General features: G+C 41.4%; 1 protein-coding gene across 1 annotated transcript; it reads left to right on the forward strand.

Moving 5' to 3' along the window:
• The first annotated feature begins 526 nt into the window (after nucleotides 1-526).
• On the forward strand, nucleotides 527-38409 carry KCNK5 (potassium two pore domain channel subfamily K member 5). The gene is made up of 5 exons (XM_063444118.1): nucleotides 527-1009; nucleotides 32615-32726; nucleotides 33968-34134; nucleotides 35573-35741; nucleotides 36980-38409. Exons 1-5 carry the CDS (start codon nucleotides 824-826, stop codon nucleotides 37786-37788), a joined length of 1443 nt encoding a protein of 480 aa, XP_063300188.1. The 5' UTR covers nucleotides 527-823; the 3' UTR covers nucleotides 37789-38409.
• Nucleotides 38410-72089: the final 33680 nt, after the last annotated feature.

Below are 72089 nucleotides of genomic sequence, written 5' to 3' on the forward strand. Positions count from 1 at the left end.
ACATGCCTAATGGGAGTTGCAGTCTGCAGGTTGGGTGACAAACGTTATCCCTATCAGCAGCTGCTTGTGATGTGGTGTAAGGCTGCCTGACCATGATGGGAGTGATGGATCCCAAGTAGTTAGGGCTCATGAACCTTGTTACAGCTGAGTGGCTGTGCATACTAGGAGTTCTGCAGCACAGTAGAAGATCAGAACTTCTCTCCATAGCCAACACATAATACTATATCCAAGAGGCGCCTAGAGCAGCTGGATCGGGCTGGCTCCTCCTAATGGGAGTTGCTTGCTAAGATATTGCCTAAGATAATACCTGACTACTTTCTGAGGTCCTTACAAAGTGCTAAGTGCCTGCTCCCATTGCCCCATGCCAGGCAGCCAAGCCCATGCAGTCTGTACTTGGCAAGATTTTAATGTGATCCTGTCTCCCTTCCCTGGGGCGGATCCTCACCCTATCTCCTCCTTGCTCACTCAGCTTTAACACTTCCCCCTTTTACTACAAATATGAAGTGAGTGAGACTCCAGCATTGAGTCAGTAACATCCTCAGTCTCCCTCCCAGCTAGGAGCAGACACCCAAACAGTGCTCCCACAACCACCAGCCAGCCTGCCCCCCCATGGCCCCCCTGACAGGGACCTGCTGCCCTCCTCCAGGCAGAGCCCCAGAGCTCTGAGCTCCCTGTCCCATGGGCAGCTGTCACAGAGGGTCTCTCAGCCAGCACACAGGGGGCTTTTTGTTCTGAGCTCCCCCCTCCCCTCCCCCCATGTAACTCTCTCCCCAGCTCCTGGGACTCCGGCTGCAGCTGCTGCAGAGAGGGTAGTGCTGCTACCATGGTAGACAGGGGTCCTCTGCTGGCCTCTGCTATCATCTTCTACCTGTCCATAGGGGCCGCTATCTTCCAGGTACTGGAGGAGCCCAACTGGAAAAAAGCCACCAAAGACTATGACAACTACAAAATCCAGATACTCAGCAAACACAAGTGTCTCAGCAAGCAGGACCTGGATGACATCCTGGAGGTAAGTGGCTGCTGATTGACTGCTGGGCTGGGAGGGTTATTATGTTAATACCCCACTGCCTTGTGAATTGTAGGGTGAAGGGGTCTCTGCAGTGTATAGGGGGGGGGGGTTGTGCAGGGTCAGGGGGTGTCTGTGCATGGGGGGGGTGCAGGTTCAGGGGGTGTCTGTGCATGGTGGTGGTGGTGGGGGGTGTGTGCAGGGTCAGGGGGTGTCTGTGCATGGTGGTGGGGGGTGTGTGCAGGGTCAGGGGGTGTCTGTGCATGGTGGTGGGGGGGGTGCAGGGTCAGGGGGTGTCTGTGCATGGTGGGGGGGGTCAGGGGGTGTCTGTGCATGGTGGTGGGGGGGGTGCAGGGTCAGGGGGTGTCTGTGCATGGTGGGGGGGGGTCAGGGGGTGTCTGTGCATGGTGGGGGGGTGTGCAGGGTCAGGGGGTGTCTGGGGGGGTCAAGGGGTGTCTGTGCAGAGAGAGGGGGGTGTTGTGCAGGGTCAGGGGGTGTCTGGTGGGGGGGTGGTCAAGGGGTGTCTGTGCAGGGTGAGGGGGGTGTTTCGCATGGTGGGGGGGGGGTGCAGGGTCAGGGGGGGTGTCTGTGCATTTTAGGGGTGGGTGTGCAGGGTCACGGGGTGTCTGTGCATGGTGGGGGGGTTGTGCAGGGTCACGGGGTATCTATGCATGGAGAGGGGGGTTGTGCAGGGTCACGGGGTATCTATGCATGGAGAGGGGGGTTGTGCAGGGTCACGGGGTATCTATGCATGGAGAGGGGGGTTGTGCAGGGTCAGGGGTTGTCTGTGCAGGGTCAGAGAGGGGGTCTGTGCATGGTGAGGGGAGAGGGGGTCTGTGCATGGTGAGGGGGGGGGGTTGTGCAGGGTCAGGGGGTGTCTGTGCAGGGTCAGAGAGGGGGTCTGTGCAGGGTCAGAGAGGGGGTCTGTGCATGGTGAGGGGGGGGGGTTGTGCAGGGTCAGGGGGTGTCTGTGCAGGGTCAGAGAGGGGGTCTGTGCATGGTGAGGGGGGGGGGGTTGTGCAGGGTCAGGGGATATCTATGCATGGAGAGGGGGGGAGTCTGATGCAATATCCTGGAGGATGTGAAGTTTAGCATAAAATTGTTGTTATTGCAGAAAGAATAGTCCCTTTCTCTGTTTTCAATACATTATAATATTTATATAACTAAAACTAGTAGGATTTAGCATTGGATCCTGGCACTGTGAGGGTTAAATGAGAATGTATAGAGTGGGCTAGCTCCCTATACAGCACCATTAACCTGCCCCTCTGTCCATCTGCTGTGCCCTAGCCTGGGGCAGGATGGCTTCCTTTATCATGGTAATTCGTTTCCCTGTGATCCCATTCTCCAGAGACCTGGCCACAGGAATGCTATTAATGAATAAGGTGATCACATTAACCCTTTCAGTGCCTGAGAGAAGGCTGGGCTTCTGACCTCACTGGCAGTCAGTTACAATGTATCTCGTGTTGTCCTTGGAGAAATTGGAGTTAAACCCCTGGCTTTCTCAAGTAAAAATACTTGTTGAGTAAAAGGAGAGGATTCCAAACAGTATAAAGGGGACAATCATATGGCTGTGATATTATCACTCTGCATATAACACCCACTGTGTATAGTGACTGGGGTCTAATTCTAACACTGTGTATAGTGACTGGGGTCTGATTCTAACACTGTGTGCAGTGACTGGGGTCTGGACATAACACTGTGTATAGTGACTGGGGTCTGATTCTAACACTGTGTATAGTGACTGGGGTCTGAACATAACACTGTGTGCAGTGACTGGGGTCTGGGCATAACACTGTGTGCAGTGACTGGGGTCTGGGCATAACACTGTGTGCAGTGACTGGGGTCTGAACATAACACTGTGTGCAGTGACTGGGGTCTGGGCATAACACTGTGTGCAGTGACTGGGGTCTGAACATAACACTGTGTGCAGTGACTGGGGTCTGGGCATAACACTGTGTGCAGTGACTGGGGTCTGAACATAACACTGTGTGCAGTGACTGGGGTCTGGGCATAACACTGTGTACAGTGACTGGGGTCTGGACATAACACTGTGTACAGTGACTGGGGTCTGGACATAACACTGTGTACAGTGACTGGGGTCTGGACATAACACTGTGTACAGTGACTGGGGTCTGGACATAACACTGTGTACAGTGACTGGGGTCTGGACATAACACTGTGTACAGTGACTGGGGTCTGGACATAACACTGTGTGCAGTGACTGGGGTCTGGACATAACACTGTGTGCAGTGACTGGGGTCTGGACATAACACTGTGTGCAGTGACTGGGGTCTGGACATAACACTGTGTGCAGTGACTGGGGTCTGGACATAACACTGTGTGCAGTGACTGGGGTCTGGACATAACACTGTGTGCAGTGACTGGGGTCTGGACATAACACTGTGTGCAGTGACTGGGGTCTGGACATAACACTGTGTGCAGTGACTGGGGTCTGGACATAACACTGTGTGCAGTGACTGGGGTCTGGACATAACACTGTGTGCAGTGACTGGGGTCTGGACATAACACTGTGTGCAGTGACTGGGGTCTGATATTATTTTATTATTTATATAGCGCCATCAGATTCCATAGCGCTGTACAATTACTGGTACTCTGCGTATAGCGCACTGTGTATAGGGACCGGGTCTAATATTACAGGCTCACTATCTCTACTGAGACAACATAACATTTGTGAAGCCTAATGGGTTCCACTTAATTTAAAGTTCAGTAAAAGTACTGTAGATTGTCAGCCCTGTGGCTCAGTGATGTCATTCTTTCAGTGAAGGCATGCAGCGTCTCCCTGTTATCTAATCGTGTGTCAGCATTTTCGGTCATCATGTGTGAATCACCAACTTCTCACTGCGATCAGTCCAACCTGGTGAGATAAATGCCTTTTTCTGAGAGGATCCGGGATCAAAGTCTTGCTTGGCTGTGTGAGCGGCTGGGAGCAAGGCATGATGCTGTGTGTTCTCGTTTAAAATGCTCTCTAACTGGAATTTAACGAATATCACACTCCTGTGTTCCCTTTTTACTCCAACTGACCTCCAAACAGCTTTCCACTCCAACTCCTATCATCCTCCAGCAGCCAGGTGCTGGTCTAGCTCAGCCCGTACAGCTGGCCAATGAACTCTCTGCCATTTTGCCCGCGTATTTTTTTTCTTCATATAAAGTTTTTGAAATTAAATTGAAAGTAGCCGGTGCTGCAGGTGGATATTAACCCTTAGTGCAATGTTTATCACACATATTATACTACCACCATCTGGTTATTTGTACTGAGTGTTAAGGGTTAATTTTATGGCTGATTTAATATAGAATATATATATATCATTTCCTATCATGCTGAGTCTGTGTGAATGGGATATATCTGTGTTAGCCGCGGATTGCGGACGCTGGCGTTGGGGTATTAGGGTATTGTTATCCTCTGTTTGCGAGTTCTCGCAGGTTCCCGCTAGCTGATTTATCAGGGTTTTTTGTTGTTTCTTTTCTTGCTGTAAGGCGGATCGCGACTCTGTAACTTCTGGTTTCTCTGTGGGTGGGAATCTGCCCCATTGAACGACGAACACCCCAATGTACAATAAATGCATCGTCACACACTCCGCGAGTCACTGCGGTCAATGTCAATCCACTTCCATGTGCGCTGATACAAAACACAGGCTCAGTTTGTGCTCCGGTAAATGGTGTTAGGAGAAAATTCCCTTCTGCAGAAAACATTTTTCCTTTCATGTGGATTGTCAAAAAACTATTTTATTTTTTATTCACTTGGGATTTCTGTAGGAGAGGTCAAAAAGGGAGCCTATCTCTAAAGTTGTAAAAGCAAGCCTGGTGTGATAATCCAGAAATATACCTTGCGTTATCACACCAACTCAGACTGGAAGGACCATAGCCACCCCGTAAAGCCATCTGTTTGGCAGCCTACTGCAGACATCTGGCACCATAACCACTCTGTGCTTGTTGCTCTCGGTCATACAGTTTTGTAAAATCTGCTGATCCCAGAAAAGTAGTGCTACTTGCAAAGAATGGCACTGGATTTGAATCTTGGGCAAACAAGTGCTGTTTATCTGCTAGTTAAATGTCCTCACACTTGGCACCGATATGTGCCATACTTTATGATGACTCCATTTCATTCTAATTTAATGCCATTATTTTTTACTAACTAGATCATCCTATTAGTGCATGATAGGGGGTATGCAAACAGCCCCCCTCCTCTGCATAGTGCGAGGAGGTGCAGCTGGCAGCCTGCAAACTGTGAGTGACTGAACAGAACTTAGTAGCTGATTATACTCAACTAGTATCATAGATTTTAATTATTTGAATGTATTAGCATGATCAATGCCCAGCAATTTAATATATGATTTCTGTATTATTCAATGGGTTTATAGGCAGAACTCATATATCACCTGTATATCAGTTTTTGACAAATGCTGGGAGCCGGAGGGGCTCCTTATAATTCCAAGTCTAATTTGGAGTGTTTTTACGTAAAAATGTATGGATGGTTTTACTTGCCCCCGCGTGTCAGGTTTGCTCTAAAGATACCGTAATGTTTATCAGCCTCTGCGATATCTTGGTTTGTCCTGGCAATGAAGTAACCCTTCTCCAGTTAGCTATATGGGAAACCAATCTTTTTCGAGGTGTTGTGCCCTATTTTAGGGGTGCCCCCTTTGTCATGCCACTAATACAACAGTCCTCACGATTCACAGTCCATTGTCATGCTGTGTTTGAACTCCATAACCCACATGCTTCTTCTTTCCTAATTCTCATACGTTCAGCAAACCACAGGCAAACTCCTATACCTTTTTATGATAAACCATAAGAGCTTACAGTTACTCTGGTGTTTTCACACTGCAAATACCTGTAGCCATTCACTCTATAAAACTGAAAGCAGCGGTTCAGAAATTCGGAACTTCTAACCGTTCCTCATTTCGTGTCTATGGGAACTTCCTCTTTCAATCCAAAATTTAAACAGTATCCAAATAAACATATTTTGTAGAAACCTCAGAGTTGCAAAGACTGCAAGATAAAGGCAGAAGATCTATGGAAGGTCGTCCGATATCACCGACTCTCTTACCACATCAGCAAACAGATCTATCCAAAGAATGCCGGGGTGTCTATCTGGAAATCCTTATGTCTCCAGTAAATGATGAGCTGTATCTCCAACAAGAATAGTCTCCACCAGACCAGTAACTCTGAATATAGGTATTGAGAAAGGACCTGCAGAACGTTATGAAGGCCTTCTGCATGAGATAAGATTGCTGGTCCCCTAGACATTGGCGATAAGGTGGCTCATATCTGAAGATTTAAAGGAACGTACCTGTATTCCAAACGCGTTAATGTCCGTATTCCTAGTAATATAGGTCCAAACCCCATGTGTGATTAAATAAAGGGTTTTATTAAACCTTTTCCAGCGCTGAGGCTCCCTCTGCATTGCTTACCTTTCCTCCTCTTACCACGTTATGGAGGAGGTATTGTTTCCTCCATCGTTGGTCCAAAACAATGACCCTCATAGGGCAGCATTGAGAACTTGATGTGTGCACAGAGCTTTCCCATATGAAAACATTAAATGCATTCATTCATTCTTTCCAAAGTTTACCTTGGTCCATGCTGTAGAAGCAGCTCTAGTTGCTGTCACGAAGGCAGCCTCTAGAGGCGGATTTAACCCTGCAACGTAACTATTGCAAAAAAACTAAATGCAGGGCTAAGAGGACAGAGCCTTTGAACTCAGACCATTGACTCAGGGCCATTAGACCCAGACTTGATTGAGATGAAATGGCCTGGGTAACTTTAGTGGTCCATTTAAGGAGAACCTTAGAAAATCAAATAAGTCGACACTGTATGAGGAGCACACACATGCTAACTTGCAGGTCTGATAACACAGTCCACTCGTAGATATTTGATATTTGATTTGTTGAATTGAAAGATGATATAAATATGGGCGCTGGGAGTCCTGTCTTGTGTTGACGTCCTTGAATATTTTACATATAATGGACTGGTGACGCACAAGACTCCTTGCACCATAGCCACTTAAGTAAGCATGGATGGTTTTGGTGGTTAAAGTGCCCTTTTTAATATTTTATAACAGTTGAAGGACGGAGTAGCCTCACAGCAGACATGGCCGATATCAAGTGGAAGTGTTCGGCAAGCCTTGGGATAGTCCATAAAGCCTTTGCTTTCCCTCCTGTGACCTTTTACAAAAAGCTGAATTGTGCCATGAGGACATTCTCGATTTTTATTTTTATTTTTTTGTCGTTATTGTTTTTATGCGCGTTGGGAACTAGTTGTATATAGCTCTTCTAATACCGTATTACTGTTTGCTTTGCATATTTGGGCTGTGATCACAATGGAACAATGCCTATTATTTGCTCTGTGACAATGGCGTCTGTCCTGTTCAACTCGTGATGTCACTTCAGTCTTATTCCAACAGTCTGTACTCGCCTCGTTTCTAGTTTGTTCCGTATGTACTTACACAATCACTTAGACTTCAGTTGATCTTATTCTTTTCCTTCTTCCAATATTCTTTGTATCTGTGGAACTAATCACATTTTGATTAAAATGAATAACTTTGATTTAAAATAAGCTTGACATTCACACGATCAATCTGATTTATTTTTTATTTTTTTTAATAACATTTTTGTGTGTGTTTGTGTCAGCTAATAGAGTTTGTCTTCTCCACTGATGAAGTGTGTGACACTGAATTTGGGGCCAGCCTTTGGGAGGGACACCCTACTTGCCCTGTGACCCTCTCTTCGACTCCTTAACACCCCCAACAAACAATATACCCTCTATTGGATATATGTGCCACAAATGTGTGATTCTAGATCACTGCTGGTAAACTCCCGCACGCTGAGCAATGTCACAATCCAACTACCAGGACTCTCAGCCAAGCTTTCTAAGCGCACTGAATTTTAATACGCAGAGACGCTTCATGCAGCTCCGTTATAAACATCTGCCCTCGTCCGCCATATCTATCTCACAATCACGTTAGTGTCTCGTTAGCAGTTTAACATTATTGTTTTGAGCAAACGTTGTGAGGCAGGCTGTGGGAATACATTGATTTTGTTTTTTATTTTTGTAAATATTGTGCTCTTTTACTTTACCAATTGGAGGACGATGGTAAAGCACACCATAATGCTTGGATTTAATATATTATTTTAGATTTTTCACTATTTTCACCGGGGTAAGCAATGTACATTCCTCAAACATCCCAGGAGCTCTCTCCCCTTCTTTTAGTTGCAGATTTCTGCAAAAACTAATTTACCAAAGGCCTTGTCTCATTCTGGAGACATTTTCTATTGTACAAAAATGAATATCTGTCACCTTGTAGGAATCGATGGTCATGTGAACTAAAGAATGCAGCGGGTCAATTAAACAAGCAACACCTGCCAGTGATGTCAGAGTTCCAATTGAAAAACAAACAGATAATAAGCACTGGAAGACTTGTACTAAAAGGCGTAATGTGTGCACGAAATTCGATGGCTTGAATTTCTTTACATAATAAAAACAACAACCTGAAAATGCAGCTTTAAATGTCTAGAATTCCGATCCCAAACACCCGTGAGTGTTACAAAGATCTAGAACATTTTATTTAAGAAAAGTGGTCATATCCAGATGAGGCGCAGAAAGAGGGTTGTGTTTTTTTTTTTTTGCGTCTCTCAAATTTGTTTGTAAAACTTTCTTTGCTAATACATTTAGTTATTGCTAAAATAATATTTAAATCGAATAGTGGATTTATTTAAAACATATTTAAAGGTTTCAGCAGTACGTAATGATAAGCTACCGCTGGGTTTGGAATTATTTGCCTCCTGTCCCGCGCTCCTTTTCATTATGAAATCTAAATTCTCAGGAAATATCCTGTTCTGGTCACACTCGGGCATTCGGCATGAGGGGTACTTTTGTGAGCTAGCGATGTGTGGACCCCTTGTGGCAGTATCTATCACCAAGCCCCTAAATCACATTTTTACTACAAAAATGTTGTTGTTGTTCGTTTTTATTTATTTATTTATTTTCTCTTGAATCTCTGCATATCTCAGGTTGTGAACAGTGCACTTTGTGTATCCTTCTCCTGTACAAAGCCAAGCTATATTTTCCTGGAATTGTTTGTCTTGGCTCGGATTCCGAGGCTGTGTACTCCGCACCTCCCAGGGCTGCTTGCTGTCTGTCACTTTGCTTCACAAAGTTTGAGGGAAAGTGCCAGGCCCCGTTTCTGTATTGGTATAAGCTGTAATGTAACCTACCTTTAATACGGCGTGTGCCTCCATGCCCAACTAAATGCAATATATATTTATATATTATTATTTTCATTTATTTTTTGGCCCAGATAAGCGCAATAAACTGTAAGGTAATACAGAGATTATGAGTGCTTAGCACGAACGGTTTTCTTCACCTGAAAAGAAACGAGGTATTGTGACCCATAAAGTGAGCCGAGCAAGGGGTCCAGTAATTCCCTCCAACCACACGTGGTTATGAGTTTGTGCTCTCCTAGAGGAGGGGTAGGCAACTTCGGCACTCCAGATGTTGTGGACTGCATCTCCCATGATGCATTGGCTGCATGATGGCTGTAAGGGCATTGTGGGAGATGAAGTGCTGGAAATTGGCTTCTCCTGTCCTACGAGAACGCATGAGGTGGCAGAACACACGTGGGCAGATGCTCAGCTAAGGAACAATTTTGGGTCAAACAATGATTTGATTGGTTTGAAAAGAAGGCAGTTGCCCCAAAATATAAGCAGATCTCTACCTTACACGGTTCTTTTCTCCACTGTTTTGGTGAATTAGTGACTGTAAGACGTGCACACAGTGAGCATAGCTTTGCAATAATCACTATTGTCCTGGCTGTTTAAAGTGTGCTTGTAATGACTTCAGGAGTATGTTGGCACTCGATCTAATCTTCTACCTCTAATTGGATGGCTGCCAGTGATGGGATTTGTAGTGAAACGGCTGACAGAACAACCAGTAAGAGGTGATACCCAGTGTTATAAGAGACCAACGCCTGCAGTCCTGTCTGTATGACATCAGCCTTGGAAAAACGCTATCCCGGCTAAATTGCTGAGTTCCTAATCACTATATTTTCTTTTTTTTTTTGTTTCCCTTCTTTAAATGAGATTGCACCTGTTGAGTAAAAAGGAAGTGAGAGTAACTTGATGTTTCCTGTGTTAAAATTCTGATGAACGCAGCAGATTAGAATTTGTGGCTGGCAGAGGTCAAACTCTGCACAAGCGCGCCATTATCACGCGATATGTGCACCCACCCCTGACCACTATCGGTCTGAGCAAGTAGTAGGTGTGTCCCTCAATTTCAACTGCTTCAGTGTTGGTAGAGGTGTCAGAGACTTCACATTTCTGTCTCTGGTCCGTAATCTGCTTATAAATGCCAGGGTTCTTACCAAAGTGAGAATTTAAAGGGACACTATTCATCACCAGGCCCCTTCATCAAAATAAAACATTGCTGTTTTACGGAACGGCAATGGACAAGGCTGCGAGAAAGGTAAGGTAAGTAAAGTTAAACGCCCACCAGGGAACTAAAGCGTTACAAATACACTATTGTATTACAAACACTTAGTGTTCCGTTTAAGGCAAGAAAAAAATGTTACCAAACTTAAAAAAATTCAGCAATGCTTTCAATGTGGCTGCCCTGGTCTTAAAGGAACACGGCAGTGTTAGAAATGCAAACCTGTATTCCTAACGTTATAGTGCTCTCATCCCTGCTGTATACAGACCACTGACCTTTTTCAAATAAAATTAAGAAAATAAAGGATTTACTCCCCTTTTTTCCAGTGTCGAGACTACTCTGCACTGCTCACATCGCCGCCTTCTGCAACGTCATCAAGGAGTTTTGACCTCCGGCAATGGTCCAATCCAAGGCTATTCACAAAGTGCAAAGATCTAGAGAATGGCAATGTTTTTTTTTTACTTTGAAGGGCTGAACTTACTGGACCACTGCACCCGGACCACTTCATTGAGATGAAGTGTCTGGGTGACTAGAGTGTCCCTTTTAAATTTGAGATTCACTTTAGTTTGTGTGTGTGTGTGTGTGTGTGTTCGTTCGTTCGTTCGTTCGTTCTTGTGAGTTTTTTTTTTTTCCCCGTACTTACTAAGTAATAACAAACTGAAGATGTGATAGAGTTTGGGAAATGAAACATGTCTCAAACAAGAAAATATATTGGGGGATTGCCGGTGTTTTTGGTGCTGTACTGGCTAATCTTCCATCTATGTGATACCTTTATTGCGGAGTATTATGGGATGGGTGGCTCAAACAAACCCCATAGTCTAATAGGCGCCGTTACTTTCCCAGTTCATTGCTCTGTTTGTGGATATACGTCCAAATCGTTGCCAGAAGCTGTGTAACGCATCCCAAAGTTGTTACAGACAGGGTGAAATTAATCTTGATTTGGCTTTTGGCTACCGCTATCTTTATACGAGCCTCTCTTCGATCCGGTGATGTTTGGACAATATACCGTTACTATGTTGCTAGTCTGTTATTGCATATTGCATGGTATATTGCATGGTGACTTTTCATTCATCATGGTTGCTCAAATCTTTGGGTCTCCGCCGATGGGTGTAGTTAGTTACCCTATTTTTTATCTTATTTTTCCAGAATCTCCTGCCACTGGGCCTTTGCACCTCTGATTCTCTTTATGGTTTATAATAGCAAGTGTTTTGTGGTTGTTTTAAGAAGCCAAGAATCTCTGTGTTTGTGGGTTCGTAGCTATAGCCACTCGAGACTTGCGTGCTGTAGTTCGTGTATGGTCATCTCTTTGCCATTGGCGTGAATTGCGCCTGAGGATGACATCATTTCCGAGTGGCTGAATCTGTTTAAATGCTGTCTCCATAACAAAATGTATCTTTAATACATATAGCGGTGCACAGTGACTGCGCTCTGCAAGTCGCCTCGGATGGAAATGGAAAATGTGACATAATCTTCCGGTATTTGGTGTCCTAAAATCTACATCAAAATGTATCATCCACATGTGCAGAGCAGCATTCTGTATTCTTGGTAACTTTTCTTGTTTGCTAATCTGTCTGCGTAAGACATGTGGCGAACAATGCTGGGTTTTATTTGGGAGTTTATCAGGGGCACAAAGTCCAGTGAAAGGAAGAAGGGTACGCCACATGAAGCGGGTATTAGGAGCCGCCATCTTGGGCCCCATCTGATGATGCTGTGTGTTTTGTGGGTGAAGTCCAATGCTTATAATATAAACAGCTGTGTTTCTTTTTAAAACAAAGAACACTACAAACTGCTAACATTTCATTCTTAGAATTTACCTTACCAGCTATGTTTTTATTCCACATTAATTAAGTTGACATGGGATATTTTAATATTTGTTTAAAAGAACTCTCCAGGAACCAAACTACAAGAATATACAGAGATAAATTGCATATCATTCGTAAAATCTATTAGGAATTTCTGCACTTTGTAATCATTTATTTTTATTACAAAAACAAACAAACCCTAAAAGTAAGCTGGCAACAGAGAACTTACTGCACCATAGCAACTTCAGTCTCTGAAGGTCACTTGAACAATAATGCGTCAGAGCCGCCACAGATGCAGTTCACTTGCGTAGTGTGACTATTTTATTTCCTTTTAGTGAATGAGAAGCTGTGAGTGGCATATAGTAAGCATTTCTCTCTCACGTGTTTGAAAGCGCTGCAGAATAATTATCGGCGCTATTTAAATGACCAGAATAATAGTAATGCAAGTAAGAACAGACTGCAGTCATTTTCTTTCCAACTTTATGAAAAGACCAGTCCTGACATCAGATCTTATTTATCATTATTTTGCCATTGTCCACATGATAGTGCGATGTTTATCTGATCAATAAGCCGATTTTCCCCTGCTCCTGCAGGTTGGTTTTAGGGAACATGTTAAGCTATCAGTTGGCTAACTCAGATGCATATAAACATATACTGCGTATTGACACTCCTCTGAATGGTACGCAGGGATTAGATCGAAGATCTGCTCGTTACACCCTGTCTGAGAGAGGTCTCGGTGACACGGCTTTGAGAAACCAGGAAGACGTCTGCATCAATCCATCTCAACTTAGAGGACCAATATTTATTTATTTATAAAATATTTTACCAGGAAGGATACATTGAGATTTCCCTCGTTTTCAAGTATGTCCTGTGTTCACAAAACATTGCATTGATACATTAGGGTACAATAAAATACAAAAACAATAATATATACAAAATATTTCATATGCATTCAAAATAAAATAAAGAAACCAATGGTAACTGCCCTAAAATGTGCAGGAAATCGCAAATTTGGATTTAAAATCGCTGAATTGGGATCAATTCTCTAGTTCAGCTGGCTATTTTAACCTAAACCAGTGATTTCCTTGTGAGTTGCTGCTTGATTGACTTCATTATCAGTCAAACGAATTTCCTCAGGCAGACAATCCTCACTTCTGTAATTTCAGATCCATTGTAAGCCGACAATATTGGTCTTTGTCAATCTGTGAAAATATTTGTGATCTTAGTAAAATGTTTGATGCTTTCCTCTTAATGCTGGAAGTGTAAACGCCGAGCGGCCAGATCTGTATTAATACAAAGGCATATTCACCCAATGTATGTCCTTAATGTATTTAGTGAACAGCGCTTGGGCCCAGCCTCGTCATGTCTTTCTTGGTGGGACGAGAGGGCTGCACAGCTAAAAAGGACCCTTTGTTAAACGGCTGACACAACCAATGGTCTCCGTTAGGGGGTTGGCAGGGGAAATTTACCATGGGGGATGGTCTGATCCCTCTATTAGCTGGGATTTTATCCACCTTGCTCAGATTCACGCAGACCCCGTTTATTATGCATTTGCTGATTTATCTGTTCTGTATGTCGACTTTCACCAATTATGTGGTCTGGGAAGATCTCCCCACATTAGATGCAGAAGTCGTCTTTCTTTTCTTTTTTTTCTTTTTAAGTTTTTGATCCTTGTTCTATAAATTCTGATCTGTAGTGTTTTATACCGTGGCTCTTCTCCTCTATAACGATTTCATAATGGCGGGTCTCGTATCCCTGCGCATTTCATGTGGTTTATGCGGAACGTTCATTAACGTGGTTTTCAAACGTCAGGCCAAGACGGGCACATTATATCTAATTTGCAGCTGGTTTTGTTTACAGTTTGATTATATTAGCCCCGAGTTTTACTTTGATTTACTTTCAATTCCTGACATTTCACACATTTGCAGTTCTGTATTTTTAACACACGTTCTTTCTTCACGCGATGTGATCGATAACTTGTCACCAGAATGACATACCTTTTTATTTTCTTTTGTGTTTGCTCTTTGCATACAGGTCCCCAGCTTCACATGTGCATCGCCTGCAGTTTTGATCTGTTTTTACAGTTTAGGCTAAAGTCAACACTAGGTGTTTGGCTAAAGCCCGTGTGGATTTGTAGTGAGAGTTCTATAGAAATCCAAACACGTTTTTCAGAGCCCCTCTGTCATCAGCTGGCTCGGCCACTGGGAAGAGGAAGCCTTTAATTTGTGTTGGATCAGAGGCAGGCCATGAATCAGCACCTGGCAAGGCTGGGACGTGACTCCCCAGAGACCGGTTCAGTGAACACTCTATGCAGAGTCTGCACTGGATCTCACCTCTTACCTGAACACCGACACATTACATTTCTTTGTTCATTAATTGGAGCCTTTGTAGGGCTAAATAAAGCCTCTCTGTTCTGGAGCTATCCAGAAACGGCTAACAGGGATGATCTAGGACGTATTGCTGAATTGTGCTAGTGACTCATCACTAAACAGCTGGCTAGCTGCCTGCTATTTGTTTGCCATTTTTAAGAAATAATATGCACCTTAAATCAACCCTCCTCTAAGTCTCTCTCTAGCTTGCTAAGACTATGCAGCAGCCATACATCAGACTGTGAGTATGTTCATTCATGAAATTAATGAATGAAGCTACTTATCCAAAGTGGGCTGACTGAGCATGGTAAGAAATGTCATTCAGAAACATCTGCAGTGTCTGGGTGAGATATCACTGCTGTATGAAAATCCGAAAAGCACATTAAGGAATATGCCTTCTTAAAGGGGACATTGGCTACAGAACTATATGAGCTGGCCATAGGTGTAAACATTAACTATATGATGTACTATTTTTATGGTGTTCAGAAAAGGATTGTGGGATTTGTCGTAGGTGAGGGATATTCTCTTTGGTAACAGGGATGGGCCATACACCTTATTACCTGGGGGTAGATCTCTCCCAACTCTGATCAACTACTGTGCATTCACCGTGAGACCTTGCTCTGTGCCAGGATGCTAATTACATCACGTTTTTTTAACATTCACCCACCCAACCTAGGCGATGTTGTTGAACCAGATTCCCGTATGATAACACATACTGTCTTCATGTTTAAAGGTGTACAGACATACTGTGACTAAGCCAAAAATGACGCAAGAGACCTTTCTGTTTGACGTAGTTGTCCGTATCGCCCGTTCCTACTCCTCTAAAAATAGATCATAGATCACAGCTGTTACAGGGAACTCCATAGCTTATATCTACTCAAATGCCACCTAGACCCCCTCTGAACAAGATATACGGCAGCCCCAGGCCATTGTCTCCCCTTCCCGCCCCCCCTCCCCCCCCAACCTTTGTTGGTGAAGTACAGTGATACCCCTCTACACAGTGATGGGGTAATTAACGGGAGGAAGTTTTTTATTAGTGTATTAGACATTTATGGGAAACATTTGTACTACATCTTTAATTATTAAAAACTGAGAAGATGCCCACATATAGATTGTGTTAGAATCCTGAATATTTAGGAATAGGCAAATAAGCCCAAATAAAGTAGGGGTGTGGCCATGCGCAGAGCCATTCTGAGAAATTTTAGGTGACTTACTAATATCAATTTATATAAATAAAATGTAATTTATATCAAGAACAATCTATTTTACACAGACTGATTTCTAAACACATTTATTGTAGATTTAAAGACCCATTACCGGGAGTATTATGGCTGTGGGGCTCTGTTATACACTCAGACACATTACTGGGAGTATTATTGCTGTGGAGCTCTGTTATACACTCACACACATTACTGGGAGTATTATTGCTGTGGGGCTCTGTTATACACTCAGACACATTACTGGGAGTATTATTGCTGTGGAGCTCTGTTATACACTCACACACATTACTGGGAGTATTATTGCTGTGGAGCTCTGTTATACACTCAGACACATTACTGGGAGTATTATTGCTGTGGGGCTCTGTTATACACTCAGACACATTACTGGGAGTATTATTGCTGTGGAGCTCTGTTATACACTCACACACATTACTGGGAGTATTATTGCTGTGGAGCTCTGTTATACACTCAGACACATTACTGGGAGTATTATTGCTGTGGGGCTCTGTTATACACTCAGACACATTACTGGGAGTATTATTGTGGTGGAGCTCTGTTATACACCCAGACACATTACTGGGAGTATTATTGCTGTGGAGCTCTGTTATACACTCAGGCACACCAACAATATGGAGCTCCTAGAAAAGAGGGACATTAGGATAGAAAAACAGGAATTATCTCTCTTACACAAGGACACATGGGAGGTATGGACAGTTTTAGGTGTTCTTGGCTTTATCTGGGCTTTCTTTTCTGTTTAACATATCGGCTAAGAAGGTTTAAGATCTTTGTAACTGGGCGATAAACTTTGCATCTGGTGCACTTCGGTCAGCCTTAGATCTGATCATTTGCTTTGGATATGCCTGGTATTGGAGAAGCTGCCCTGATACTGTACCCGGTATATTCCATGTAATAAGATTGGTCTTTACAATTAGTCTCCTATATTGTTCTACAAATGTGATGATTTGATCTACAACAAAACTTTTAGAATTTATTGTTCACAATATCTGCATCTCAGTAGATTTTTTTTGCCATTTGTGACAATCGTAACCGGATTTAAAAACCATGTGCAAGCTGTTTTTGTCCTATAAAATGTGTATTTAAAGGACCACTATAGGCACCCAGACCACTTCAGCTTAATGAAGCGGTCTGGGTGCCAGGTCCAGCTAGGTTTAACCCTTTTTTCTATAAACATAGCAGTTTCAGAGAAAATCACAGTGAGGAGACGCGAGCGTCCATAGGAAAGCATTGAGAATGCTTTCCTATGGACTGGCTGAATTTGCGCACGGCTCGTGCCGCGCATGCGCATTCAGCCGAGGAAGAGCGTTCCCCACCCGGCGCTGGAGAAAGAGGTAAATTTAACCCCTTCCACCCCTAGAGCCCGGCGGGAGGGGGCCCTGAGGTTGGGGACACCCTCAGGGCACTATAGTGCCAGGAAAATGAGTGTTTTCCTGGCACTATAGTGGTCCTTTTAAAGTACAATCCACCTGACTTTGGAGCGTTCCTGTGTTAAAATTATTGCTTACAGAGCCTGTGATCTACGTTTTTCTTACTGCGAGCCTATTAGAGTGGGTGGAATTCCAATCCACTGTGAATTAAAGGGATCCTATAGTGACTGGGAAAATAAACCCGTTTTCCTGGCATTATAGGCTCTTGGAGTGCCTGCCTCCCTCGGCGCCCTTCAGCCACTTACCTTAATCCAGCGCCGGGCTCCCTCGGTGCTGGTGACCTCTCCTCCACTGCCGACGTCTGTTCCCGAGTGGAACAGACGCACGCGCTTTCAAACCCACCCATAGGAAAGCATTACTCAATTTTTTAACGCTGGAGGTCCGTGAGGTGCGATTTACTCAGCGTTAATCTCGGAAGGGGCCTCTAGTGGCTGTCATGGAGACACGAGAGGCTGCATTAACCCTGCAGTGTAAACAGTGTAGCAGTTTCTCGGCTGCTGGGTTAAAACTAGGGGGACCTGGCACCCAGACCACTTCATTGAGCTGAAGTGGTCTGGATGCCTATAGTGGTCCTTTAAGGGAACCGATTACATCTAAATCATAACGTTTTAATGTCACACAAGAGAAAAGGCTCCCTCTGTGTTCGCAGCCATTTCCCAGGATTATTATTACTATTTTTATTATTATTTCCAAACCAGCTGGTATGCTGAGGGCTGCGAGTTCAATGGACAAGAAGAATGAATTGGAACAAAGATTGTCCCAAATCTGATTTTATTACTTCTCTTAAGTGTCAGCCTTGAATGCTCTCCTCTATGGGACATTAATGTCTGCGTGCTGTAATATTTCCATATCTCTCCATCCATAGATTGCTTTGCATTGAATTGTAACCTGGCTCTGTTGTGGACTGCCTAGTGTGAATTCTGTTCAAAACGTGTCATCCACTTCTCCCCTACTAGATTGCGCCTGCGTGGAGAAGCCTTGTAGCTACAGTATTGTTGTCCTCCCAGCCTCGCTACATGCTCTTTCAGCTGTCCTTATTTTTTTGTCTCTCTGGTCTCTTGTCCATAAATATTCGCCTTCGCCTGCCCTCCATCACTCATAGCCCTCCCACCTGCCTGCACGATCTTTATCAATTCTCCCCCCCCCCCCCCCCCACGGCTGTGATGGTCAATGAGGAGTCCCTAACACTAGGGTTGATCTCTGAGACAATGCTTTCAACAGAACCCAAGATATCATCGCAAACGGTGGGAATGCATAATTGACTCCATTATGCCAGCATTGAAGAAACGCATGATCTAATGCTTCTGGGTCTGGACGCCAGCAAAAAAATTTTTCTAACTGACGATTGAGACGTGATGCAAAAAGGTCGTATTGCAATGGTCCCCATAGGGAACAAAGGCGCTGAAAAATGCTGGGATCCAGCATCCAGTTGCTGTAATCTACTAGGAAATGGGAATTCCAATCTGCTATCGTATTGGACAGGCCAGGAAGATATTCTGCTCGCAAAACTATGTTACGATCAAGGCAAAAATGCCATAAGTCTTTGGCAATGTATGCTAGGTGTTTGGATTTTGTGCCTCCTAGTTTTTAGATTCACGCATTGAACCGCTGAAATATCCATCTTGAGAAGGACGCAACAATTGGATTTTTCTTTCGCAAAACTGCTTAAGGTGAAGAATCCTGCCATGAGCTCCAGGCAATTTATATGTAAGCGTGCCTCTGTAAGAGACCATTTTTGCCTTTTAATTGGGAAAGGTACTTGTCTTTGAATGGGATTTGATAGGAAATCTATTTTGTATCACAGAACTGTATTTAAGATTCAGGCATCGTTTGTAATCTGACTCCAGACATGGAAATAGTGAGAAAGTCTGCCTCCCAATTTTTCTGGACAAGAAAGGGGAATTGTCGTACTCACAGACGATGATCAGCAGCAAGACATTCCTCGATGACCTCTGGATCTCCATGTTCTGCCACGAAGTGGGGAAAGATGGAGATGTCTGCTGTGTGTTAAATGAGGATCTGTTTGCTTGGAATGAGCTTCTTGTCTGTTTTGAGAGAAGCGGCTGGAAGAGCGGTTCTGTCCTCTTCCAGCCCTTCCAAAAACCTTAGGGATTAAAACTCTTTATCAATAAATGAGTCTCCAAACAAGAGTCCTTCTGCCACTAGTCCTGGTTCTGTAAGGCTAAGTTAGCTAATTGTGGGTCAATCTTTGAGTATTGACCTTCGTCTTTCTGTGGTTAGAGCTGTATTAGCGTTTCCTAGAAAACATACAATTCGTTGAGTCCATCCTCTAAGGATGTCAATACTGGGGGAACTCCCTGAAGCAGAAACTTGTTCTAGGACTTCAAATATTTTTGCCACAGGACCATAAATATCCATTAGCTTGTCCTGACAAGATTTTAGTGACCGGCCGGGTCCTTTGTTGGGATTCTTCCCTGATTTTGTTAGAAATTGTATTAAAGTAGGATCTAAGTCAGGGGTCTGTGCAACTTTTTGAGCTAAAGGCAGTCTAGGGCATTCAGCCCTCAGCTTATTCCTGGCTGCCTGGTCAAGGGGTTTCCTTAGCCAATATTGAAGGTATTTGGCTACATGAGCCATCGGAACACATTCAGCTGGACGGGGATGTTTTTTATATTATCTGGATTAAGTAAAGGTTTTCCTGCAGTATCCGTGATAACGTTTTCACCATCAGATTTTGGTACTTTTTCAGGCACCTCAGAGTATGCAGAATAATCAGAATCCACATCAGATTATTCATCTTCAAAAGATGAGGATGAATTATCAGAAGAGGTTTTATAAGAGTCAGATTTGCTCCTGGGAATGGCCTTCCGAGCTTGTTTGTCTTCCTCAAATGCAGAGGGTCTTTTGAGTAAGTTACTCTCAACAAATTTGCGTTTCATTATTGGCCCTTCCTTTTTTTTTTTTCTATTCGATGCTTTTGAGCAAGAAGGGGAATCATAAGGACAGTCAAAACAATGCTTACGCTTCGGGGTGGCCTTCCCAGACCTCCTGAAACCTTGCGTCAAATTCCTTTCAGACTCCACAGATGACCAAAATTGGTCAGAGGGAGTATTAATTACCTTAGTATGTTGCGCAGGTTTGGTAGATTGGCTGATAGCATGAGCCACAGGTTTTGCATTTCACATTCCACATTAGTACCAGTAATTAGTGACTGTGGAAAAGTTTTCTTAGACTCTTTAGAATTCATAATAATAATCAAATTCGAGTAGTCTGCAGTAAAGTAAGATATTACTTGATATGTTGCAATATAATTACAAAAGTATTATTTGGTAAAATAACCTGAACTGGATACAAATTGTGTCAAAGTAATCTTTCTCAGAGAAGAAACCATGTCAGCTGAAGGAATCTTCTGAGGTCAAGTAGGCGGTAATGGGCAGGAAAGAGCTACCTCAATGACTGAACTGTTCGCAAACGAAAATTATAAGAGTATAATTGTGATATTGTTCGAGTTTTGCTGCGAACGGCCTCGCGAATTAACTTCGGCAAGTAGCAATAACTTCAAGTTGTTTTACTTTTGCTTTTTGGACTCTGCCTCGTAGAAGAGAGAGCATGTAAAGCATTGAGGTGTGGTCAGGAAGGAGCACAGTGAAGGTAACATTCAGCCTGTGCGCGTAGAGTTGGTCACTTTTTGTGTCCGTTGAATGGGTGTCAATGTTTCAACTCTGGTCCTTGCGAAGTCATGATGCTTGGGCGGTCACCTAAACTTGATATCCTCTCTTTGATACATTGCGTAGATTCACTGTTTATCAGTAAAAGCCTTGTCATCAGGTTTAATCAATGTATTTTATTACCACCACTTCATCTGCTCCCAGTCGCGTGCCAAGTCCATTCTGTTCTGCTTCAATTTTTGAGTGGAAGCGAAGTGATTTAAAGACCTTCTCTGGAATTTCCCACCTAACTGATATAAAACTGTTTACGTGTTCTTAGCACAGAGCTCTGAGTTCTTCCTAAATATCTTATCCCAGACATTCTTATTGATCTGTTTTGCAGCAGTAGATCTAATCTTATTAGACTGATGGACTCTCCTGTACACGTCACCAATAAACCCAAGTCTAGGTTGTGATTATTTGACAAGTTATATCATGTTCTCAGCTCCTTGCATCTGTGCCAGGTTACCTGCTTCGTTAAACTAACATAAAAGGGGACATTCTGTTTCCCTCATGGGTTTTAAATCAAACCCTTTATTAAACCAGACCAACACCTCCCCACCCCAGCAAAGAGATTACCTCTTCATGTTCAATTAAAGGTGTGATGCTGGGATACTGGAGGATCCGTTTATGTTAAAAGAATTCACTCCAAGAAATCAATGATACCGAACGTCTGTATTGATGTTTATTCTCGCTGCTTTGACAACCAACCCTAAAGTGTTTGCTTTTGTGACTTGGCTCTTTTGATAACCCTTATTAATTGAAGAGTTCATCTTACAGCTGGTATTTCCTTGTAGCAAAAATAGAATAGCTAAGCTTGTTACGGTTACAATTCTACGCTTGCCCAACACCACGTATAAGGAATGCAGGTACAGGAAACTGACCGCCGGGTAAACAAAGTAACTGAAAACATTCAGCATCCATTTTTTTGTTTTTTAAATCATTGGCAACTTTACTGATTTGTTACTCAGCCATTCAGCTGCCATCTCTCCAGTTATCCTTGAAGCAGACGTAGCCAATCGATAGCTCCCCACTCCCAGCTGTTATTGGACTACAATCCGTAAAGCTGACCGGCCGCATGGTGGGAGTTGCAGTTGTTTAGCAGTTTGAGATCCAATCTTTGCCTGTATGTTTTTCAGAGATTTCTGTAACTTGCTGGCAAACAGACACTTCTATAACTTTATTATCACCTTACGGGGGCAGATTATGGGAACGACTGAAATATTAACACCTGTACATATTAAAAAATGTTCTCTGTAGATCCCACAGGCGTCTCCTTCTAAACGTCACGCGTGAATTAGTTTATGTAAGTGCAGGTGGATAATGACCCCATCCCCCACACACTGCCAGGTTTTATCCCTAAATCACACATGGTTAACCGGGCGGAGAAAATCTGCCTCCGTCTCCAAAACGAAACACAAAAACATTAATTAGCTTGTTTACCTGCGCAGTGTGTGAATTGGTGTAATTTAATTAGTGTTTTCTGTTTGGTGGGAAGCCAGTTATTGCAGGGGGGTTAGTTATGGTTTGGTTACAGTTATAACATTATTTTCTCTGTATGATACAAATAAAAATAAATAAAAACTTTCTCCTTTTGTGTGCCTAATGCTTTAATGCAGAGGTTTTAAAACAACAGCTTTCTGAAGACATGCAAAGCCTCATGGGAGTTGTAGTTCTACGAGATCTGGGGATCTACTTATGTTGCACCCCTGCTATGTGTATTATTTAAATTATTGCACCCCCCTAAATTTAATTTAAAAAAATAAATAAATTATATTAACTTGCTTTATTTGCAGTGTTGAGACTCACTCTTTGCAGCCACCCAATACCTTTCCTCCATCGCTTCTCATCGAGAAACAAAATTGCAATGTTTTACATGTTTTTAAACCACCTGGAACACGGCACCCAGGACACTTCATGTGAGGAAGTGGTCGGAGTGGCTTTTGTGGTTCTTTAATTGCGAACCTTGTAAGTGGATTCTGTAAGCACCGTTACTTTAAATTCTGATTGTACAGATGAATGTTGTGGTTATGGTGCGAGGAGACTCCACAGCCTGTGGTTACTATTCAGATCTGGACATGAAGTGACACTTCTCTATCTGTGTTTGTCAATATGCCCCATTGTTTGTATGTAATCTCTACCAATGCAGAAATTGTAGTTAGAATTCAAACTGACAATAAAGACAAATACTCTGCATACAGCGTGTGTAACAATTTCGGGATATTAAAGTTCTTTAACGATTTCACAAGTTTAGAACAGGCTGTCCTCCCTTACGGACTGTGTTCCGTTCCTACGACTTGGTCGTAAAAAGAATTGGTCGCTAAGTGAAGATGCGCTCACCAGCATGTGCAAGAGAGCAGGTCTACATTCGGAGGAATTCCTCCGCACATAGACCAGCTCACTAACGTGGGGAATCTCCATGCTAGAGAGCTAGCCGTTAAGTGAGGACTACCTGTAATGTGCTGCTTTATTCGTTTCCCGGCAGAGTTGGGTTTGGCAAGCTCACTTTAGTGATTGTGACACCAAGAGTGGCCTGGTACCCTCCCCGTGTAATTTGTCAAACTTTTTTCAGACTGTTTGGCAACTTGCCTGGGTGCCCACGCCGCATACCCTAGCTCAGAGATTCGCCTGTAGTAGAAAGCAAAGTCTGGGATGGCACCAGGGCACTCCAGCATCATAATTACTACAGCAGCCTGTAGTTGTTATGGTGGTTCCAGTGTTCCTCCGCTTAGCACAGAAGCAGATTCGTACAGGCCCTGCTGCCTTCAGATAGTCTTGCGATCTATGGCAGCCTAGCCAAAGAATCACATGCAGGAAGCTGGGAGAATAAATTATGTATGTTTGGCTTGTGGTGAAGGAACATCTGCAGATAAGGCTTGCCTGGCGTAGCGAGCAGGCAGATCGACTTGGACAACAGCATTTATCTTCGTCCTTCCTCTGAAAGTATGCGTACAAATAAATAATACTTTGGGGATTTTTACTCCTTATACAATCTCCACGCTGTCGTCACGCTACACGTTTACAGTCTGTAAAAGAGGGATTTTTAATTCCGGTCTTATAGTGATTATTGAATAGAATGAAGAAAGTGGAGTCCTGATGCTGTCTGAATCCGCACATTTTTCTCTCTTTTTATAATTGTTTTTTTTTTATTATTAAATTTTTTTTTTAGAAGAATTTTCTAAGTATCTTATGCTCAACCCTGATAGAAATGTGCTTTTAAATCGTGCTATCCCTTTATTGTAGGAGCATGTTCTCTAATCCGTCCATGCCTGTTTGTTTAAATTACAGTGAAATCGTGTTTAAACTCTGAGTAAAGTTAATCATAATAAACCGATTCATGTTGCTGCCCCTGTTAGGCTCCATTCTGCACAGTTATCACTATCACTGATATGACTCTGTGCCTGCAGAGCTTGCAATCTAGGTATTGATCCTGTAAGAAACAAACAGCCCAAGCTGTATTGGGCATTTTCCAGTTTACAATTTAACAAACACTTTTTTTTATTTATTTGGTTTTGGAAATATTTAATCTGTTCCTTTTTATCAGAGCAGGTGATGAAATTCAAGGCTGAATCGTTTATTCATTAACTGCGTTTGTATGGCGTTTTATTCAGAGCGCGCGCTATCACCAGAGTGTGAAAAGCTTTATGTTCTGTTCAGATTCCGGCTCTGATACTGTAGATGCTCTATCAATACAGACTTACAGTGCTAGCTATTATAGTTCTATGTTTTGTAAATGTTTACTTTTAACATTGCCCGTTAACCCTTTCAGAAATGAAAAATAGTAAAAAAAAAAGTCTGTCCTTGTTCTGATGGGGTTAAATAGCAAGTCCTGCTCTCAAGAGTAAATGTCAGTAGCTCGTGTCTATAAGGTTCTCGATTGCATCGGAGTCCACAAATTCGCCTTGGTTTGGTAAAAAGCCAGATTTACTCAATACTAAGCCTTTTCAGACATTGCTGCAGTTAACCTGTTAAGGTATTGTTTGTCTGTAAAGAAAAAGTCCAGGCCAAACCTTTCTGCCATTTGATTTTATGTCCGATCATTTATTTCAGGGGGTGGCTTTACGTCCTTTTTAAACCGTTTCTATCCATCTGTTAACTTTGAATTGTGCACGTCGTTCTGATTTAGGCCATATGGAAATGAATGTAATATTTCTTGACGTGACCCTTATCATTGAATAATTTTGATTTCTTGTGCACCTCGGCATTCCACGTCCCTCGTGGCTCTCTGCATTTTGGTCTCGGTAGTTTTGAGCCTCCTCATTGATCTAAGTTCTTTTTTGATGTTCTTCAGACAGTGGAGTCTTTGCTGGGAGACTTTGGCAATGAACTTGTGTGTCCCAATCGCAAAGACATCTGTTACTTAATCATTACCCCGACCATCGCGTCTCGTGTCTTTAGCCGTACGTGAACGGCGTATACACAGTTTTTCGTCTGATCTCTTTGACCTTGTTGGTGTGGCTGCTTTCTGAAGAATTCCTACTATCGCTGGTACAAAGTCCAATCGCTGCTTGTATTTTGCACTTTCTCCCGAAACAAAGGCTTTTATCTGGAATTAATGGTATCTGCTGGCATGCGACGAAAACAGGTTTACTTTTACCTTTCTAGTTTAAATCCTGTTACACTGAGTCAGTCAGTGTAAGAGGCATAGCAAGACGACCAATGGGAGCTCAGAAAGGCAACGCGTGTACTCTTGTTTATATCCATTGCGTGCTATTTGTGTGTGTGTAAATCATTAACCCCTTCATGACCATGGTGTGAGGAAAAACCTTATATACCGTATTTATCGGCGTATAACACGCCCCGGCGTATAACACGCACCTCATTTCCAGAAGGAAATTCCAGGAAATTTCCACCCCTCCCATAGTATTCCCCCCCCTCATCCCATAGTGTCCCCCCCCCTTTCCATAGTAATCCCCCCCCCCTCCCATAGTATTCTCTCCCCCCATAGTATTCTCCACCCCCTCCCATAGTGTCCCCCCCCCTTTCCATAGTATTCTTCCCCCCCTCCCATACTATTCTCCACCCCCCATAGTGTGTCCCCCCCCCCCTCCCATAGTGTCCCCTAGTGCACTTTCCCTCTGTCCCATATTTACTTACCTGTCTTGAAGCGTGGGCCGGCTTCACAGCGCGCACCGCGGAACTGGAACTTAAATTTCAGGTTCCGGTTTCCGGCGGGACTGAAAGGAAGTGTGCACACAATAGTGTGCACACTTCCTTTCAGTCCCGCCGGAAACCGGAACCTGAAATTTAAGTTCCAGTTCCGCGGTGCGCTCTGTGAAGCCGGCCCACGCTTCAAGACAGGTAAGTAAATGTGGGATATCGGCGTATAACACGCACCCATGATTTTCTCCCTATTTTCAGGGAGAAAAAGTGCGTGTTATACGCCGATAAATACGGTAATTACAACAGGTTTTCATTGGGTGTGGAACTTGGACACGTCCTGCTGCTTAACCTGTATTGTCCCAGTGAGTGTAAAGGAGAAATCGATGCTACTTTCATTTTTTTTTTTTTTAATCCCCTCCCCTTTCCCCCATGATTCACATAATTTCCAGTTTTATGTGGATTACAACCCCCGATGTTCACGCACCTGATTAATGGAGGTTTTTCAGGTACTCACATTACAGATCTCCTCTGCCTTAGCCGTATCCATGTAAATGGGTTTCTTTGTATTACCTGTTCTAGTCTAACCTCTATAACTACTACACCATAACTTGTTTTTTTTACACTGCAGCCCATTTAGTGACTATGGTCCCAGGAGTCCCCTTGTGCCATTCCACGCTAAGTATTCAAACCATTTTGGTCCCCCAGGCTCCTACTGTACTGCTTCTCTTAACAGATCTTTCTGAAGTGTTTATGGTGCTTAGAGGACCCCTTTAACCCCTTAAGGACCAAACTTCTGGAATAAAAGGGAATCATGACGTGTCACACACGTCATGTGTCCTTAAGGGGTTAATGGTTCCCACATAATGTAAGGAGCAGAGCTGGATCTTGCCCCTTTAATATCCATACATGCAAATGTTAGAGGAACGAGTCTCTCTTGGCACATTTAGCTGAAGCAGCTGGCTGATTGTCATAGAGTTGTAGTTTGGGAAGAGTTGATCTGCCGGCTGCCTATCCCCATATCATTGTATTTGACCACAACTCCTTTCATCCTGTGCAAAGTTATGGGCGTTAAACAGTTGGCCAGCCAATCATAGGTTTCTTGCCCAGGAGTGGAATGTAATGTAGCCGAGACTGGCCGGACATCTCATTCTGGCAGAGTTAAGGTATTAGTCTGTATATAATCTATTAATTGTCACATAACAGCCCCCATGGATTGCTTCGGGCTGACCACGCTGTCTCTATCTCAGAGCTAACTTGAGCCTCTTTTTGAAATATTTTTTTTGGCCCAAAGGCGTTTCTTACAAGAGGAATTTGTCCGATTACATAACTATGAGCCTCAAGACAGACAGCCGGCCAGCTGCTGCGCGCTTTAAATATCAGCTATGGCCCTGAAATATATTCTGGGCGGACTGCGGAGCTTGGTTGGTATCTGCAGGACAGATGGATGTCACAAGCAAGAATCTGTTAGGAAATGTTCCCTTTGGAAAATGCTATTAATCCCTTAACTCCTGAGTCGCCTGCTTACATTTTTAAACGGGCGTTTGTAGGTGTACTTTATAACACTGTAGCATATTATATACATTTATCTATTTACGGTTTTATTCCCCGGGCTGTTGAAAACATGTGGCGTTGGTTACGAAAGGTAGAATTTAAACTGAATTTGAAATTTAAAGACAAAGCACAAATTGAAAGCATAGTTGGCTTGGAGAATTTATTTTCAGTTTGCTATTTTGACCTTTAGTTCCATATTCACTTTGGATTACGCCCTATGCTGTTGCTACATTGAGCATTTGAGATAATTGACCGTGGGACTGCACATTTTTTCAATTCAGGTTTATCCTTAAATTTGCAACTCTGTAAATTTGTCAAATTCCACACGATGTCCAGTTTAGTGAAAAAACGTCTAAATTCTGCTAGGAGAACAGGTTCCGTCAGCTGAATCATGGGGTTGCCTACCTGGGTGTAGACATCGTGCTTGAGAGTTGAAATATGGACTTTATTTATGGCGCTCAGCCTAATCCAGTCTCCCAAGTTGAACATGTGGCCCGGTGTACACCGCATTCCTTTAGAGCGTGTTAAACTTTCTTTTCATGTTACGGCAGTGTACCTGGACACCTCGAAGGCAACTATTACTTATGGCCTCTATGACAGGAATTCCAGTAATCTCCAGAAGGCTCAATCTGGTATATTGAATGGTTTTTAAAGGGACACTATAGTCACCAGAACTACTACAGCTTATTGAATTTGTTCTGGTGAGTAGAATCATTACCTTCAGGCTTTTTGCTGTAAACACTGTCTTTTCAGAGAAAATGCAGTGTTTACATTACAGCCTAGTAATAACTTCACTGGCCACTCCTTAGATGGCTGTTGGAGATCCTTCCTGGGTCATGGCTGCCTAAAATGCATCCAAACATTCAGTATCTTCTCCCTCTGCATGCAGACACTGAACTTTCCTCATAGAGATTCATTGATTCAATTCATCTCTATGAGGAGATGCTGATTAGCCAGGGCTGTGTTTGAATCATGCTGTCTCCGCCCTTAATCTGCCTCCCTGTCAGTCTCAGCCAATCCTATGGAGAAGCACTGTGATTGAATCAGGCTACCACTTCTGATGATGTCAGCAGGCAGTGGGCAGGTCTAAAGGAAACGGGGACAAGTAAGCAGCTGCAGACTTGAATACAAGTAAGATTTTACTTTCTTTTTAAAGGGGGACCAGGGTGGCTAGATGGTGGTTTTAATCCTATAGGGTCAGGAATACATGTTTGTGTTCCTGACCCTATAGTGCTCCTTTGATGTTTGAAAGAAAACTGTTACATTCTTTATTTTGTTTTATTTTATTAATAGATGAATATTATATTAATCACTGGCCCTCCTTTATAAAAAAGACTACTGATGGCCTAGCAGTAAATCCCTAGCTTTTGTAAGACCAAAACATCCATGATACTTAGCAAGCCATGAACCCATCCTTGGGACAGTAAAATTATTTTTCTTCGTCTGTAACTGGAACAACAGAGACCACTGCAGAAGTGGTCAATCTCCTCCTATGGGATTGTTTGCTTCCAATATGATATTATTCAGCCTCTCATCATACTTTGACAAAACCTACTGAATCGTCTGTGTTTCTCTTTCCAAATACTCTTAGAACTAAGTGGCCACTAATCATTATTTGATACATACAGTAGACTAAAGGAATCCTTGAGACCCATCTGTTTCACAGACTTTTAAAGGAGAAAACAGAAAATGACATTTAATTCTCAATCCATTTTTTTCCCTTCCTTGAATCTATATTACAGCAGTTTAATAGAAACCAGAGTATTCCCCACACCCAAAGCCTGGCTCCTCCGTTTGGGATGAGATAATACGATGATATCATATTTGTATAGGTTAGCAGTGAGATGACAAAGGCTTCCTAGTGAAACCTTCTTCTAATTATCGCATCCCGGGACAGAACGGACATTGAATTCCGGAAAATCCTCCTTTTATATCAAAGTGGACTGACTGCACCCATGGCCTCTGAAAACCATAATCAATACAACAAGTTGTACAATTAACTCTAGAGGATTGGGTAAAAAATGTAACTTGTCCAGTTACGGCCTCCATCTGCACGGAATTCATCACAGCTCTGTTAGCTAGGGGACTAGTGGTATAAAATGATTAACAAGGCTTTTTCAGGGTTTCATTTCTAGGTTATTTCTAGAATTCTTCTATGCATCTGTCAACTGCTTGAGGTTGCCTTGAGAAACCTTTCCATTTGGCCACGCGTGATGACTTTGGTCTTCTGCCAGGACAGTCTGACATCGGACTAGTAAAAGCTACTGGCAGAAGGTTGCGATGCAATGCTCCAGCCTGAGGTTTCAGATTTTCTCCATTTAATAGATACAGGATAAAAGATATGTGAGATCATTACGGCTCGTGGGTCCTAATTTGTTGCTTAACAGCCGTGGTGGCTAAAATGTAACCTCACATTGAAAAGCCTATGGAGAGTTGAAGTTCTCATACAGCTGGGGTGATTATGTTCCAAACCCCTTTATTATCTATACTTCACAAATAGAATGCCGATCGGTCGATTTCTCCAAGATATAAACACTGTAATTAAAGTATAAACCTATACAACAAGCATGGTTACATCGTGACATTTAATTCTAAACTTTATTTAGGTATAGTTTAAAGAATGTTATGGTTTTCAGTATTTGGCTTAAGAACCCTGTGGTTCAGATTGCCAAGTACTTGCTTTAAGGAACAAAATGTGCCGAGAACAGGCGTAGTATGGTCGATAGTGACTAGGGCCAGAGAGAGGACCCTACACGTCCAACTGGCATGTGATGACAAAAATATATTCACACTATATATAGATATACTGTGCAGAAGTTACTGTAACCAGCTGTTTGTTAATCTAGCCTTGTTCCTGGTTTTAGAAAATGGGTGTGCGCCCGGCCGGGTTCCTCTGTTCATGTAAAACTCCTGAATCACCTTGAGATACTATGATCAAACTACACGCATGACTCACATATTCACTCTCAGACTGTTATTTGCTCTCTAATTTCACTGTTTTCCATTGACTTCTTACAATCGGTAGCTGATATACAAGCTATTACTTAAGATAGCGGATCTTTTTGTGTCCAGAAAGATTCTGTTATTCAGAAAAAAGGAAAGCAATAACCATTCATTTTCTGGTTGAGTCTCAAAACAGGGAAACCTTTTGCTTGAATAGAGTGAAATCCTATCTTCACGGATTAACATTAATCATGAAAAGCTCCAAGTGAGCTGGAATAGGTGGATGCAATTTTGGGTATCCAGGGATTGCTTTTCTTTGTAAAGATGTAAATAATGAGCTATGAGAAATGTAAAAAAATAAATAAATCTCAAATAAAAACCCTTTTTCTGCTATGTTGCTCTATTAAATGTCTAGCTTCAACTGTCCACACGGTCTAATGGATAAAATCTCACCCTCACTGGTTAAACAAGACAATCTCCCAACTGCTACCTTTCCATATCTCCCACACTGGTTAAACAGGACCATCTCTGAACTTCTACCTGTCCATATCTCCCACACTGGTTAAACAAGACCATCTCCTAACATCTACCTGTCCACACATTCCATACTGGTTAAACAAGACCATCGCCTAACTTCTACCTGTCCATATCTCCCACACTGGTTAAACCATACCATCTCTGAACTTCTACCTGTCCATATCTCCCACACTGGTTAAACAAGACCATCGCCTAACATCTACCTGTCCACATCTCCCACACTGGTTAAACCATACCATCTCTGAACTTCTACTTGTCCATATCTCCCACACTGGTTAAACAAGACCATCGCCTAACATCTACCTGTCCACATCTCCCACACTGGTTAGACCATACCATCTCTGAACTTCTATCTGTCCACATCTCCCACACTTGTTAAACAGAACAATCCCTTAACATCTATCTGTCCACATCGCCCCCCCCTGAGAACGTTTAGGGGACTGTTGTAATGTATGATATATGTTCATGCATTGTCAGAAGCAACCATGAATCTCTATGGCAAAAGGAGCTGTGTGAGCACTCAAATTTCCTTGTTTTCTTTGGGTGACTGTCTACAATTATTTCTGTAAACTGTGGAAGGACTTCTGGTATAAAAGCAGATTCTATTTGAACTAATGTTTACAGGATCATCACTTTTCAATCTTGTTTTTGGACCTGGCATTAATCAAAATTTGTACCTAATGAAAGTAGTCAGTGATCCACCATTTTTTTTTTTCTCGACACTTTTCCCTACATATACACATACTTTACTTGTGATGTTTTATTTAAACCGCATTTATTAGAGCGAAACAGTGTAATCATTTTTGGAGTGTTAGATGGCTCCTCCTTTAGCTTTTGAGGATACAGTTAACTGGAACAATGTCATAATTTCTCAGAACCGTTAAGCTGTTTCTCATTAACTTGCGTGAAATAGAACATTATTCACAGAATTGTTGGAGGGGTGTGCGATTAGCGGGATTCTTGGCCAGTATAGTTGAATAATTGCCTTTCTCCTAGTTCTGCCTTCTCATTCTCCCTGAGATGGAGAGAATGTTACCAGCCCATGCTGCTCAAAGGAGTAAGGCACTAAATGGTACTAGGTAGAGTCTGGCACACTTTCCTTGGCCCATTTTTCTTCTGGTCTTATCTGCACTGATTAGATTTCAGAATGAATGAGTGTATTTACATGTGTTTTGATCTGAGTTTCTGCCATTAAAATCTCTTTCCACAATATAAAGCGTTATCATTTTCTTTTTTCGTTCGCGCTCAACATGTTGGGCTCTAGACTTTTGCCATGAGAGAAATTAGGGAAACGTCAGTAGGTGCTTGCAAACTCCTACAATGAGGTATGTCCTCATACAGTGCTGCTAATGAGGTCATTGGTGATATATTCAACTCTGGTTCCAAAATCTCCATATATTTACATGTTTGTTCTACCCGATTTAAGAACATATTAACCCTTAATTGGATGGTTCGTGCTATAGATTTTTATTCCTGTGTGTTAAACCTAAATTGTGTTCACCGATGCTGACTGTTTGCTTTGCGTTTCATAGGTCGTGTCAAATGCTGCTGGACAAGGGGTTGCTATTACAGGAAACCATACATTCAACAACTGGAACTGGCCAAATGCTGTCATCTTCTCTGCTACAGTCATCACTACAATCGGTGAGGGATATTTTCACTTAGTGTCTCTCAAATTCGACCATGAGTGGTCCCAAGATCTTGGTAGTTTGTCCTTGTAGTAATACAAAGTGTATGGCAGACCGTGTGTGTTTTGAAGAATCTGTATGCAAGAGAGTTTTCTTTATTTATTTTTTTTATTACGGGCAGAGCCATGTGAAGATCCGTGTGTTGAATTCCTTTCTATAATTGTCCACAGACCTACTAAAATGCTTAGAAGCCAATTGTTATGAACGTATTCTACTTGACTTTGCAATACTAACCCTAGATAAACATTGGAGTAAATTCTAACATGTCATCATTAAAGCGTTACTCCAACCTTTTTTTGTTGTGATAAGCATTATGTCCCATTGACATTATCCAATAAGTCTCCCCACTAAAAAAATGCTCTAAAGTGTTTTTTTTGTTTGTTTGTTTTTTAAATTAGGTTTACTCACCTTTAGGCCGGGCAAAGCTCTTGGTGTTGTTCCTGTGAGGTCCAATCAAAGATTTCTTGTAGAGAAGCCTTTGATTTGACCGTTTTACTAGCTCAAAACGCAAATGCATGTTCTGAGCTAGTGATGGGAGGGATGGAATAGAGGATGAGGGAGGGCAGATAATTAAAAATGTAATGGAGGGGGACAGGGAGGATGGAGGGAATTGGACACTGCATGTTGTGCGCGTGGATGACATATGCACATATTGGACATTAGACAGCCTAGAAGTTCTGGGCTGTCTAAGTCATGTGTGTTGTGGGTGTAACTTGCCCCGAGCACACAATTACCAATATCTCTGGATGTGCAGCGTTTTAAGTGGAACCACTGCACCTCTAGACTCCTACCACCATGTCCACTTCAAAAAGCAGAAGCGGCCACCGTGGTTGGAGTAACCTAATGATTTTGCCCGAATTCCGAATGATTTACCTTGGTGTTATTAATGTCTTAACCCTAAAACAATACTTATTCCTTTGGAATAACTGTACTGATACGAACACAGAGACGCATCACTTGCTTTGTTTGTACGATCTAAGAATAGGTGGATGCCAAATATAATGTATGTTTTTCAGTGCCCAGGGTCACATAATGAATCTCTTATATCGCTGCATATAAATTGGAGAGCCAATTGTCAGATCTCTAAAAGTTGGTGCACTGGGAGAAATGGGGTGGTTTGTTTCACAGGTTTTACACTCGCACAGGGAAGCCTTATTTAATACATTTTGATTTATTGACTTTGCTTTTCCTGTTTAGGTTATGGTAATATAGCTCCCAAGACACCAGCTGGGCGCCTGTTCTGTATATTCTTTGGCCTGTTCGGGGTCCCTCTCTGCTTGACATGGATCAGTGCACTTGGCAAGTTCTTTGGTGGCCGAGCAAAGCGTCTGGGCGTGTTTCTGACCAAACGAGGTGTCTCCTTGGTAGGTATTGAAAAGAAAAAACTGTGCAGCCAATCAATTTTTAACTTAAATATAAAAATCTGGAAATGCCTCAATGCACAGAGACACCCTGCATTAGACGGGCAGATCTGTTACACATCCCCGGCTTTCTTACATATAGAAATAGCTCAGTTATTTTTTTTAGATAAATCTATCTAATGGAAAGCTTTTTAGGGTAACATCTCTGTTTTAAGTTTTTCTGTGCAAGATGCAGTAATACAGAATACAATGTGTAATGGAAAGTTTGAAATATGCACTTTTACACCCCCCCGTCCCTCCCTCCGCACACTTGTTATCTGCTCTGGCACGAATCCAAAGGAGGACTCTCAGCAGAAGGCTTGCTATTATTGTAAGAAGCCGCCTTTGAACTATTTTGGCATGTATAGAAACGTAGAACATATCAATAATCTTCCAGTTTCTTTATTGAGTTGCATGTTTATACATTACATACAAAGCCGTAAAATGACTCTCAAACGGCGGTGTCTGAAATCTATTAAACCCGATGATGTTGGTGAATTTGTCTTCTTCCAAGTTTCATACCCCGTATATCTTTAAATATATACATGCAGCTCAATGTACAGCTGGGGGCAAACACCTTCTCATAGTCCGTCCAAAACACACGATCCACGGTAGCTAAAATTATAAAACTTCCAAGAAACTCTATCCCCTGTGAAGATTTGAGGAAGGTCTGGGAAATGTACAGAAAACACAGGTGGCAGATCAGATTCTATATATTTTTTCCCCTCCAGCAGATGTTCCACATACGAGGTTTTTCGTCTCCCTATCATGCGATATGACCACATGCCGTCCAGCTGTTTATAAATAGTGTCTTATTTGTAAGGTGGTTTATGTAGTCAATAACCATGACATACAAGGACAGTCGTACGTGTTTCCATCAGCTGTTGTCCCTTAGATCTGCTGTGATCCTTAGTTACTTAAAATATTTCCTTTTTAAAGGCTCTATGACCTTGATCCATTGGGTAAATTAAGTCCATGTCGATAGACTCTCTGCTGGATTGTTTAACTTGGTTTCTTTTTACCGAATTCACAAACTCATTCTCTCACCCTTCGATGGAAAAGTCCTCCTTCTTTTTTGGCCGCTCTGGCTGATTGCCTGGAGACTATTGGTTTCCATGGTAATTGCTCCATTTCTAAACCATCCTCACTTTTATGTAAACGTTGCTGTTTACTGAGAAATGGCAATTGTTTTAATTTTGCCAAAGACGCCCTCTTAGTGTCAGACCGTGTCCTCCTTCAGGTCCTTCAAATTTTGAAGGACTTTGCGTTCTGTGTCAGCACACACAGCAAATGTTAGTTTTTCTTATTATCAGAGTGCTCCGTTAACTTACCGTGTAACATACAAATTACTTTTTCTGTGTTACTGTACAGAGGAGTCATTTTTCTTCTCCCTTTTTCTTAGAGAACAGCTCAGATTACCTGCACAGCAATTTTCATTATTTGGGGCGTCCTGGTCCATTTAATGATCCCTCCATTCATCTTCATGAAAACTGAAGGCTGGACCTACATCGAAGGCCTTTACTATTCCTTCATCACCATCTCTACGATTGGCTTTGGGGACTACGTTGCAGGTTAGTAGTTTGGCATTTCATTTATATAGAGTTTGACTCTCTTATTTCACTGCTAGTATACAGTGGGCATCACTATGTTTTATTGGCTGCATACCATTCAGGGTGGGTTTACTGAACGAAAAGAGTGTGAGTGATTGTGTGTGTGTGTGTGTGTGTGTGTGTTAGTGAGAATATGTAGCATAGTGATAAAAATCATGAAGGAACAGAAAAAGTAATTTATATCTCAGAGCATAAATACAAAAAGAGAAGTCCTGCGCTTAGTCCCATTACTGCTGGGCCAGCAGCAACGACTACTATATAGTAAAAACCAAAGAAAAGAAAATGTTACTTGCGCTTTTTCCTTAATCCCTATGTATATTTAAACAAATGGAGGTCATTTAGTTGCTCCAATGGCCATTGGAGGGAATGCCTGCCTGCCAACGTCAAGGCAGACCCCCCTAAGCGGGTCCTAACACTGACCCTTCAGCCTGCTTCCTTGAGCTTCTGGCAAAGATATCTCTAATGAGACAGAAAGGGGTATTTTTTATATACACCCCTATACTTATTAACCCTTAATAGGGAACACATGGGATGGGCAGCAGCATTGTAACCAGGCTGTGTGATACAAAGTAAATACAAATACAAAAAGAGAAGTCCTGCGCTTAGTCCCATTACTGCTGGGCCAGCAGCAACGACTACAATATATATACTACAATATATCTCAGAGCATGTCAGTAATTTCTTTTAACTGTTACATTTATTTATAAAATTATACATCAAATACCGATACTCTTTTTTTTCAGCAGTGCTGATCCCTAATTTTTTCTTAAAACAGAAATCTGCTTATTTTCCATAGATTTTCCTTCTGTCATCTCCCCACACTCCCACCTTTTCTCTCTCCACTTAAATCATTATTTTTGCCAAGATTTCTAAATGATTATCTGTTTTTAACGTATTAAATAATCGGAACTGTAGCCAAACCTTTCCCAATGTTGTTAAATGTAATTCTTCAACAAGTAAATTATGTACATGCGCACTAACCCCACTTACGTCTGTTTGTTTGTTTGTTTGTTTGTTTGTTTGTTTCATTCAGTCCACAAAATCTATCTTTCGTCTTCATACTGTTTCTAATCTTTGATTCACTTGCTCACACAACAATTTCTACCCTAAATATTCTTCAGCTGGTGTGTTTTGTATCTGTGTTCTGGATCCACTGCTATTTCTAACACCTTATTTTTTGGGGCTCATTCATTTGACAGGTGTGAATCCAGATATCAACTACAATGTCCTGTATCGATATTTTGTGGAGCTCTGGATCTACTTGGGCCTGGCCTGGCTTTCACTCTTTATAAACTGGAAAGTCAGCATGTTTGTTGAGGTACACAAAGCTATTAAAAAGAGGAGGAAAAGGCAGAAAGAGTCATTTGAAATAGATCCGCGCACCAAGAAGGACAAGCCTATTCCGATTGCAAATTCCAAAGACGTCAATATTATGAGTTTTCTGTCTAAAAAAGAAGAAACCTACAATGATTTGATAAAGCAAATAGGAAAAAATGGCTTGAAAACCGAAGACGGGCAAATGATAATGAATGGTAATACAGCTGGCAATAGTAAAATGCAGACGCGAGGCAAAGACATTATGGTTTCATATAGCAAGCATGGCGGTTCTGGCTATGATGGAGTGACTTTTTCGAATGGTCTTCAAAAAGACTTTGGTATCAAGTCCTTCCAAGACAAAGACTCAAGTATTTTTATAAACCAGTTAGACCGGATTAGTGAGGAAGAGGGAGAACTGTGGGATTCTAAAGATTACAAGCCTTTGATATTCCAGAATGCTAATATCTCCTTTGTCAACGAAGAGGAAGAATGTGACCTTTCTGAGGATGAGGAGAAATCAAAGACCTCGTGTGAGGAAAATACTGGGCACCCAGAGACACCAACCAGGTTGGACGAATTCACCTGTTTGGATGAGTCTTCTTTTTCCAGCAATGAAATGGAAGTTTGTGTGCCCTATGAACAGCTACTGAATGATTTCAATAAACTCGAACACAACAAAGGAGAGACATGAGGTCTCTGTGGTGGGTGATTTAGAACCTTCGAAGAACAGTTAAGGGTACATATCTAATAGTTGGACTTTATCATTTTTTTTCCACCATGACTGACCTGAAACCTTTCAGAACTAGGTGATCTGAAACCGTTCAAATGTATCTGTTGCCCATCTAGTCTAAAGCCATGTGCGAAGCTAGCCTAAACTTTTCTTCTCATGTGCACTATTTTCTTGGTATGGCCCAGCTGAGACAGTCTTACCTAGTACCTAATCTTGATCTGGCCAAACACTACAATGTAGAGACTGGCAGGATGAGCAAATAGGAGTTCACTTTCCCTCATGACAGGAAGGTGTGAAAACCATGCTAAAAAAAGAAATCCTATGTAAATTGCCCTCTGTCTAGATAGACATTTAATGTTCATCTTTTACTGGTTCTGGTAAAGCCTATTCTAAGAATGTGGTGTTTGTCACAAAAGGAACATATTTTATTTAAACCAAACGAAATTATACATTTTTACACCGAAAGCCTTTTTTTTTTTTTTTTTTTTTTGTGCGCCGTTCATGGACACCCCGTGAGTAACAGTAATATATTCTGGTTCTACACTGGTCATGTTTGAGGGCGGAAGGTGCCACACCTACTAAACTGCCACCTCCGGAGACACATTCCAGGAATTCTGCGGTTCCTTCTCCATTTTATCTCCCTTTTTATCTTTTACAATTTTTCTTTTCTTCTCATGAAAATACTTGAAATTAACAAACGATTGACTTTTTTTATATGTACAAATTGTATTTTGTCTACCAGATATGTTGATGTCTATATATTCTATTTATATGCTAAATTGTCTTTGTAGAGAGACACGAGCTGTGATCTCTCTCTATGCACAGACGGTACTGTACATGAAACTTGAACCTTCTGTTCTAGATCAATTTATAAAGTAAAGAAGATATTCACTGGAAGGAATAGGGAAAGTTATGGGTTTATTTTTTTTTGTCATAGATTGCAACTAATTGCACACGTGCCCATAATGATCAAAGGGTTTTCTAGTTATGTTATTGTGTCTTCCTTAATTGGTCATTTATTGCCTTCAAAGTGCTGCAAACCTGGCAGCTAACCTCTAGTTAGTCTTTGATAAATTAAGGGTTTATAGAAAATCTTCTTCTACCAAAGCTAGACTAGATATTAAAGTATATGTCCCTTAATTTCACCAGCCCCCTAAGCCTTGGCCAATCTATTCCTCCCCCAATGACAAATAGTGACCTCTGGACTGGAGCTACTTACTTTATTTGAGGTTGTACTGACCTTGTTTGGTCTAAATTCACATCGCACTACCATCTTTGTAATTCCAGTATGGCGGGTGCCAGAAATTTCGGTCTCTGTCCTTCCAGGGGAGGACATTCAGCGGCCTGCTTAGAGCATTACAGCAGTGATCCTACGATGCTGCCTTTTAGGTCACTGGAAGGAGGGGAGTATTACGTTGACAGCCAATGACACAGTTTACAAAGGAAATGTAACTAGACTAAAGCTCCAAACATTGTAAACTTGTGTCAACCTGCACGTTATACATAAGGAAAAGAAGTCCCTACGTTTTTTTTATTTGTAACATTTGGAATAATTATTTAAATAAAAAAAATAAAATGGGCCTGCACACTAGTGCAACAACATACATTAATTGGGGGGAATAAAAATTGACCGAACAGCTTTAAACTATATCCAGGTTATTACTGTGAACTTAACACTCCAGAGCTTTCAGTGGGGGAAGTTCGACGTTGATTGTAATCCTTTGGCTTCTGGTAAAGATCCGAGCCAAACGGTGATCAGGGATTCCAATAGACCTTGTGTGATAAATTGCCTTAACATACGATGCAAGTAGTCGTGCCTTAATGTCATTTGTAAGAATTACATTATTTCAACTTTAAGCATTTGCTGTGAAACTATGAAAGGACTGATTTTGCTTTCGTTGAACATTTGCAGTTTGGTCTTTTAGAGCATGTGCTGAGTTATGGTAGTCTTCCAACTGACTGTTTTCCCTGTAATGCAAATTGGCAACTGTAACTCATCGATCGTTCCGTCTGATTGCTGCTGCTGCTTCACCATGGACAGCTGGGTGTGAAACGTTTCATTTGCAGAATCATTGGCTGACTTGTTGTATACACCGTTTTATGCTGCATACTTAAGGTCGCATTCTCCAAATTGTAAATTGAGAAAAATTGAAATGGGAATTGCAAACTTCACGTTAAAATAACCAAGCTGTAAAAATGTATTTTTGAGAATTTATTTTCAATTAAGATATTTTGTCCTATAGTTTGCAATTCCAGATTCAATGAATGTCATTTTGTAGAAACGAAGTCCTCTTCTTCTTTTTCTGTCAGTCGGCAGGTCAGTCCTTTTCGATGTTGGCGCTACCATATGTTCTCTGTGTCTCTTACCTTTTTTTAATCATTAACAGGACATTGAAGGCATGCGATTAATCGATTATGATAATGTTCTTCCCCACTGCTTGTTAAAACATTCCAGTGTTTGTTTTTAGAAGTTTTATACTTTTTTGATATCACATTTTTTTAATGTGGGCAAATAACCCCCATATATATCAGAAAGGTTATTTTTGCAAGTAAATCGGTGTATAGTCTTCCAGAAATTTTTTTGGATAACTGTTTTTTGTTTGTTTGTTTTTTTAACATATGGCCTGCACTCTGCTTCCAACATTTTCTGCAGTGTGTGTGCGTTATTTTATTTTTAATATTTTTTAGGATTCAGGATTTTCGTGTACTTTGACCTTTTCACTGTGCAACATTCTTAGTTAAATGTGAATTTTTTTGATAAACTACTAAGACGTTCTGATGTCCTGGTTTATAAAAAGTGTTTTTTTTTTCATGAGGAGTAAAGAGGCTGGTTCTATCTCTGAATATTAGACAAGCAGTTGGTTGATATTTGTAATAAACCTTGATGGCAATGTTTTGAGATATATATATATATATATATATAAGAAATCCATGCATTTAGTTATCTTGGAGGTTGTCAGAAAGGGTTTTGTTTCAAGTGAATGTCACTGACATTTGAAACCACTGTGCAAAAATTCGGAATTCCACGCAGGTTCATCTTTTTAAAACACTAGAGGACCCAGTAGGCCAAAACTGTCCTCCCAACCTGCTTCGTCCGATTCACAACTGACGGTTGAGATCCAATTCTAACTAGTGTCAGAATTGCTGCTATCCAAGTCCCGAAATGAACCAATATCATGCGGGCTAGGATTTTTTCAACACCTTTCTGTATGTAAATTTTGACCATATGGTATGAGATCTGTTGATGGGAATGTTAAGGTGAAGGTTGGTATTCATAATCATATGCTTTCCACACCAATATTTTCTGTTTGTAGATATTAATGCTGCTTATAGCTAGCGTGCAATGTTATTTATGTTTGTATGAAGATACTGTAGTCATTTCGACGGCTATAGAGACATGTTGGCTAGGTCACTCTACCACTAGATATATTTTGACCTGAACAAGAAATTGATGCTATTGACGTGTGTATTTTGTTCATCTTGCCTTTGGTCATCTCATCCTAAAAACTATAGTTATGGATATCTAAGGGGGAAAGGAAGACCCACCATAGACCAGTTCGACACTAGTGAAGGTTTTCCGTTCTTTTGATGGGTGAAACAGTCAGTGTTTTGCTTATTTCCTGAACCACTTTTTATTTTAGATATTTGTATAAATGCATGTGATAATTGTGATTAGCTTCCAAAGTAGATCTGATGATTACATCATGCCTTCCATTTAATCCTCGGTTTTATTCTGCGACTTGCAATCAGTAAGCACTCCTTATTGTTAAGAAAAATGTTATATTAACATAGTTGTAGACCACATCTTTTAGTGATAACTTATTTTTCAATAATTCTACATATAGTATTGATTAATGTATGGTTACGAGGTAGTTGACAATTCTTGGGGTGTTCTTCGAAATAGATTTTGAAACCAGTATCTTGGAATCAGCAGAAGTTGTATTATGTCAGGCCTTTAATCTTTCATTATAGTATTTATTAAACCACTCTTTTATATCTTAAGGGTCATCCCACAAGCAATACTTGCCATTAATGGTGGGCTTGTACAGGCACTCCAGAAAACTGGTTTCATTTTGTTACAATGTGTTGGTTCCACAGTATTGTTATTTGGGGAGCACATTTTTAGAATGTCTGGTTTAGTATTTTTTTTTTTTTTTCGTATTTGAGATCACTCTTTTTAGAATCCAGAACAAATTTTCTTTAAATTGACAAATGACCTGTCTGTTAGTCAGATATATAAAAATAACCAGAACTGAAATGACTGCCGACCCCCTGCATTCCTAAAAGCCATGACTACCCTCTTCTGTTGTTTCCATGAGGCTCGCCTTTATCTTTGTCACTGAATTTAAATGTAACCTTTTAGACCGCTTATTTACTGCATCTCCCTCGATGTAACCACTGTGTGCCTTTGTCCTCCTCAAAGGGCTAAATATTTATTTGGGGGGATCATGAACCTCTATTGGTACAGTTTATGTCTGTTTAACCCCTTAAGGACACATGACATGCGTGACATGTCATGATTCCCTTTTATTCCAGAAGTTTGGTCCTTAAGGGGTTAAGGTATGTCCAGCCATTGTTAAACATTTTGCTTTTAGTGGGTAAAATCATGCAGTTTTTGAATGATGTCAGTGTTTGTTATCATACCGGGTCCATCAGGGATCAATGTATCAAGTAAATCCGGAAAATCTGCACTACTTAACCCCTTAAGGACACATGACATGTGTGACATGTCATGATTCCCTTTTATTCCAGAAGTTTGGTCCTTAAGGGGTTAAAGGACCACCATCAGCAATTTTTCACTCTTCATTTCTTATGGAAACTCATAAAGTGAAACGTTCTTGGAATAATCGATACATATCATTTAAATAAATCATTAAGTGTCGTTAAATATACTTCTTGTTTTTTAAAGGAAAAAAAAAAAAAAGAGAAAATGTGATGACAGTTGTCCTTTTAATGGTTGATTTACAATATTTCAGGCAACACGTATACAGCAATAAGTCGTATGCCTATCTCATAACAAAATGCAAAACTGGGATAAAAAGATCGGACCCACAACTTCTATGTAGACAGTATTTTGTTAGTATGCGCTCAGATTGTGTTTTTGGATTATTACTCTGTTCCATATCCTAAAGTATTGTTTAGACGATGGCAAGTCTCATAGACTTAATATGGTCTACAATTCAAGAACTCACAATGTAGTTTTCAAACTCCAACATCTATATTGTTTCCTTGAACATTTCAGTGTTTTTTCTTGTATGTTTTTTTAAATCCCCAAACTATTTTATTACAATACGGTACACTTTTTACAGTGTGATAACACTGATCTAAGAGCTGGGCAGAATATATATATATACGGTATATATAATGTTCCTTTTTATTCACTCCCAGATGTCTTCTGTGCCACTGCCCCCTATTCCTGTGTAATAAATTCCATAAAATGGGACTTGAGTGGAGATGTAAGCTCTCTCATTACAAGATGTATATTTTTATTGTTGTACTCTGTTTTTAATGTGCCACTGGAATCACTGTATGTAAATATCGGATACGCCTGTAAAATAGTGTAATTTATTTTTAATATTTTGCAATAAAAACTTCAGTTCTGAAATCTGTTTCACTTGATTTTTGTGGTTTCTACTAAATAAAGACCTCTTGTAACGTGGTGAATGAAGTCCCCCGTATTGTGAAACGTTCTATGGTCCTTGTAACAAAGTCCACTGGATAAATCTAGCTTGTGATGTTAGACTATGATTATCCAGAATTCTTACTGTAACCGTAAGGACTCTCTTTTGTTGTATAGGGAGTGGGAGATGTTTGCATTGAATTTAAAGGATGCACAGAGCAACTGGAATTCTGATTGCCCAAACAGGTACCTGTGCCAACAATATGGATGTCTCCAGGGCAAACTTGGGACAAGGTGTTTTTTCCATAAAGAGAACATTCTAAACACACTCTGTATGGAGAATCCACTTTGGTCATTTTTTGTACTAGCTGATTTGTGCGCAATAGGGCACGGCTTCTCCTACCACAACCAAGAGTGTAATTTACCAAGTTCTGTGCCACTGGGATAAGGCATATTTTTTTTTTTTTAAAGGTGGAAAAAATGGAGAGAACCGTTTAATAATCCGAAAAGTTCCATTATCCCGGCTTGTGCAATGCATAGATTGAATTTACTGTATGAAGAGAGGAGCCATTTAAGCATTTAATGTTTTATGACAATGTCATTTTATAGGAAATGTAATCTTTATTGTGTTACTAAGAGTGAGGATTGGGATCCAGTGAGGAGTGTGTCCCAGGACTGGGTTACAGGTGAGTTTGGAATAATGATATCGTTTCAGGCTGCTCTGCTGGGACTTTCTCAATGTATTTTTAAGATTTATTAATGTCTTAGTGATCCTTTAACACGTAGCTAAACCCAACACTGTCAAACTCTTCACTGGAATTAAAAGAGCGTCATTGCAACATGTTCTCAAATAAAAGCGCACAAATTAAGAAAAGAAACCTGAGCAGTACGCTCTCTCCAGCTCTCTATAACCTGCACTCCCTGAGCAGTATGCTCTCTCCAGCTCTCTATAACCTGCACTCCCTGAGCAGTATGCTTTCTCCAGCTCTCTATAACCTGCACTCCCTGAGCAGTATGCTCTCTCCAGCTCTCTATAACCTGCACTCCCTGAGCAGTATGCTCTCTCTGGCTCTCCTATATCCTGCACTCCCTGAGCAGTACGCTCTCTCCAGCTCTATATATCCTGCACTCCCTGAGCAGTATGCTCTCTCTGGCTCTCCTATATCCTGCACTCCCTGAGCAGTACGCTCTCTCCAGCTCTATATATCCTGCACTCCCTGAGCAGTATGCTCTCTCCAGCTCTCTATAACCTGCACTCCCTGAGCAGTATGCTCTCTCCAGCTCTCTATAACCTGCACTCTCTGAGCAGTATGCTCTCTCTGGCTCTCCTATATCCTGCACTCCCTGAGCAGTACGCTCTCTCCAGCTCTATATATCCTGCACTCCCTGAGCAGTATGCTCTCTCCAGCTCTCTATAACCTGCACTCCCTGAGCAGTATGCTCTCTCCGGCTCTCTATAACCTGCACTCCCTGAGCAGTACGCTCTCTCTGTTTCTCTATTACCCACACTCCCTGAGTAGTACGCTCTCTATAACCTGTGTTCCATGAGCAGTAGCTCTCTCCAGCTCTCTCTAACCCGCACTCCCTGAGCAGTATGCTCTCTCCAGATCTCTAAAACCTGCACTCCCTGAGCAGTACGCTCTCTCCGGCTCTCTATAACCTGCACTCCCTGAGCAATACGCTCTCTCTGGCTCTCCTATAACCTGCACTCCCTGAGCAATACGCTCTCTCTGGCTCTCCTATAACCTGCACTCCCTGAGCAGGACGCTCTCTCCAGATCTCTATAACCCGCACTCCCTGAGCAGTACGCTCTCTCTGGCTCTCCTATAACCCGCACTCCCTTAGCAGAACGCTCTCTCCGGCTCTCTATAACCCGCACTCCCTGAGCATACGCTCTCTCTACTTATGCCAGTATGCTTTAAATAACTGAATTGTAGATTTAATAAGAATACACTTTTATTAAGTTGCAGGGATTTCTTTACTGAACGGTAAATTCAAAATTAAACTGTATGTTTTTTTTTTTTCCTTTTTTCTCCACGTAATACTTGAAATGTTAGCTTTCTGTGCGCTCCGGTCGATCCTTCACTATGAGCTTGATAAAGACCTTTTGGTCGAAACGTTGCTGTGGTTCCATTAAAGTACCTTTCTTTCGAACCAAGGAGTGCCTGGACCTCTATATTTCTTGCAATATTTGGAATTTGGTGTTTGGTTCCTGGCTCAGACTGATGGGAGTGAGTGCAGTTCCCTACATATTCTATTTTGATCCCTCACTGTCAGACTGGCATGTGATTGTCGGCATGGCAAGGTAGTTTTACAGCAGCTATAAGAAACATATTGTATAACGCTCTGTATTTATACAGCGCCAGGTGTTTAAACAGATCTCAGACCCAGAACAGGATACTAAATATCACATCAAAGTAATAAAAACTCAGGAGAAGGGAGGCATTATGGGTTCGGTTTACACCCAAACGGTTTTATTCATTTTCTGACTCTGGTAAGTTTTATTGGTCTGTGTCTTCTTAATAAAATATTGCATCAGATACTAAAGTCTTAAGAGCAGGATAAGGCGCTGGATTTAGTTTCAGGACCCGGCCGTTCCTGTTCAGTGATTATTCATTTGTGACTCTCAGGAAGACTAAAGAATGACATTTTAAAACGAGGCTAAAATACTTTTCCAAATCCATATTGTTTTCTAAACTTTCCAGTTCGGTCTTTAACTCCCCACATTTTGCTTTTACCTTTAATAAACCCCAAATTCTCTCATCCTGCAGACCTGTAAGGAGTTATTGCTTAACGTGGACATTAATTGACTTCATTGTTTTACTGTAACTCCTTCTTACTAAATGTGTTTATTAACTAAACTCCAAAACTGCAAACTGTGAACTAAAGCTGAATAGGAGAGCTTTGTGTGTTAGCAACTCATTATCCCCATTATCTCCTATTCCCTCTGCCGTTGGTTTATAGGTCCTTCCCTATTCCCTTTTGTAATACGTAAAGTGCTACGTGTGCACAATGATTAATGTAGACTCTGCATCGGGTGGGTATTCTCACTAAACAGTGATTTGCAGCGACCGAAAAACCTAGATTGCAAAACCGCGCGAGGTGAAAACAGCCTCCAATACAGCCACAGGTAGTCAGAGCGGGACTATTTTACCATTTCCAACGCACCATTCAGTGTATTTTATAATAACTGTGCCTTGTGTATTAAATCTGCCTGCCCTTGCTGTATGTGTAGTAAAGTAGGAATTGCTGGGAATTGACCAGGTGAATATACATTTAGATTAAAATAGGCTGAATGACGCTCCCGGTATATTTTTCTTTGTGTTTTTGCGTGTGCAGTCTTAATTATTTAGGCTGATTAATGGTTTAGCAAATGCGATTACTTGTTTTTGGCAGAAAATATTTTCCGAGCTTAATTCGCTCTCACTGCGGCGTGCCGTGATACATTCACTAATTGGACACTTATTTACCAACATATACAGTAGCAACGCTGAAACCAACCATCCTTGTCATTCCATTAGCTAAGGACTACATTTCCCATGATGCATTGTTGCCAGCTTTCTGTGAATGAGTACCACAGCACCATGAGCAATAATCAGCATCTGGATTGGCCTAGGTTTTTAGATGAATGATATTTTGTGTCACTCATCACCGAATCTTTGAATATGGCCACTTTGGCCTGAAATTCGCCCTTTTGTGAATAACCGTGGCAGAATTTTCACATCCATTATTTTGGATACATCCTTGTGTATGAATGTTGCCACTTTTTTGCCGTTCTGTTCTCGTGAGCTCGATGACTGTAAATATTGTCTACATTTTTCTGGCTAGCGAATGTATCCTGACAGTGAAAGCCAAGCAAAGCTACACAATGTCCACTGAAACGGACAGGAATTCGTAGCCTTGAGCTCAGCGTGGCGTACCGCCAGGAGTCTTACCGTTCTATTACATAACTCGGTGACACTGTGTCACATCAGGGCTTCGTTACAATACGGAAATGTCCCCACTCTGTGTCTTATATAGAGAGCACACAAATAGAAGCAGTATAACATCTATCTAGGTGTTTTCCTGATTACAGCACCTGAGAAAGCGTATTCTGTATTCTATGTGTGTGTGTGTGGATATATATACACATCTTCTCCAGGGACGTAATTAAGGATATGAAATTAAATCATATAGAAACTTTGTTTACGAACAAATAACTGTATTCTACATTATTTAACCCTCTTCCTGTTAATAGGAAAATGTTTAATTTTCAGTTTATATCATTTAACTGTAACCTGATTTCTAATACACTTGGGGTATAAAATCTCCCATTGAATCCATTGTTCCAATTTTCACAGTCGATGCATAAAAGATGTTCATTTTCTAGCTGTCCCATAAATCCAGAAACATGTCCTCCCTCCTCTAGCTACATACCTATTGGGAAGCGAACATGTCCAGACATCGTTCCATGCTGCTATTTGAAAGCAGCCCTCAGTCTGCAAAATCTAAAAAAAAAAAAAATAAAAACACATCCAGCAACATCCACTCCTTCTGAGCCGAATAGACAGTGGGATAGTTTATTTGGGTGCCTAGACAAGCAACTGGATTTTAGAGAAATGATTTAATATTTAATGATAAGCATTTAGCAGAAGCTTTTAAAGAAGCCGTCACATAAAAAAAATAAACCTTTATAAAGTAATCACCAACTATTAACTAGACCCTGCACTGATTTAACCTGCGATTCACAGACCGCCGTGGCTGGATAGCCCCTGTCTGATCATTGGCAGTCAGTGTATAACAGCTTGAACCCGCTGCGTTACACATGTCCATTGTATTAGAGAAGGTTACAATATGTTTAGTGGTTCTATAGAGAGCACTCAGAGGCTGGGAAGGGAAGTCTCCCATTACACGGGGAGAGTGGTAAATCTCTGGATACAGTTACAGAGTGTTTTAATGCAGCAGTCACAGTGGGGGGTAAAGTAACGCTGAGACGGAAGGAGAGAAGAGTGAAAGTGTAGCAGGAACAGAGGTAAATAGCCCTTGACTTGGGGTCCAGACCTCCCCCTTCTGTTTGGACACAAGGACCCTTCTTTGTGATTCAGGTTAAGGTCATGGCCCCTACCCACTGCAGGTATCGTCTCCTCTGCCCCTACCCACTGCAGGTATCGTCTCCTCTGCCCCCACCCACTGCAGGTATCGTCTCCTCTGCCCCTACCCACTGCAGGTATCGTCTCCTCTGCCCCTACCCACTGCAGGTATCGTCTCCTCTGCCCCTACCCACTGCAGGTATCGTCTTCTCTGCCCCTACCCACTGCAGGTATCGTCTGCAATGCCCCTACCCACTGCAGGTATCGTCTCCTCTGCCCCTACCAACTGCAGGTATCGTATCCTCTGCCCTATACCCACTGCAGGCATAGTCTCCTCTGCCCTATACCCACTGCAGGTATCATATCCTCTGTCCTATACCCACTGCAGGTAATGTCTCCTCTGCCCTATACCCACTGCAGGTATCGTCTCCTCTGCCCCTACCCACTGCAGGTATCGTCTCCTCTGCCCCTACCAACTGCAGGTATCGTATCCTCTGCCCTATACCCACTGCAGGCATAGTCTCCTCTGCCCTATACCCACTGCAGGTATCATATCCTCTGTCCTATACCCACTGCAGGTATCGTCTCCTCTGCCCCTACCCACTGCAGGTATCGTCTCCTCTGCCCCTACCCACTGCAGGTATCGTCTCCTCTGCCCCTACCCACTGCAGGTATCGTCTTCTCTGCCCCTACCCACTGCAGGTATCGTCTGCTCTGCCCCTACCCACTGCAGGTATCGTCTCCTCTGCCCCTACCAACTGCAGGTATCGTATCCTCTGCCCTATACCCACTGCAGGCATAGTCTCCTCTGCCCTATACCCACTGCAGGTATCATATCCTCTGTCCTATACCCACTGCAGGTAATGTCTCCTCTGCCCTATACCCACTGCAGGCATTGTCTCCTCTGCCCTATACCCAGGGCCAGATTAAGAGCCCAGTGGGCCTGGTGCTGACAATTATGACGGGCCCAATTACAGAATGATATCGACCAAAAACAGTAAAACACTCCCAAGCGTCACGTATCTGATGGAGATGGTGCTGGAGAGAAAGAAAAAAGCAGCTATAAGAAAACAAACACTCTATGCTAATCTCTCTAATTTATGTTTTCATCTTTCAAGTAAATCCATAACCCCCAACAGCAGTGTCCAATCAAGCAGGAAGTCAATGGGCACGGTAAAAGGGTGTGCCACTGACACAAATCACGTAACCTGCCAAAAGGGGCGAACATGCCCAAAAAGAGGACACGTCTGCACAAAGAATTAGAAGGCCAACCTGGCATGAATGCATGTCAGGCTACCTGCCAATCATGCAGCTGGCCAACTAAGGGCATACTATGCAGGCAGCACCCTGAGCTTGGCATAAATGCATCTAATGATGCGCTCGCTCAGCGCTTTCTAAGGACTGTCCCCTAGCAATCGCTGGTCCACTTGTCTCCTTACCTTCTTACTAGCAGGCAGAAGCTCCTGGTATATAGTCTGGGACAGAGAAAAGCTGTATGTAGTGAGTGTAGAAGAAAGGGAACATGCCATAGTGTTAGAGAGACCAAAGTCAGCATTACCTTAAATGATCACTATAGGGTCAGGAACACAAACATGAATTCATGACCCTATAGTGTTAACACCACCATCTAGCCCCCCTGGGCCCATCATGCCTCCATAAATATAGCAAAATCTTACTATATTCAAGCCTGAAGCTGTAACTCTGCATGCTGTTTGCCTCATAAAAAAGCAGTCTGCTGACATCATTAGAAGTGGTGGCCCGATCCAATCACAGGATTGGCTGAGACTGACAAAGAGTCAGGTCAGAGCCAGCATGATTCAAACACAGCCCTGGCCAATCAGCATCTCCTTAGAGAGATGAATTGAATTAATGAATCTCTATGAGGAAAGTTCAGTGTCTGCATGCAAAGGGAGGAGACACTGAATGTTTGGATGCATTTTAGGCAACCATGACACAGGAAGGATCTGTAACAGCCATCTGAGGAGTGGCCAGTGAAGTTATCACTAGGCTGTAATGTAAAGACTGCATTTTCTCTGAAAAGACAGTGTTTACAGCAAAAAGCCTGACAGTAATGATTCTACTCACCAGAACAAGTTCAATAAGCTGCAGTTGTTCTGGTGACTATAGTGTCCCTTTAACTATATTCACTGTCAGCCTGTCCACACAAGTTTTATTTCCATGCATCCCTCTTAAGTTTCCATACTTAAGTAAGAGTATGTGAAAAGTAGTTAGGGTTGCCACCTTTCTTGGAAAAAACATACCGGCCTTACAAATTTGCATAATTAAATATGTATGGGTGACATCACATGATGTAAATCACAAGGAGTGACATAAGAGAAAATGCTGTAAAATCACCAAAAAACTACTTAGTTTGATTCTGCTGTATAGATGGATTCCTCCCAGTGCCCCCCATGCTTCCCATTGCCCTCATGACTCAGTGCCCCCATGTGTTGATAACTCCAGGTCTCAGTGTTCCTATGTATCAGTGTCTCATTGCCCCATGTCTCCCAGTGTCCCCTAGTGTCGTGTCCCCAGGTCTCCCAGTGATCCTATGTATCACAGTGTCTCAATGCCCTATGTCTCCCTGTGTCCCCATGTATCCCAGGGTCCCCATGTCACTAGGACACTAGGAAGATGGGGAGACCTGGGGACACGGGGAGACCTAGGGACATGGAGACACCAGTGACACTGGGAGACTAGGGGACTCTGGCTGGGACACATGGGGACACTGGGAAAATAGGGGACACTTGAAGACATGGGGACGCAGACACCAGGGACACAGACACTAGAGACACTGGCTGGGGGACATGGGGACATTGAGACATGGGGACACTGAGACACCATGGCCACAGACACCAGGGACACTAGCTTGGAGACATTGAGACACTTGAGGCACTGGGAGACATGGAGGCACTAGGAGACATGGAGACAGTGAGACACTGGCAGACTGGGGGCACTGGGAGACTAGGGGTCACTGGGAGACTAGGCACACTGTGTCCCCATGTGTCTGTGTCATAATGTCTCCCAATGTCCCTTAGTGTCTCAGTGTCTGCCATAATGTCTCCCAGTGTCCCTTAGTGCCTCAGTGTATGTCTCCTTCCATCCTTTCCCCCATTCCTTACTTCGCTGAGCTGTAGGCTGTCTCTGCAGGGTGGGTGTTGCTGTCTGGACTCTCTGTAGCTGCACCCCTGCAGATCAGTGAGTAGAGATAGGCAGGGAAGGATATACTGGAACTTCCTATCCCTGCCTGTCTCCACATACAGCGACCCCTACTGGCCAGTGCTGGTATTGCAGAGTAATCTCTTGTTTATACTGAGAAAAATACCAGCATTTGTATTGCCAGTATCACTGCAATATTGGCACCAGCCAGGCAGCCTCAAATACTGGCTGTGCCAATAAAATAAAAGAAAGGTGGAATCCCTAAGAGTAGTGTGTGTGTGTGTGTGAAAAAAAAAATGTAAAAAAAAAAAAAAAATTTTTTTTTTTTTTTTTTAAATCAATGGGCCTATTCCATGGGCCTGGGCCTGGAGCTGCAGCTCCATCAGCCCCTATGTTAATCCGGCCCTGCCTATACCCACTGCAGGTATCGTCTCCTCTGCCCCTACCAACTGCAGGTATCGTCTCCTCTGCCCTATACCCACTGCAGGCATTGTCTCCTCTGCCCTATACCCACTGCAGGTATCGTCTCCTCTGCCCCTACCAACTGCAGGCATAGTCTCCTCTGCCCTATACCCACTGCAGGTATCATATCCTCTGTCCTATACCCACTGCAGGTAATGTCTCCTCTGCCCTATACCCACTGCAGGTATTGTATCCTGTGCCCCTACCCACTGCAGGTATCGTATCCTCTGCCCCTACCCACTGCAGGTATCGGCTCCTCTGCCCCTACCCACTGCAGGCATTGTCTCCTCTGCCCTATACCCACTGCAGGTATCGTATCCTCTGTCCTATACCCACTGCAGGTAACGTCTCCTCTGCCCTATACCCACTGCAGGCATTGTCTCCTCTGCCCTATACCCACTGCAGGTATCGTATCCTCTGTCCTATACCCACTGCAGGTAACGTCTCCTCTGCCCTATACCCACTGCAGATATTGTATCCTCTGCCCCTACCCACTGCAGGTATCATATCCTCTGCCCTATACCCACTGCAGGTATCATATCCTCTGCCCTATACCCGCTGCAGGCATTGTCTCCTCTGCCCTATATCCGCTGCAGGTATCATGTCCTCTGGCCTGTAGTAAATTTGCTAGTCTCAGTTTAGTAAATATCCCTGTTAGGAATATTTGACCGAGAGAATAATGAATATCAGACAAATAATTAGTTAATATATCAAAGTTTAATTTTCTTTATAACGACGTTTGTTGCAAAACGTCACCTTACGAAGTGCCTGGAGGTGTTTGGTGTTTGATTCTGTTTATTCCCTAACTTGCCCCAGTTGTGGATATATGACTCGAAACCAAACATTGTATCTCCATTATTCCATGCAAACTGCTGTCAATCACGTTATTCAAAGTATGCTAAGAGGTGGGGGATCTGCACACATTATTGGGGCACAGAGGGAGCACATGTAGTTCCCCTGTCCAGACTTTCATGGCAACAAATAATTTAATTGGTTTTTAAGGAAATACAAATAATTGTAAGATAAAGTTCCCAGAGCATTGAAAGTCCCAGCCTCCCTGACCTGCTGATATCGGAACAAAATAAGCTCATCTACAAATGTGCAGACTGAGGCTCCATGAGAACTACAGCTCCCCCTTGTGGACAATTGTAAAACACATTGCTAGGAATGACACACTTTACCTGATAAGACCCCTGCCCCCCCCCACACCCCTACACCCGGTGGTTTATTGTCCTCATGTTTAATATGGGGAGGGGGTTAAATGAAGGTTAGGAGAAGTGGCAATATGCAGAAAATAATTGCAATTTGAATACGTAATGAAATTCAGTGATGGAACTCCTTTAGGATAAAAGCTGTGTGGTCCAGATATAGGTGAAGTCACTTTATTTAGAGAATATTAAATAGACATAAAGTCAAGAAACACAACTCAGTGTGACAGATCGTCCACCAACACACACCTGTCATGTGGTCAGCCCACATTTAATCCTAGGATATTGGTAGAAATGTAATCCTAGGATATTGGTAGAAACGTAATCCTAGGATATTGGTAGAAACGTAATCCTAGGATATTGGTAGAAACGTTATCCTAGGATATTGGTAGAAACGTAATCCTAGGATATTGGTAGAAACGTAATCATAAGATATTGGTAGAAACATAATCCTAGGATATTGGTAGAAACGTAATCCTAGGATATTGGTAGAAACGTAATCCTAGGATATTGGTAGAAACATAGTCATAGGATATTGGTAGAAACGTAATCCTAGGATATTGGTAGAAACGTAATCCTAGGATATTGGTAGAAACGTACCTATTTAAAAGAGTTTTATCACCTCAAACCAATAAACCCTGATTAGATGGGACGTCTTTACTTAATAATGATCTGTAAAATAACACAGAAATAATTGCCGGGATATCAGAGTACGACAGCGCAACAGGAAAATTAACGTATCAACACTATATAAATAACAGTAATAAAAAGCACGTATTTATGAACATATTCATCATAATTAGCATGACCGGTGTATAGTCGCCATATGGGCAGTCGGATACCAGGACAACCCTCCCACATACCTTCCCCAATAATGCACTGACACTAGTGTATATGGCAAAAATTGTCCACAGCTTTATTAAACAATCTTGAATAATTATAATAACCATATTACTTATAACTTAATAATAATAACAATAATAATAATAATAATAATAACAATAATAATCACAGTAATAATAACTTAACAAATAAACCTGGGTCATTGCCCCCATGCTCCGCCCTCGCATCCGAATCCTTCTGTTAATATAACAAAGGCAATGACCCCCATATAATAACACATATATATAACATGTACCAACATGATTCCAACATACCAACTTAAAGTGCCAAACACAATTTAACCATGGCAGGGGTATACCCGGATACCCCTACCCCACCAGGTTCTGAGCCACCGACAGGACTCGAAACCTACCAACCACCAAGGACCACAGTTTTACGTCTCCATAACGTTCATCCTAGGGAGCCTATTCCTTCTCCTTCAGCTCCCTATCCCGCCGCTGTGAAAAAACTGGATAACCCCCACCAGGAACAACCTAAAGGGAGGGTGGGTGGGACAAACTCGGTCAGGTAGGAGATTAAAAGTGAATTAACACAAAATGGCTGCCTATTTAAATATCCCATCCCCTTTACCCATAATCCCATACTTCCTTTCCTCCTCCTATGCCCGCCTCCTAACTCCTGTCAAGGCCCTTGTCCGCTTAGCTGCGCTTTGGCTACCTGGGGCTACAATCCCTGGGGGGAAAAAAATCTAAAATTGTAAATATATTATTCCTTCCTGCAACATTGTAACTAATTATCAGGGAGATGAATAACTCTCTCTCTTAGTTTAATAATGTGTGTAAGAATGCAATATATAATGACACATTGCAGATGGGCAGTGTCAATGCTTCACTCAGAGAACAATGACTCCCGCTCAATCATAGAAAAAATGGGGAACTAAATCAACACATAGAGAAGCAGAGATGGAATAATTGGGCCGTATACAGGACGTCATGGATAATATTAGTGAATGATACAGGACGTCAGGGATAATATTAGTGAATAATACAGGACGTCACGGATAATATTAGTGAATAATAATGGGACGTCACGGATAATATTAATGAATAATACAGGACGTCACAGATAATATTAGTGAATCATACAGGACGTCACGGATAATATTAGTGAATAATACAGGATGTCACGGATAATTGTGAATAATACAGGATGTCACGGATAATATTAGTGAATAATACAGGACGTCACGGATAATAATAGTGAATGATACAGGATGTCACGGAAAATATTAGTGAATAATACAGGACGTCACGGATAATAATAGTGAATGATACAGGACGTCACGGATAATATTAGTGAATGATACAGGACGTCACGGATAATATTAGTGAATAATACAGGACGTCACGGATAATAATAGTGAATAATACAGGATGTTATGGATAATAATAGTGAATAATACAGGACGTCACAGATAATATTAGTGAATGATACAGGACGTCACGGATAATATAAGTGAATAATACAGGACGTCACGGATAATATTAGTGAATAATACAGGATGTTATGGATAATATTAGTGAATAATACAGGACGTCACGGATAATATTAGTGAATGATACAGGATGTCACGGATAATATAAGTTAATAATACAGAATGTCACGGATAATATTAGTGAATAATACAGGACGTCACGGATAATTGTGAATAATACAGCACGTCACGGATAATATTAGTGAATGATACAGGACGTCACGGATAATTGTGAATAATACAGGACGTCACTGATACTATTAGTGAATAATACAGGATATCACGGATAATATAAGTTAATAATACAGAATGTCACGGATAATATTAGTGAATAATACAGGACGTCACGGATAATTGTGAATAATACAGGACGTCACGGATAATATTAGTGAATGATACAGGACGTCACGGATAATTGTGAATAATACAGGACGTCACTGATAATATTAGTGAATAATACAGGATATCACGGATAATATAAGTGAATAATACAGAATGTCATGGATAATATTAGTGAATAATACAGGACGTCACGGATAATTGTGAATAATACAGGACGTCACAGATAATATTAGTGAATGATACAGGACGTCACAGATAATTGTGAATAATACAGGATGTTATGGATAATATTAGTGAATAATACAGGACGTCACGGATAATATTAGTGAATAATACAGGACATCACGGATAATATTAGTGAATGATACAGGACGTCACGGATAATATAAGTGAATAATACAGGACGTCACGGATAATAGTGAATAATACAGGATGTTATGGATAATATTAGTGAATAATACAGGACGTCACGGATAATATTAGTGAATAATACAGGACGTCACGGATAATATTAGTGAATGATACAGGATGTCACGGATAATTTAAGTGAATAATACAGGACGTCACGGATAATATTAGTGAATAATACAGGACGTCACGGATAATATTAGTGAATGATTCAGGACGTCACGGATAATATTAGTGAATAATACAGGACATCACGGATAATATTAGTGAATAATACAAGATGTCATGGATAATATTAGTAATTAATACAGGACGTCCTGGATAATATTAGTGAATAATACAGGACGTCACGGATAATTGTGAATAATACAGGACGTCACTGATAATATTAGTGAATAATACAGGATATCACGGATAATATAAGTCAATAATACAGAATGTCACGGATAATATTAGTGAATAATACAGGACGTCACGGATAATGTTAGTGAATAATACAGGATGTCCTGGATAATATTAGTGAATAATACAGGATGTCATGGATAATATTAGTGAATAATACAGGACGTCACGGATAATATTAGTGAATAAATCAGGACGTCCCGGATAATATTAGTGAATAATACAGGATGTCACGGATAATATTAGTGAATAATAATGGAACGTCACGGATAATATTAATGAATAATACAGGACGTCACGGATAATATTAGTGAATAATACAGGATGTCACGGATAATTGTGAATAATACAGGATGTCACGGATAATATTAGTGAATAATACAGGACGTCACAGATAATTGTGAATAATACAGGATGTCACGGATAATATTAGTGAATAATACAGGACGTCACGGATAATATTAGTGAATGATACAGGACGTCACGGATAATATTAGTGAATAATACAGGACGTCACGGATAATAATAGTGAATGATACAGGACGTCACGGATAATATTAGTGAATAATACAGGACGTCACGGATAATATTAGTGAATGATACAGGACGTCATGGATAATATAAGTGAATAATACAGGACCTCACGGATAATATTAGTGAATAATACAGGATGTTATGGATAATAATAGTGAATGATACAGGACGTCACGGATAATATTAGTGAATGATACAGGACGTCACGGATAATATTAGTGAATAATACAGGATGTTATGGATAATATTAGTGAATAATACAGGACGTCACGGATAATATTAGTGAATGATACAGGATGTCACGGATAATATAAGTGAATAATACAGGACGTCACGGATAATTGTGAATAATACAGGACGTCACTGATAATATTAGTGAATGATACAGGATGTCACGGATAATTTAAGTGAATAATACAGGACGTCACGGATAATATTAGTGAATAATACAGGACATCACGGATAATTGTGAATAATACAGGACGTCACGGATAATATTAGTGAATGATACAGGACGTCACGGATAATTGTGAATAATACAGGACGTCACTGATAATATTAGTGAATAATACAGGATATCACGGATAATATAAGTGAATAATACAGAATGTCACGGATAATATTAGTGAATAATACAGGACGTCACGGATAATTGTGAATAATACAGGATGTTATGGATAATATTAGTGAATAATACAGGACGTCACGGATAATATTAGTGAATAATACAGGACGTCACGGATAATATTAGTGAATGATACAGGACGTCACGGATAATATAAGTGAATAATACAGGACGTCACGGATAATAGTGAATAATACAGGATGTTATGGATAATATTAGTGAATAATACAGGACGTCACGGATAATATTAGTGAATGATACAGGATGTCACGGATAATTTAAGTGAATAATACAGGACGTCATGGATAATATTAGTGAATAATACAGGACGTCACGGATAATATTAGTGAATGATACAGGACGTCACGGATAATATTAGTGAATAATACAGGACATCACGGATAATATTAGTGAATAATACAAGATGTCATGGATAATATTAGTAAATAATACAGGACGTCCTGGATAATATTAGTGAATAATACAGGACGTCACGGATAATATTAGTGAATGATACAGGACGTCACGGATAATTGTGAATAATACAGGATGTCACTGATAATATTAGTGAATAATACAGGATATCACGGATAATATAAGTGAATAATACAGAATGTCACGGATAATATTAGTGAATAATACAGGACGTCACGGATAATTGTGAATAATACAGGACGTCACAGATAATATTAGTGAATAATACAGGACGTCACAGATAATTGTGAATAATACAGGATGTTATGGATAATATTAGTGAATAATACAGGACGTCACGGATAATATTAGTGAATAATACAGGACGTCACGGATAATATTAGTGAATGATACAGGACGTCACGGATAATATAAGTGAATAATACAGGACGTCACGGATAATAGTGAATAATACAGGATGTTATGGATAATATTAGTGAATAATACAGGACGTCACGGATAATATTAGTGAATGATACAGGATGTCACGGATAATTTAAGTGAATAATACAGGACGTCACGGATAATATTAGTGAATGATACAGGACGTCACGGATAATTGTGAATAATACAGGACGTCACTGATAATATTAGTGAATAATACAGGATATCACGGATAATATAAGTGAATAATACAGAATGTCATGGATAATATTAGTGAATAATACAGGACGTCACGGATAATTGTGAATAATACAGGATGTTATGGATAATATTAGTGAATAATACAGGACGTCACGGATAATATTAGTGAATAATACAGGACGTCACGGATAATATTAGTGAATGATACAGGACGTCACGGATAATATTAGTGAATGATACAGTACGTCACGGATAATATAAGTGAATAATACAGGACGTCACGGATAATAGTGAATAATACAGGATGTTATGGATAATATTAGTGAATAATACAGGACGTCACGGATAATATTAGTGAATGATACAGGATGTCACGGATAATTTAAGTGAATAATACAGGACGTCACGGATAATATTAGTGAATAATACAGGACGTCACGGATAATATTAGTGAATGATACAGGACGTCACGGATAATATTAGTGAATAATACAGGACATCACGGATAATATTAGTGAATAATACAAGATGTCATGGATAATATTAGTAAATAATACAGGACGTCCTGGATAATATTAGTGAATAATACAGGACGTCACAGATAATATTAGTGAATGATACAGGACGTCACGGATAATTGTGAATAATACAGGATGTCACTGATAATATTAGTGAATAATACAGGATATCACGGATAATATAAGTGAATAATACAGAATGTCACGGATAATATTAGTGAATAATACAGGACGTCACGGATAATTGTGAATAATACAGGACGTCACAGATAATATTAGTGAATAATACAGGACGTCACAGATAATTGTGAATAATACAGGATGTTATGGATAATATTAGTGAATAATACAGGACGTCACGGATAATATTAGTGAATAATACAGGACGTCACGGATAATATTAGTGAATGATACAGGACGTCACGGATAATATAAGTGAATAATACAGGACGTCACGGATAATAGTGAATAATACAGGATGTTATGGATAATATTAGTGAATAATACAGGACGTCACGGATAATATTAGTGAATGATACAGGATGTCACGGATAATTTAAGTGAATAATACAGGACGTCACGGATAATATTAGTGAATAATACAGGACGTCACGGATAATATTAGTGAATGATACAGGACGTCACGGATAATATTAGTTAATAATACAGGACATCACGGATAATATTAGTGAATAATACAAGATGTCATGGATAATATTAGTAAATAATACAGGACGTCCTGGATAATATTAGTGAATAATACAGGACGTCACGGATAATATTAGTGAATGATACAGGACGTCACGGATAATTGTGAATAATACAGGATGTCACTGATAATATTAGTGAATAATACAGGATATCACGGATAATATATGTGAATAATACAGAATGTCAAGGATAATATTAGTGAATAATACAGGACGTCACGGATAATGTTAGTGAATAATACAGGATGTCCTGGATAATATTAGTGAATAATACAGGATGTCATGGATAATATTAGTGAATAATACAGGACGTCACGGATAATATTAGTGAATAAATCAGGACGTCCCGGATAATATTAGTAAATGATATAGAACTGCTCACTTTAAATAGAGCTTATAATATCCTGGCCCCAAGGTGGGAAAACTTGGCGTCACTAATAAGGGGTGACGAGGCCCACAGCTGAATACCAATAGGACTGGATATTGAAGAGTGGATACCAATAATACTGCTGTAAATTTAATAGCATAAAACAATATATTTAATAAAGATGCACAACTATAAAAACAATATGTGCAGTATAACCAATAACCACCTGATATAAAGTGCTAAAACGCGTTTCGCCACCACACAGCTTCATCAGTTAGCACTGTATCATTCACTAATATTATCCGTGACGTCCTGTATCATTCACTAATATTATCCTTGACGTCCTGTATTATTCACTAATATTATCTGTGACGTCCTGTATTATTCACTAATATTATCCGTGACGTCCTGTATTATTCACTTATATTATCCGTGATGTCCTGTATTATTCCCTAATATTATCCATGACATCCTGTATTATTCACTATTATCCGTGACGTCCTGTATTATTCACTAATATTATCCGTGACGTCCTGTATTATTCACAATTATCCGTGACGTCCTGTAGTATTCACTAATATTATCCGTGACATCCTGTATTATTCACTAATATTATCCGTGACGTCCTGTATTATTCACTAATATTATCCGTGACGTCCTTAATCATTTACTTATATTATCCGTGAAGTCCTGTATTATTCACTAATATTATCCATGATGTCCTGTATTATTCACTTATATTATCCGGGACGTCCTGTATTATTCACTAATATTATCCGTGACGTCCTGTATTATTCACAATTATCCGTGACGTCCTGTATTATTCACTAATATTTTCCCTGACGTCCTGTATTTTTCACTAATATTAGCCGGGACATCCTGTATTATTCACTAATATTATCCGTGACGTCCTGTATTATTCACTAATATTATCCGTGACGTCCTGTATTATTCACTAATATTATCCCTGACGTCCTGTATTATTCACTAATATTATCCGTGACGTCCTGTATTATTCACTAATATTATCCGTGACATCCTGTATTATTCACAATTATCCGTGACATCCTGTATTATTCACTAATATTATCCGTGACGTCCTGTATGATTCACTAATATTATCTGTGACGTCCTGTATTATTCATTAATATTATCCGTGACGTCCCATTATTATTCACTAATATTATCCATGACGTCCCATTATTATTCACTAATATTATCCCTGACGTCCTGTATCATTCACTAATATTATCCATGACGTGCTGTATACGGCCCAATTATTCCATCTCTGCTTCTCTATGTGTGTATTTAGTTCCCCCTTTTTTCTATGATTGAGCGGGAGTCATTGTTCTCTGAGTGAAGCATTGACACTGCCCATCTGCAATGTGTCATTATATATTGCATTCTTACACACATTATTAAACTAAGAGAGAGAGTTATTCATCTCCCTGATAATTGGTTACAATGTTGCAGGAAGGAATAGTATATTTTAAATCTGACTATTCTGTCTCTAGGGATTGCTAATTACGATGAATACGTGCTTTATATGTGAGTACTAGGTTTGATTCACCCCACCTTTCATTTCCACATTCAACCATTCCACCATCTAAATTCCTTTTTTTTTCTTCTGTTTTTGTAGGACTTCCCATATCACAATCTTGTAAAAGGATAAGTTAACTCTGTTTTCAGCACTTCACTATTTTCTAATAATATATCACTTATTATTTTGTATTCACTACAGCGTGTGATGACTTTAACACCGACTTGCGTGACTGAGGCTAAAATGCATCCAGTTGCATAAAATCTGCAATTCTTTGTTTGGAATCCGTTTGAGATTCCTGTGAATCGCGCGATTCGACCCTAAGCTCACATATATCCTATTAAAGCATCTCTCGGCCTGTGTGTGGTGTTTAATCGTGGAATAAATGTGGGACGTGAATTACACATGAAATAAATGTTTTGCTATTTGTGTCTAAAATAGTTTTCTCAGCAGTATATTAGGTGGAGAATCGAAATCCAATATGAACAGATTATTAGGAGATTTTAGTATCGTTTTTTTATTGCAATGAAGGATTAACTGTAGAATTCCAGCTGCTGGGGACCAGGAAGCAAAATGGCTCACAGTGCAATGCATCTTGGGAAAACGTAGCCTAAAACAAAAACCCTTTAGCCGTCCCTGACTTGTAAGCAGCAGTAATACAAACAACGTGCTCGTGGGAGTATTTATAAACCGGCATTAGATAATTCAGTGGGAATTGATTCTACAGTGGAAAATGTCCTTAAACATATTTTTTTCCCCCTGATTTTAAATTAAAGCCCTTATTGTTGTCAGACTGCAAACTAGGCTAATGGAAAATAGATATTTTTTTTTTTAATGATTTCTCAGCAAAAGAGAGTCATTCTCTTATAACAAAGGGAGCTATTCTGAAGATGCCAATTCAACGTCACTTAATGTCTGCGTTCCCATGAGGCATCTCTTTGGAGAGCGAAGATTGTGCCATTCACATGTGCTTAAAGGAACTTGTTTTCAATGGATTTACCCTGCGCCACCTTTCATGTGATGTTTTGAAATGCTGTGCCCTGCTGTATATGTGCGTTGAATGATCACTGTACGAGGCACAGCCTGGAAGCTGTACATGTGAGAGGGGTTTCAGAATTGTCCTTTAGCACAATAACTCCTTGAGTCGAAGGAAGAAGGGCTCCCTGGATTCTCATGGACCGTTTCCTGGCATTTATCAGTAAGGGCAATAAAATGTGGTCATGCACAGTCCATAGGAAATGCTATCACAGTAACTGAGAGTCTGTTTGATACAAAATGTTCATTGTTTCACTGCGCGGTTTGGCAAAAATAATTGAGTTTTGCGGGATTTCCGTTTTTGAAGAACACCAAAACTTTCTCACGTCAGTGCGGCATTTTGGTAGGTTTAGTCATTCTCTGCGGTTCTTAAAAAAATAATAATATATACAATTACAGAGGATCTCACTAACATTCCTGGTACCTGGATTCAAGACGTCTACTAGAAACGAACCTTTTAACCCAGACAAGGGACTCTGACGGCAATTGGCCAAAACAAGGAATACTACAATTATCAAGTCTTTTCATTCATTTTTGAACCAATTGGAGTGCAGAAAAAAACACATAACATCATTGTGAAAAAATGACATAAAGAATAGGAGAAATTAGATTGAGATTCCATGACCTTTTTCATCCCACTTGGTTAAAGTAACATGGTTTTATACGTTCTATAGCTTTTGGTCGAAATGATTTGCTGTATTTTTTACGTGTGTTATAAAGTATTTGTAAAAAAAACATTTTGCAACATTCTAAAACATTCTGAATGTTAATCAGCATCTCTCTCGTCCCAAAACCCTGCTCCGGGCATAACCGAGGCAGTTTGTCAGATATTTGGGCAATTGGAGAGTCATTTGAATTCTGATTATCCTCCATGTAAAAGTCTAAAAAATAGCTTTCAAATCTGCTACTCAGCCCTCTTTGGCAGATTTGATATACAGTTTCAGCTTATGTGATACACTAGCAGGCACATTATTGGGAGTTGTATTATTGTGGAGCTCTGGGATACACTAAAAGTCACATTACTGGGAGTTGTATTGGTGTGGAGCTCTGGGATACATTACTGGGAGTTGTATTGTTGTGGAGCTCTGTGAGGCACTAAAAGGCACATTACTGGGAGTTGTATTGGTGTGGAGCTCTGGGATACATTACTGGGAGTTGTATTGTTGTGGAGCTCTGGGATACACTAAAAGGCACATTACTGGGAGTTGTATTGGTGTGGAGCTCTGGGATACATTACTGGGAGTTGTATTGTTGTGGAGCTCTGTGAGGCACTAAAAGGCACATTACTGGGAGTTGTATTATTGTGGAGCTCTGGGATACACTAAAAGGCACATTCCTGGGAGTTATATTGTTGTGAAGCTCTGGGATACACTAACAGGTGCATTACTGGGAGTTGTATTGTTGTGGAGCTCTGGGATACACTAAACAGCATATTACTGGGAGTTATATTGTTGTGGATGAGGGGGTGTTACCAGGGAGGGCGCTGTAAAGATTTGACATGAATGATCGAATATCTGTGCAAGAGTCACATCTCTGGTCGCAGACACGCACAGCTGGTGGGAGTGCGCAAGGGGTGTAAAGGTTAATATACATGTGCAGAGAATTTTGAGTGCAGCTTCTGTTCATTAAGTGGACACATCCATTATTATATTGACCTCATTTGAGTTTGTTTGTCTGTTACCAGATGGAGAGTTTTAACATCCTGTCCAACTTGACTTGAGAGACATACAGAGACGAAGATCCCATGCCTGTATCAGAGGCTCATAGCAATCCGCAGAAATCAGTCACAATCCAGAAATCGAGCAGTTAGCAGTCATAATCCGGAGACAGTGATCTCAGTAACCAGTTATAATCCAGAGACAGTAATCTCAGCAACCAGTCATAATCCAGAGACAGTGATCTCAGCAACCAGTCATAATCCAGAGACAGTGATCTCAGCAACCAGTTGTAATCCAGAGACAGTGATCTCAGCAACCAGTCATATTCCAGAGACAGTGATCTCAGCAACCAGTCATATTCCAGAGACAGTGATCTCAGCAACCAGTCATAATCCAGAGACAGTGATCTCAGCAACCAGTTGTAATCCAGAGACAGTGATCTCAGCAACCAGTTGTAATCCAGAGACAGATATCTCAGCAACCAGTTGTAATCCAGAGACAGTGATCTCTGCAACCAGTCATAATCCAGAGACAGTGATCTCAGTAACCAGTCATAATCCAGAGACAGTGATCTCCGCAACCAGTCATAATCCAGAGACAGTGATCTCCGCAACCAGTCATAATCCAGAGACAGTGATCTCAGCAACCAGTCATAATTCAGAGACAGTAATCTCAGCAACCAGTCATAATCCAGAGACAGTGAACTCCGCAACCAGTCATAATCCAGAGACAGTGATCTCCGCAACCAGTCATAATCCAGAGACAGTGATCTCCGCAACCAGTCATAATCCAGAGACAGTGATCTCAGCAACCAGTTATAATCCAGAGACAGTGATCTCAGCAACCAATCATAATCCAGAGACAGTGATCTCAGCAACCAGTCATAATCCAGAGACAGTGATCTCCGCAACCAGTCATAATCCAGAGACAGTGATCTCCGCAACCAGTCATAATCCAGAGACAGTGATCTCCGCAACCAGTCATAATCCAGAGACAGTGATCTCAGCAACCAGTCATAATCCAGAGACAGTGATCTCAGCAACCAGTTATAATCCAGAGACAGTGACCTCAGCAACCAGTCATAATCCAGAGACAGTGATCTCCGCAACCAGTCATAATCCAGAGACAGTGATCTCCGCAACCAGTCATAATCCAGAGACAGTGATCTCAGCAACCAGTCATAATCCAGAGACAGTGATCTCAGCAACCAGTCATAATCCAGAGACAGTGATCTCAGCAACCAGTTGTAATCCAGAGACAGTGATCTCAGCAACCAGTTGTAATCCAGAGACAGTTATCTCAGCAACCAGTTGTAATCCAGAGACAGTTATCTCAGCAACCAGTTGTAATCCAGAGACAGTGATCTCAGCAACCAGTCATAATCCAGAGACAGTGATCTCAGCAACCAGTTGTAATCCAGAGACAGTGATCTCAGCAACCAGTTGTAATCCAGAGACAGTTATCTCAGCAACCAGTTGTAATCCAGAGACAGTGATCTCTGCAACCAGTCATAATCCAGAGACAGTGATCTCAGTAACCAGTCATAATCCAGAGACAGTAATCTCAGCAACCAGTCATAATCCAGAGACAGTGATCTCCGCAACCAGTCATAATCCAGAGACAGTGATCTCCGCAACCAGTCATAATCCAGAGACAGTGATCTCAGCAACCAGTTATAATCCAGAGACACTGATCTCAGTAACCAGTCATAATTCAGAGACAGTAATCTCAGCAACCAGTCATAATCCAGAGACAGTGAACTCCGCAACCAGTCATAATCCAGAGACAGTGATCTCCGCAACCAGTCATAATCCAGAGACAGTGATCTCCGCAACCAGTCATAATCCAGAGACAGTGATCTCAGCAACCAGTTATAATCCAGAGACAGTGATCTCAGCAACCAATCATAATCCAGAGACAGTGATCTCAGCAACCCGTCATAATCCAGAGACAGTGATCTCCGCAACCAGTCATAATCCAGAGACAGTGATCTCCGCAACCAGTCATAATCCAGAGACAGTGATCTCCGCAACCAGTCATAATCCAGAGACAGTGATATCAGCAACCAGTCATAATCCAGAGACAGTGATCTCAGCAACCAGTTATAATCCAGAGACAGTGACCTCAGCAACCAGTCATAATCCAGAGACAGTGATCTCCGCAACCAGTCATAATCCAGAGACAGTGATCTCAGCAACCAGTTGTAATCCAGAGACAGTGATCTCAGCAACCAGTTGTAATCCAGAGACAGTTATCTCAGCAACCAGTTGTAATCCAGAGACAGTGATCTCTGCAACCAGTCATAATCCAGAGACAGTGATCTCAGTAACCAGTCATAATCCAGAGACAGTAATCTCAGCAACCAGTCATAATCCAGAGACAGTGATCTCCGCAACCAGTCATAATCCAGAGACAGTGATCTCCGCAACCAGTCATAATCCAGAGACAGTGATCTCAGCAACCAGTCATAATCCAGAGACAGTGATCTCAGCAACCAGTTATAATCCAGAGACAGTGACCTCAGCAACCAGTCATAATCCAGAGACAGTGATCTCCGCAACCAGTCATAATCCAGAGACAGTGATCTCCGCAACCAGTCATAATCCAGAGACAGTGATCTCAGCAACCAGTCATAATCCAGAGACAGTGATCTCAGCAACCAGTCATAATCCAGAGACAGTGATCTCAGCAACCAGTTGTAATCCAGAGACAGTGATCTCAGCAACCAGTTGTAATCCAGAGACAGTTATCTCAGCAACCAGTTGTAATCCAGAGACAGTGATCTCTGCAACCAGTCATAATCCAGAGACAGTGATCTCAGTAACCAGTCATAATCCAGAGACAGTAATCTCAGCAACCAGTCATAATCCAGAGACAGTGATCTCCGCAACCAGTCATAATCCAGAGACAGTGATCTCCGCAACCAGTCATAATCCAGAGACAGTGATCTCAGCAACCAGTTATAATCCAGAGACACTGATCTCAGTAACCAGTCATAATTCAGAGACAGTAATCTCAGCAACCAGTCATAATCCAGAGACAGTGAACTCCGCAACCAGTCATAATCCAGAGACAGTGATCTCCGCAACCAGTCATAATCCAGAGACAGTGATCTCCGCAACCAGTCATAATCCAGAGACAGTGATCTCAGCAACCAGTTATAATCCAGAGACAGTGATCTCAGCAACCAATCATAATCCAGAGACAGTGATCTCAGCAACCAGTCATAATCCAGAGACAGTGATCTCAGCAACCAGTCATAATCCAGAGACAGTGATCTCCGCAACCAGTCATAATCCAGAGACAGTGATCTCCGCAACCAGTCATAATCCAGAGACAGTGATCTCCGCAACCAGTCATAATCCAGAGACAGTGATCTCAGCAACCAGTCATAATCCAGAGACAGTGATCTCAGCAACCAGTTATAATCCAGAGACAGTGACCTCAGCAACCAGTCATAATCCAGAGACAGTGATCTCTGCAACCAGTCATAATCCAGAGACAGTGATCTCCGCAACCAGTCATAATCCAGAGACAGTGATCTCAGCAACCAGTCATAATCCAGAGACAGTGATCTCAGCAACCAGTCATAATCCAGAGACAGTGATCTCAGCAACCAGTCATAATCCAGAGACAGTGATCTCCGCAACCAGTCATAATCCAGAGACAGTGATCTCAGCAACCAGTCATAATCCAGAGACAGTGATCTCAGCAACCAGTCATATTCCAGAGACAGTGATCTCAGCAACCAGTCATAATCCAGAGACAGTGATCTCAGCAACCAGTCATAATCCAGAGACAGTGATCTCAGCAACCAGTCATAATCCAGAGACAGTGATCTCAGCAACCAGTCATAATCCAGAGACAGTGATCTCAGCAACCAGTCATATTCCAGAGACAGTGATCTCAGCAACCAGTCATAATCCAGAGACAGTGATCTCAGCAACCAGTTGTAATCCAGAGACAGTTATGATAGCAAACAGTCTTAATCCAGACAAACAGTAATAGCCAGCATCCAGCGATCACCAGCTGTCAGTCATTATCCAGACACTCAGTGATCGATAGCTGTCAGTCATTGTCCAGACACTCAGTGATCGATAGCTGTCAGTCATTATCCAGACACTCAGTGATCGCTAGCTGTCAGTCATTATGTAGACACTCAGTGATCGCCAGCTGTCAGTCATTATCCAGACACTCAGTGATCGCCAGCTGTCAGTCATTATGTAGACACTCAGTGATCGTCCAGCTGTCTGTCATTATCGAGACACTCAGTGATCGCCAGCTGTCAGTCATTATGTAGACACTCAGTGATCGTCCAGCTGTCTGTCATTATCCAGACACTCAGTGATCGCCAGCTGTCAGTCATTATCCAGACACTCAGTGATCGCCAGCTGTCAGTCATTATGTAGACACTCAGTGATCGTCCAGCTGTCTGTCATTATCCAGACACTCCGTGATCGCTAGCTGTCAGTCATTATCCAGAGACCCTCCTTCTATATTGTCCCTCCTACCTAGAGGCACAAGGGGTGGATAATTAAGGAGTGGAGCCATTTGAATGAGATGCTCATCTCAGCTATGCCCTGAATTCCACAGAGGATGAATAGATTCATACTACATACTATTAGAACAAAGGGTCCCAGTGATAACTAGATGAATTGAATGTATAACAACTGCGGTATCTCATAGCACACATTATCTGCTCTGTAAATTTGAATAGCAAACTGCCTTTATTGATTTCTTGGTCACTTTATTCTGAAGAGATACTTCAAGCACTGGGCGCCCACATCTTATCTTTCTACTCACTGGGCGATAGTCCAGAGAACGTGGAATGTGGACATAGAGTTATAGTGCAACATTAAAAAATCAAGAGAGAAGATAACACCAAATGGTTACTCCATCCTGAAGTCCACCTATCGATGGCACAATATCTCCTAGATGATCTTCCCCACAATGCATCTTGGTGAGAAAGGACAATGAGACACATGGCTGGTCAAACGGGGGACGCCATCTGAAAGAACACATGTCATTGGTCGTCGCCTTCAAACTAAACTAGGACCACACATGTCTGGTTACAGGGGAGATGTGGGTGTTTGGAGTGGGGTTGTATATATGATGGGGTTGGTGTGGATGGGAAGATGTGGATAGGAAGGTGCATGTCTGGGGTTTTGTTGTTTTTTTCTGTAGCTCTGAAACAAACAATAGTTGGGCTTGCAACGTGTTTTGTGATGTAAAGGCTGAGGTGGTAAGAGATGTACAGACTGAGCTCGCACGCCACACTCAGACAGCGTATGTTTTTTATTTCTTCAGAACTTATGTTTCCAATCCGGGTGATGGATAGGATCGGATCCTGGCAGCAGCGCACATGTCTGCACTTATTTCTAGTAATTCAGTATGTAATTTCACACGGCTATGAATAACACACAAAAAAACACACGGATTCTACTAGAAACCATCAGTGCGAGAATGCGGGTTATTCAGAGAACTTTAACCGCTTGGTGGCAAATGGAATATTGAATGAAAATGTAGAATTTATTTAGCTGCATTGATTATGTATCAGCATGGATTATATTTACTCTATCTGTTGCTGCTTCTAAGCCATCTATGTCATGCCCTCTGCCAATCATTTCAGGTTAAAATCCCCCCCCCCCCCACATGCCCTGTTTGTCTCTCACCCATTCCACGCCCCTCATCACTTTCCATCTGTTCCATAGCCGTATGGTCCCATGCCACTGAACTCTAGCCACCTATTTTATGCCAACCCCCTGACCATCTTCCTCATGCCCCTGACAATAGTGTGCAATCTATTAGACATTAAAGGAACACTCTAAAGTGATTTATTTGAGTGTGTCTTTTTACAATTAACAAAAAGTGTACATTTCAATAGAAATTTTAATTTTGATACCTTGTTACACCCCCTGGCTGTCAATCAGACAACAGGTCATGTTACTTCCTGGTTTGTTTAGCTCAGTGGAGATAAACTCAAGAGGCAGCAATTGCCCAGAGCACCTGCCTTGCAAAGACTTCTCATTGAGCTGCATTGGGGAGTCTGTGATTGGACAGTCACAGAAAATCTGGGCGGGATTGGGGGAGGGGGCTTGCAAAATGAAAGCTGTTTTTGGACATAACTCACCAGTAAAACAATGCATAATTAAATATGTTTAGGTTTTCATTGATGGTATATCTATTAAACAGTGATTTTATTTATCTTGTCCCTTGACAGTATGCGATTCACTCACACCAAGCAATACAATCACATCCCAAAATGCGAGCCAGTCACACAACATCACAGATCGAGCAACAATAAAGTGTGTGATCTGGTCACATCCAACATCTGACCTAAAAACATCAGAGCCGTGTGACATGTGATCACAACATAAAACCATATGATTCTGTGACATCAAGACTTACTATCCAATCACACCAAACCCCACCAGTCCAATCAGAGCCAAATCACAAAACACTATTAAAAAAAATTATAATTAAAAAGTAGATCTAATGCATCGCGGAAAGCACTCCGATACCATCAAGTCAAATACGTCACATGAATGCATGCAGCCAATCACACAGAGACGTGTGATACAGTATCAATGGAATCAATCAGGTCACATGTAGGCATGGAGTCCACCAACATGGTAAAGGCATGCCACCCATGATCTTTACATGAAGAAATCAAATGACACGTAAAGCACTCAATCCAGTGATCAAATCACGCAATCCACTAATATAAAGTGTCCCCCTGGACAAATAGGGAGTTAAGGAACAACAATGGGCTGGAGTTAAGGAACAACAATGTTACAAATGTTGGCGGAGTTAAAATAGGAGAGATGGGGAGAGGACTTACCAGCAAGCAGGAGTTGTTCAAAGCCCCTGACTGAATTTCCCACCCTCCCTCTCTGTTTTTTTTGTTGTGTGTTGTGTGGTTTCTCTTTGTGTTTTCTTATTGTCACATCTGGCGGTTTTCCCTGGACAGCGTAATCAAAAAGGAAGGAGTGTGACGCAAGGTCACCTTGGGGAGACTACAGTTGGCGCAAGGCTGATGGCTAGTGACGGCTGTGTTGGGCTCTTGGATAATAAGTATGGAGAACTGTCTGTTGGGAACTGTCTCTCATCCAACAGCTGACAGGAATTAAGAATTGATATTGTTTAATAAAGCTGTGGCCGCTGCCCTT

The sequence above is a fragment of the Pelobates fuscus genome, chromosome 2 (genome assembly GCF_036172605.1).
Source record: "Pelobates fuscus isolate aPelFus1 chromosome 2, aPelFus1.pri, whole genome shotgun sequence".
Lineage (NCBI taxonomy): Eukaryota > Metazoa > Chordata > Amphibia > Anura > Pelobatidae > Pelobates > Pelobates fuscus.

Excerpts from the sequence above, each read along its gene's own strand:
- KCNK5 (XM_063444118.1), top strand. The coding sequence starts at position 824 with ATGGTAGACAGGGGTCCTCTGCTGGCCTCTGCTATCATCTTCTACCTG. Across the intron at positions 32,727-33,967 it reads TACAGTCATCACTACAATCG|GTTATGGTAATATAGCTCCC; the intron begins GTGAGGGATATT and ends TTTCCTGTTTAG. Across the intron at positions 35,742-36,979 it reads CTTTGGGGACTACGTTGCAG|GTGTGAATCCAGATATCAAC; the intron begins GTTAGTAGTTTG and ends TTCATTTGACAG.